This window comes from Parasteatoda tepidariorum, chromosome 1, assembly GCF_982258835.1.
Source record: "Parasteatoda tepidariorum strain Cologne lab strain chromosome 1, Ptep-v5.0, whole genome shotgun sequence".
In the NCBI taxonomy this organism is placed as follows: domain Eukaryota; kingdom Metazoa; phylum Arthropoda; class Arachnida; order Araneae; family Theridiidae; genus Parasteatoda; species Parasteatoda tepidariorum.
The window spans coordinates 73,759,162-73,815,862 of record NC_141755.1 but is presented as its reverse complement, the minus strand read 5'-3'; the positions used below and the strand labels follow the sequence as shown (position 1 = coordinate 73,815,862).

General features: G+C 28.8%; 3 protein-coding genes and 1 long non-coding RNA gene across 5 annotated transcripts in view; 3 read left to right on the top strand and 1 right to left on the bottom strand.

Moving 5' to 3' along the window:
* Positions 1-8,887, top strand: part of LOC107456831 (heterogeneous nuclear ribonucleoprotein A/B) — a 9,161-nt gene extending 274 nt beyond the window's left edge. The window contains exons 1-7 of the mRNA XM_016074794.3: positions 1-284; positions 2,635-2,675; positions 2,757-2,884; positions 3,171-3,323; positions 5,359-5,572; positions 7,332-7,556; positions 8,546-8,887. The exon at positions 1-284 is cut by the window's left edge and continues 274 nt beyond it. Of these exons, the coding sequence (XP_015930280.1) occupies positions 130-284; positions 2,635-2,675; positions 2,757-2,884; positions 3,171-3,323; positions 5,359-5,572; positions 7,332-7,556; positions 8,546-8,619 (990 nt within the window). The 5' untranslated portion in view covers positions 1-129 and the 3' untranslated portion in view covers positions 8,620-8,887. The remainder of the gene's footprint in view (positions 285-2,634; positions 2,676-2,756; positions 2,885-3,170; positions 3,324-5,358; positions 5,573-7,331; positions 7,557-8,545) is intronic.
* Positions 8,888-14,838: 5,951 nt separating this feature from the next.
* LOC107446790 (enoyl-[acyl-carrier-protein] reductase, mitochondrial) lies at positions 14,839-26,796 on the top strand. The gene is made up of 4 exons (XM_016061550.4): positions 14,839-15,512; positions 20,417-20,527; positions 23,973-24,247; positions 26,070-26,796. The coding sequence occupies exons 1-4, from the start codon at positions 15,210-15,212 to the stop codon at positions 26,464-26,466; spliced, it is 1,086 nt and encodes a 361-aa protein (XP_015917036.3). The 5' UTR covers positions 14,839-15,209; the 3' UTR covers positions 26,467-26,796.
* LOC147816521 (uncharacterized) lies at positions 15,521-19,977 on the top strand. The gene is made up of 2 exons (XR_015434942.1): positions 15,521-16,225; positions 17,585-19,977. It is a non-coding gene; the product is annotated as an uncharacterized LOC147816521 (long non-coding RNA).
* A 1,040-nt stretch (positions 26,797-27,836) lies between the features above and the next one.
* On the bottom strand, positions 27,837-39,090 carry Nup43 (nucleoporin 43). 2 transcript variants are annotated; one of them, XM_087166663.1, is made up of 7 exons: positions 38,860-39,090; positions 36,941-37,072; positions 34,998-35,069; positions 34,501-34,663; positions 32,918-33,053; positions 31,768-32,057; positions 27,837-28,091 (listed from the first exon to the last, which is right to left on the bottom strand). In XM_087166663.1, exons 1-7 carry the CDS (start codon positions 38,959-38,961, stop codon positions 27,898-27,900), a joined length of 1,089 nt encoding a protein of 362 aa, XP_087022789.1. In that variant the 5' UTR covers positions 38,962-39,090; the 3' UTR covers positions 27,837-27,897. The 2 variants fall into 2 exon arrangements, with proteins under 2 accessions (XP_087022789.1, XP_087022794.1); XM_087166668.1 differs by having other exon boundaries at positions 34,501-34,660; positions 38,860-39,086.
* Positions 39,091-56,701: the final 17,611 nt, after the last annotated feature.

Sequence of the window (56,701 nt, the reverse complement as noted above, 5' to 3'; positions counted from 1 at the left end):
GAAGACAAGATTCTAGCTGTCAAATGGCAACCGTTTAAATTTTAGCTCTTTGATCTTTGTTTAATCCAAATTTCCGACATACTCATAATTATCAGTAGTTATTATTAAGTCCTGCTTTTAGTTTACAAAATGAATTACGAAGACAATTATACGTCTGAAGAACAAAATTGTGGGGATTTTGGAACTGATTTTAATGATGAACAACAGCAATCTAATGGCGACGTGGAAGACCAAGGAGGTTCTGGTGATGCGGCTTCAGGTAGTAAATCCTCCGAAGAAGATAAGTAAGTAATTTAGTAATGTGACAACTGTTTAAATATTAATTTAAGCCGTTGTTGTATCATATTTAGTATCGAACTAAGGACAACTTTCCTCATTTTCACCTATAAATCTAGGGCGTTATAAAGTGGCGTCGGCCGGCCTCTTTAGGACAAATGGCGGCTGTGATATTTTGTACTCTTGTAAAGGATTTTCTATCTTTTATAATCTAAATTAATCATTTGGAAATGAAGCCTGCACGGATAACAAATATCAGCTTTGAGTCCCATTTCTCCTCCTACATTGTAATTTCTCGTTTCCAACAATGTCGTAATAGTAAATAACACAAGGCATGTTCCCGCCAACTGTGTACTTAATATAAATGTCATGAGATGTAAACATTAATGAAATGCACGAGTCTTTTATCTGTCGGTTTAATTTGTTGACGGACGCAGAAATTAAAAATTCTCTATTTTCTACACGATAAGCTTCAATATTCATTTTTTAAGTAAATTAAGAGTGCCCGCATCCGTGGTAAATGTTAAATTTTTTTTTTAATATTGTACTTTAAATGATAAAGTCATTAGAGTTTTTCTATTATTGAATTGGTTTTTGTTTTTATGATTTTAGGAAATTCTTCGAATGGAAAATTATCCAAAACTATAAATCTGTTTTGAAAATTTTTTATTGTCTTGATCAGATTTAAGTGTTTCATATTAAAGTGCGCATCAAGCGCTAAAACTGTAGAAGCGTTCAACGATTTTATAAATTTTATTTGTAAATATTTAAATGTTTATGCACATAAGTGCATTGATTTATGCTTTTAAAACATATGAAATTTTCTATTTCACAAATAACATGAGAAATCTGGTTTGAGAGTATATTTGTTTATTGTTGCTGAGTAAGATCTGATATGCATTTATTTTTTTAAAATATTTAGCAATTTACAGATGAGCTATAAAATATGTACTGCTTTAGCTTGCATATTAACTATTAACCTTGTTAAGTTTATTGATTCTCTCTTCCACTAAAAAATATATTTAATTTTCATTTTATTGTAATGACAATGGTTTAAGGAATGCATGCATTGCTATTTTTTAAATGTAATCGGATTATATTGCTGAAATAGACTAGTTAATAAATTTTTCATAGTCTAACCTTAGTAAGTCTAACCTTTTACTTATGACTGGTAGGATTGACATTACAGATTTCACCATGCTAGGTGCTCTTAACATATAAAAGTTTTTATTTTTTTTTAAATTTTATTTTACCTTTTTTAATTTGTCAGATTTACTTCCATATGTTACAGTTTGTTAAAACTAGTTATTTTGGTGTATTTAGAAAATTTTATTTCCTAATCTAAAAATATATATAAAATTCTTAAAATAAGAAAGTGTTACTGTAAATGTTCTTAATATTTTTTTATAACTTGAAAATCCAAATTGGAAGGACTACAGCTTAACTTTAATTATTTTATAAAATCATTGTGTTAAGTTTATTAGTCTTTTGGAAAACCTCTCTCTCATTTCTGCAACATTTTTGTAATTTCCTTTCACACACATGCTATACTAGTTATTCCTTATCCTGATAAGTTTTTCTGTAGAATAGACATAATTGACTTAAGTTTTGAATAAATTATTTCAAATATCTTTGTTTAAGATAGAAATATAAAAGTATCCTTGAATTTTGAAAGAATGCATGTTATTTGTAATTTACAAAGGTTACATTTGTAACTTTAAATTGTAAGTTAAACGTAATTTTATTTAACAACAAATATGAAATGATATTGTTCCCACATTGAAATATATAAGTACTTATTTGATTATTTTTAAGTTTCAGTAACCATAAAATACTAATTTGCAGCACGGTTGCAAAAAACCTGGGGTTTTTTGTTTTATTGGAGGTTATTTTCAATAGAGGACAGGGATAAGTACCCTATTTTAAAAAAGCTTATATTAATATAGTTTAATTATATGAATTGACTTAACATATAGATAATTAAAGTGTAATTAATACAAATAAATTGGTGCAAAAGTCTGAAAAAAGCTTCTTCTGACATCACGATACAAAACGTTGAATGTACTCACATACATTACACGTTTGAAACTTAATTTTAATACAGGATTACATTTTATTTATATTTTAAATCTTGAAAAATATTTGAAGATTTTTTTTTTACACATGGAAAGTGAATCAAAGGCACTGACTAATCAATGGCCATACAGTCAAATTATAATGTTGTGCTCCTTATTTCTTAATTTTACAAAGTTCTAATTGTGATCTTAGTGATATTTACTGATATTTTCTTCTTACTAATATTTTCTAAGGTTAACTTTATAATTCATTTGAGGCTTAAGTTTAATTATTTTGTTGCAGGAAACTTTTTATTGGTGGAATAAGTAGAGAAACTAACCAAAGTAAGTAGATAACAGTGATAACTTCAGAGAAAATCTTTCATATGTATCTACTTTTTAACTTAATATTCCTTTTTTCTTCAGAGGATTTAAAAGAATACTTCTCTAAGTTTGGTGAAGTAACAGAAGTAAATATTAAAACAGATCCAACTAGTGGACGCTCTAGAGGATTTGCATTTGTTGCCTTTGCCAGCAGAGATTCCGTCGATTCTGTAAGAACTTGTTAACATATTGTGGATATTTCCGTATTGTGATCTGTGGTGCTAATTGCCAAGGTCCAGATTTTAATCTTGCAATTTAAAAAAAAAATAAAAAATCGATGTGTGGCCGAAGGTTACTTTGCCCAAAAGTTGCAAAATACTTGGTGATTATTCTGCCACAAATCATGATACAGAAATCTCTCCAACATATTAGTTTTTATCTAAAATAAAATTAAAATAAATTGTATTAGATTATTTAAGTAACATCTTTGGTTGCTATAAAACTATTTATTTGTAGGTTCTTCACAATGGACCTCATACCATTAAAGGAAAACAAATTGAAGCCAAAAGGGCTAAAGTTAGACCTGGTATTAAGAAAATATTTGTTGGTGGAATTGAATCTGACATGACTGAAGCCGACATCCGGAATTATTTTGAACACTTCGGAAAAGTAAGTAAAATTCTTCGCTGCACTTATCATTCTAGATTTGTCATATATTTTGGTGGTTCCCAAGACATTGCATTATTTTTGTTATCTGGGTTACTAGTTATGTTATTTTTAAAGTTTTATAATGTAACATTTACTTATGTTGTCTTTTTCAAAAAAATACAAATTGCATTCACATTCTATAGTGAAGTATTAAGTTACCGGTCTTATAGCTTCAGTATTAAATTTTTGAACTTGGGAATAACAAAGTGTGGGATGGTCGTATTCTGCATGTACCTCGGAATTCCGGGTTTTTCGTATCATCTGTCCAGATCAAGAAACTAGGAGCATGCTATGTGATTTTTTTCGCTCTATCTCAAGACCATTGATTTGTGGACTTTCACCAATAAAAACTTATAAACCGACTAAATTTTCACTTCAATCTAAAATTTAAAGTAAGAATTAAGTTCCGCAATCTAAAAAAGTTACTCATTGTGAATCGTGTTCATGTGGTTTAAAAATCGTACATCGCAATTCGTATTTTTCCTATCATGAAATTGAGGGTCACTTATTTACCATTTTAAGAAGACTGTTTACTTAAGATATTAATGAAACTTTTCGGATGCTACAATGTTTGGTATAGATAAAATATGGTCTGAAGTTTCAGTGAAATTTTCCTGGTATTATTTACTATAAATCTTTGAAATAAGATTATCATAGTTAAATTTGTAATTTGAAAATCATGTTTTTGACTGTCTATTCAATAAAAAGATTGTCTGTGGTGTGTCAATAAGGTTTATTTAATATTGAGCACAAATTTTGCTCATGACATCATCCACTATATTTCTTATAAAATATTATAAATTTTTGGTACTTGATTAACTTTTGGATTTAGGTTTTTCACTTTTTGAAAAAATCACCTTTTCATTCTATTTAAAAATAATTGAAATCATCGATTCGATAATCTAGAAATTTGTCTTTGGCATATTAAGCCAAAATTAAGAGAACATGTGAAAATAAAAACCTTCAATAAGAAGAAAAATAATCACAACTTTTTTCCTATTAATTTAACTTGTCAAAATAGTGAATTCGAAAACCTTTTTGATATTTATTTTGGCAGCATATTTTTTCCCCAAAATTGTTACGACTCCTATTAAATTTAAAATATATTAAAATTACGAATTTTTAATCTTCCAACTCAGAAAATATTTTCTAATACGTCAATAAATGTTAGCTTAAATCCTACAAATTAAGTTTGTTTTATGATTTAAGTAGTCTGAAAGTATGATTTGGTAGTTCATACTAAGAATAATTCGATGACTTATATTCAATTTTATCTAATGTGTTACATGTATTCTCCAATTTTAGTTGCTTTTTCTAGTTATTTGAGTGGCATTTAAAGTTGTGAACAAATTCTCAGCTATTGCTTTCTGTTTTATTAAAGCTTAATATTTTACGTAACAATAGACTAACCAAAATTTGTATAGAACCAATTTTTTTTTTTTTTACCGTAGTTTAGATGGAAAGTTTGGGTTCTTATTTTGTTATGCTTTTTGAATTCTTGAATAAAGCTGTGATGAATGCTCAATAGTCTGATAGTTATGTAGATAAAAAGTATACTGAGCTTAATTCAAGTTTTCATCTTATTTTTAAAAAAAATTACAACAGTGCTTTGCTCGGTTTGCTGTGATGATCTCTAAATATCTTAGTTCTATGATGAAAAATTAGAGGCTGTTTCTGAGCTTTGTATGAACTCTCATCAAATAATTAGCTTTACTTTTTCTTAGTTTTGTGGCCCTTTAAATTTTGTTTTGTAAGGGCTAGCTTAATCAATCACTAATTCATACTAACCAGTTAATTCAAGTATTTGTTTTGTATACATGTGGCGAATTTTTACTGATCATTCTCAACCTTTTCTGATCAAGCACATGAAATTTCATTCTGTTATATGATCCAACTAGCTTCATACTTACTCAGAATATATAATTGCTCATTAATTTTAAGATAATATGCATTATTTTTTAAAATTATTAATAAAAGTAATATTTTGCCCTTTTAGGTAGAAACAGTTGAACTTCCATTTGATAAAGTAAAAAATCAAAGGAGGCAGTTTTGTTTTGTTACATTTGAAGATGAAATGACAGTAGATCAAGTTTGCAAACAAGCTAAACAAAAGATTGGCAACAAAGAATGTGATGTCAAAAAAGCAACCACTAAGCCAGATCCCAGGTTAGCCCGTGGTGGTGGAATGGCTGGCAGGGGTAGAGGACGAGGTTAGTTTTATTTTATTTTCTGATTAAGTAGCCGTTTAAAATTTATGCTTGCCTTAATTATGTAGTAAATTATGTAGAGAAATATGTAGCTCATTAAATTTTATTTTCAAGTTTAATAATGGTATCTATAGAAAATCATAAGATCATATTTTGAATTTATCTCTGCATAGTTTCTTTAAAAATATGCCATTTTTCCGTGGATCTGCATAATTCTGACTTTCCTCCAATTTCTATTATTAAACTTAATTCTAAAATTACAAAGCTTCTATTTGTATTTTGTTGATTTAAGGAATTATCAATAAATTGTACAAAAGTGACAGGAACATCTTATGTATTTTACCAAATATGTTTCTGAATTTTTAAGTGAAAAATTTTAAATTCTTAGAAATTTAATTTTTCGAATGAGAAATTTGATATATTTACTATTCTTAGGAAGAAAATTCTAATCTTATATAATAAAGGTGTTAAAAAGAACTTAAACTTGTCTCTTTTTACAGTTTATAATTCTAATTTAATTAACAATTCAGAACATAGAGAATTTTTTAATGGTAAATTAAGAGGTTTGCAGAGTGATTTTTAAATTATGGTAAGAGTATTCTTCTTCTTCTTGCTTGAGCTTGTCAGATATGTGGCACCTCTGCACATGTTGCATTTTGTACCATACTCCAAGCCCAATTTTTCCTAGTTCCATTGTCTCGGGTCGCCTACTTTATTAATATAGTCTGACAGTCCCTTAATGGAATTAAGGTGAAGCTCTTTAGGATATGGATTGCCTAAGGTAGTGAGGCGCGTAAGGGCTAAGAGTATTAAATTTTCAGTTTAGTTAAATCAATAAAAATTATCCCAATTAAAAATTTAATGTGATGACTTGTAGGAACAAGCAGAAATCCTAATGTGAAGTTTTATTGCTGTGGAGTTCAGCTATTAAAATTCTACAATAGTCATTATAAAAACTAAATAGCTAGTGGATAACTATTTAATAACTAATTATCGCAAATTATGCATTTGAAACTTAAAAATTTAATCCTTGAAGTGGAGATGGAAGTAAGGGATTTGTTGTCTGAAATTTTTGTTGATCTCGGGCTCTGTTTGTTTAAAAATTAGGCCCTGCTCATTAAAAAGGGGAGAAGATTTTTGTCTCCTGAAAATTGATACTATCTGCCTTTGGTGGCTGCTTGTTCACCTCTCAAAATTGTCTTGAACAAAAAAAAAAAAAAAGCTAAAATGGTAACCAAGCCAAAATGTGCTGCACAATTGTTTTTGAATATTTAAATCAATTTTATTTTAAGTAGTTTTAAATACATTAGCCAAATTTTTTCAGTATCTGTTGTCTGCAGCTTTGCTGTGTTTGAAGTACTTTGATTTCAATTTCAACTTTTTACAAGAGATGTCTGTAATATTGTCTGTTTTTTTTTATACATTGAATACAATTTAAAATCTAACCAGCAGCCATTAAATCAGACAAAGCAAAGTTTGAGTTGGGGGCATTTCAGCATAGTAGGCAGCAAAAGTATTTAAATTATTTCCATCTCTGTCGTGATAGAGAAGTTGGACTACAACTGTACTATGTTTGTACTAATTGAGCAATAGCAAACACATTATGTGTACTTGAGTACCCTATAATGTGTTTGCTAATGCTCAATTAGTTCTTATTGATGTATGGGATAGTTAAATTATTATTGACATAAATTTCTATTTTAAAAAGTAGCATAATTATTTGAATGTTGTAATATATAATTTTCTTTGGTAATTTCTTTAGGTGGCCCACCAGGTTGGGGCCCAGATTATGGCATGCCTGGCTATGGCGGATATGGAGGTAACCAAGGATATGGAGGTTATGGCGGTGGTTATGGAGACTACAGTGGTGGCTATGGTGGATATTCATCTGGCTATGGCGGTGGTCCAGGAGGTTATGGTAGTTACGGAGGCCATTATAATGGTTGGGGTGGCTATGGACAAAATGGCTACTCTGGTGGTGGCTATGGTGAGTACTCCAGTAAAAGATAGGACTCTTTGTTGAAAGGAACCTCTGTACATTTTCTGTGTGTCAGTGTTGCCATATACATTATACCTCAGGAACTTTTTATGACAGGACTTAAAATATTCCTGCTGATGAGCTTGCAACATATTTTTGACATTGTTTTGTGTTGAATAAAAATATTTTTTGAATAAGTTTTTTGTTTTGTTTTTTACCATTATGTTTATTTCATACAAATATATATTTCTCTAAGTTCGATTGGAAAAGTTCTGCAAATTTTTGGCATACAGATGACCCAATGTTTTTCCTTGATTTCAAACATTAAATTGCTTTTGCATACTCACATTGAACTTAAGAATTAACTTGTTGCAGATGAACTGGTTAATTTTATCTCAATTGTTTCTTATTTTGAAATTATGATTTAGTCTTTTAATAGAACTTGGACTAAAAATAGTTCTAAGATTTAAAAAGTTACATTTCTTTTCTGCAATGGCAGTTTTTTAAAGTAAAAACAAGGAGTTCATTATTTATTACCTCAGTTTTTTTTCTCACTTAGATTGAATTAGTATTGTTATAAAATGTTGCCCAAATAAAATTAAATTTGTATTTACACATTTTGCACCTTATTTTTAGTTTTTACTTATAGGAATATAGTCCTGTTAGTTTTCTCTTCTAAGCGCCTTTTTCCTTTACTTCAGTTGAAATTTTAACTGTATATTGAACTTTTCGTCATTTATGATACAATGAACATAAATGTTTATTTTTTAATATTCCGAGGATAATGTAGCAATTAGGGGAGAGAAGTGAGTTTTGGGAGAACTGACACAATGGAATTCTGTTAATTTTGAGCACCAGCTTAGACACAGATCTCGGGGGCCTTGTTTTAGCTTAGGGATAACATGACTTAAAACCTCTATATTAAAAGCATTTTAAAGTTATTTAAATTGTAATTTCATAAATTGAATAAATATTAAAGTATTTTTTCCAATTAATAGGTGCTCAGCAGCCACCTGCTCCAGGAAAAGCCAGACGCGGCACCACTACTGGACAAGGCTATCAGCCATATTGATAAATTTTAAGCCATCTTGATGCCCCCCACATACAACCCAATGGATGGTGTACATAGCCTGTGTTTTATCCACTTCATCTATATGCTATAATTTGTGCAGAACTTTTCTTCTCTTTATCTCTCGAGTAGCATGTTCATGCTTTGTCCTGTGTTCTAAAAAAACATGTGTCAAAGCACATTCCAAAATAAAAAAAAAAAGAAAAACATTGTTAGTAGCCGCACACTCATGTGATGCATTTTCAGAACAAATATAAATGTTTTTTATATACATAGTCTCATTTTTTATGAAATATTGAAGAATTCTACAGAAGTAATCAATTATCGTTAGTAGTTAATATCGTTGTTACTTTTATTTTGCATTATTCGTCAGAACATAGGTTGCTTGAGTTGAGACAATTCTTAACTCTTGTCCAAGAAAAGGGGGTAAATTGAATTTTTTTGCTAAGAATTGGTGGGTGGTGCCTCTTCTGTTCAATGTAAACATTTGGAGAGTCAAGAGAATCGAGCAGTACTATTATGCAACTTCTGCTAGTTCCTATAAATGGTTTAGTTAAAAATTTTAAGTTTCTGGAATTAGGTTGCCAACTCTGAGAAATACTGTTGTATAATAAGGATCAGAGAAATGCAATTCTTAAAGTTGACATAAGCACATTTGATTTAAAACCTCATAATTTGAATTTAACAATGGGGAAGTAAGGAAAAATAAACTTATAATGAAGATCAAATCATTCCAGGTTGTGAAAGTAAAACACTGCTTTTCAGCCTATAGCAATTATTTACTCAAAATAATTATCAAAAATAGTTATTTAACCATAAGTTGTTCCCTGGATCATCTCAGCTGTCAATTCTTATGGAGTATCTACAAAATACGTTGGTAATGAAAGATAAAATAGCTCTTAAAGGGTACTTTTTTTTCTGGTACAAGATAGGCCTACAGAACGTTTGTTAGTAATAGACGACTTATTAATTCATATGAACTAATTTTTGTCTGAAGGGCTGAAGCAAAATTCCGCTCTCCACATTAATTCTACCTGGACACTGGGTAAACGTGTTTTACAAAGAACTTAAAAATAAATCTATTTGGTTTTTTTTTTTTAGAAATTAGGACTTTATCGTCGTTAGCACAATTTCCTGGTGGCATCTACAAAAACTAAATATTTTATGTGGTGGCCGTTAAATATTACGCTTACGTTAGCATTATTATTGCGATTACATAAGGAGTTGGCGATTTGTTTATTATGTACAAAGCGTTGAGGTGTGAACAATGCTCGCATGAGACTCGAAAATGCGAATTATTGCTGTTGCTGCTTTTTAGCGTCCAGCAATTTTTTTGTGTAAGATGTATAGTGGTTGTTAAATATTTTTTTTATTGGCAATATTAATAATTTGTGTCGGTTACTTCATTTTGGAGAAATTAATAAAATATACATGACTTAGGATGTTAATACATCCTGAGTCATGTATATGTTAAATTAATCTGAGCATAATTAATAAGAAAGAAAAAAAAAAACCCGTTTACCTTTCAAATTATTTAAAGAGAAATTATTTCTGTTAGTAAATTTCTACGAGATATTTTTCCTCATAATATTAAATTGGAAAGGTAAAACAGTGAGTTTTCAAATATCCAGTTTTTACTCTGGTCAGTTTGACGGAAGTCCATCTCAGTCTTTATCGCTAATTGGAAAATAAGTTGAAAAGTAAGCTGAGAAATTAATTAAATATTCATGACTTAGGATTTTAATACATCCTAATGAACTATTCGTGAATGAGAAGTAAAAAATTCTTTGGGATTTAATTTCATTGACGAACAGAGTGTTTTATTGCTCTGATACACGTAGGTAGGTATACGTGTGTTTGTACGTTCTCTGCACAGTTTCCCCGTTTTGAGGGAAATAGGAATGATTTCAGTGAGATAATTAAATTTCCAGACTGGCAAATGAGACTTACTTTTCGATGTGTAATCTCTCACTGAATTGGGTATAAGGGACACTATAAGGGTGTTTTGTATAAGAAGAAAGAACTTGTTTCTATTTACCCGTTTGATGTCTTAACAAGAATGAAGTTTTTTTCCATTTACCCTAAATCGTACGGGACGAGATACGATTCAATAGTAAAAATAGTTCTAAAGTTACAAAAGTTTTTATGTATAAACAGTACTTATGACATTACTTATGTATAAGCTTTTCATTGCTGCACATTCAGGATCTATCTGAACATGCAATGTAAATTTTCCTGCGTAATTTTTTTACGTTAAATTGTAAAATTCCAATCCTGAGACGATCGGACTAATAATTTAGAACCATTTTGCTCCTGTAGAAACTCATTTGATTCATCAGAGTCAAAAATACGTAGAAAATAGCGTATCGGGATTAGTCACGTTCAATTCAGCGTGAAAAATACACCCATTTCCTTCAACAACAAAAAAAAGAGGGAAGCTTTTCAGGTATTCATAATAGAATAATGAAGTTTTTTTTTTTTTTTTAAGAAAAGATGTCGAGTGTTATTTGTTTGAATGAACACCCTTTTTATGCTTTAATTAGTGGACTAATAAAACAAAGCTACAGAAATATAAGGAAACCTTAACGTTATCAACAAATTTCTTATTGAAAAGAAACTACTTGTGAAATCAAGTAGGGAAAGGAAATAGCTGATTAAAAGTAGCCCAGAACCATTAACTTAATTAAACTTAATTTTTATTATTTTAAACTGGTGAGTTTGTAACACATTACTAGAAATAAATTTTCTAAATAAAAATGTTAACACTTTCATCGCGGCAAAGACGCACCTTTGCCCCACCCTCTGCTCTTAGAGTTCCCCTGTAGCACTAAAATTAAATTGAAACGCAAATTCCTTTATAAGCTAATTATTTTACTTCAAAAAATAATAATTGCAGTCAATAACCATATTCACAAATACAAAAATAGAGCACAGCGAGTATTTCTAAAAGAGTCGACACTTGAGTTTTAATGCATAGTATATGTATTTTAACTTTTTTTCCTAAGATATTACTGAACTAATATAATGTCATACATGTTACTCAGCTCTAAAATTATAATATAAAAAATGATCAGGCTCAATATCTTTTTCGATATAAAGACGAAATACGCCATGAGGATCAAATTTTCTAATGAAATTTGTAGATAGAGATCGGGCTCCAACTTTGTTATTACAATTTTTTTCTTTTTTGTTTGAAAAAGAATATTAATTTCAGAACATTTTCATTTGCAAAATATTTTAGTTCCTCAAAAATATGCTTGTAGCTGCGGTGTTATAACCTTACTTATTCATATCAACTTCCTTTTTCTTAATTTCTCCTTTTTTTGTGTGATTCAAAACTGTAATAAAGATAAGCTTTTTTATTAAGGAAAAACTTGTAGAAGTAAGCATTCACGCTTGACACAGGTGATATATTTTTTTTTTAGAATTTTGCGAACAGTTCTCAGCATTTGTTTATTTGAGCTCCTCTCGCCATTCAATTGCTAGGATGATCAAGAGTTTTCTTATATATTATAATTGAAATAATTTTTGCGCTAATATTGCACTTAATTTATTCCCCCTACTTTTTTTGAAAAAGCAAAAAACAACAAAATGAACATAAAAAACAATCGAAAAATTTAATTTTAAATAATAAAGAATGTCTACCTGTAACGCTTAGTTAGAAATGAATGGAAATCTCTCGATGGCTTGGCATAAAGGAAGAATTTTTAATAAAAATTAATTCCGAGAAATGCATGTATAACCAATATTACCACATTTTTATTTATTTGCAATTTAAGTTAAAATGTATAAATGAAAAATTAGGCTAAGATAAATTGAACTAGGTTTTTTTGAAGTTAATATTTTGTACATGTAGCCAAATCATGATTTTATTATTGGTGCATCAAACTTTTATAAGAATTTTAAAGAAGACAATTATGGCTCTTTTTTTTAGGAATATAATTTGAGATATAACTTGTCCCAAAAATTTAATTTCCAGAAAGGGTAATATTGATGAGTAATTGTTTTGAGAAATACTAGATAATTAAAAAAATAACTTGTTTCAGCCATAAGTTTTTAATTTAAATTAAATTAAAGATATCAAAATGGATGTTTTATGAAATGCATTTATTTTTGAACCTGTAGAGAAATAGATGGTGAAATTATTTCAGATTTACCAAGTGTTAAAGAAGAAAAAATTACTTTCTCTCTTTTTCTTTCAGACAGAGCAATGAATATGAATATTTATGTTGATCATAACCATAAATCAAATTGTAGCGAAGTTCCAGTGCCAACGTTAGACGAAGTTTAACAAATTTCTAAAGATGAAAAATAGCAAAAAATGCGATCAAATTACCGAGGAATTTATTTACATGTAGATATAAGAGTTTTAGGAATTATTGTCCCTATTTACAAAAAGGGCGACAAATTAAATTGTTAATAATTACAGAGGTATCGCTAGCAGGACTAATTCCGGGCGATGCCGATACCCAATGCGGATTTAGATCAAACTGCTCCACTGTCGACTAGCCACACATAGTTAGAAACATTGTCCAGAAGTTTCATGACTAAAATATCGATCTGTTTGTTCTTTTTGTGGATTTTAAAAAGGCATTCAATAAGGTGGATATATCAAAAATAATTGAAATTATAGCGGAGCTAAAGATACCAACCAAATTAGTCAAACTAATCTAAGCCACATTTCTGATCTGAATGATTTTTTCAGAACTTTCGATATCAATGGTGGGCGTTCGGCAGGAGCATGCATTATCGCCTCTACTTTTTAATTTAGTACTTGAATATAAGGACCATTAATCACATCATGCGCTTTTTTTTGTATGTGAATGAGAATCTGATTAGCGAGCTTTTGGCAGGTATAAATATTTATATCTGCTAAAAGCTTTTTTCGCATAACCATGATTTGCGCAATATATATTTCACAAATCATGGTTATGCGAAAAAAAATTGCAGCTTGAAATTGAACATTAAAGTTAAGCTGCTTCTTTTAAAGAGAGGATTATATTTTTTCAGATCTTGGGAGTATTTTCCGAGTTAAGCATAGCTAAGAATTTTTTTTTCGTTTTCAGAATTTGTAAAAAATGTATTTTTAAAATCTTTGTTCTTTCTCTTCCCGGAGATCTCATCTCTAGACATAAGATTATGAAAAATGTTGGTGTATGGAATACCGGGCAATGGTTCTTAACCTCTGACAGGAGAATCCGCGTAGAAAAATCCGCATTAGGGTACCGGGCAAACTGATTAATGGGCAATTATTATCACTTTAATCAGAAGACATGGTTATTATTGATAATAATCAGAGTAATTGTACATAAAGGTAGGAATGCGTGAGCAGTTGGTGATCGAAATGGGCTACTGGTGGCGCATGCTTTCACCATTAGCTTGTGGAGAGTTATAGAAGAAGGAATTATGTTAGTTTCTGTCTTGATTTACAAATAGGTGAACAACTTTTAAGTTCTAAAAGAAAGTGTCGAGGAAATTAAAAAAAAAAATGTCTTTGATAATTAATTGCGAAAAATATTAAGATAGAGGAAAATATCGTAGTACATTTCTATATAACTGAGAAGAGGAGGAGAGAGTTCAGACATGCAGCATGTCTTCTCCCAGTGATCGCGAACTGCCCAGTTGACATTTGTTAGAAATTCTCTACAGTGATGTTTTTTTTAATGTAAAGGGTTATTTCTCGGTAGTAACAACACTGATGTTATTTTTCAGGTATGGAGCCATTCGCTGATTTACACTTGCACTGATGATTTTTTAAAAAAAACTTTTATCGCAATTGGGTATACTACAGCCTACGTCACAGGTCGTGTTATTCCTACTAAATTTAACCAGTGAACAGCATTTTCTGCGAGCCTGCAACAAATAAACATGAAACGAAGTGTGTTGTTATAAGTCGCTACTCGCCAGGTTGGAATTGTATTAGTCTAAGTTCCTTTAGAAATAATTTATTTTGTTGCTTTATCTAAGTTTATGAATTTAGTAAACATATTTAAAACTCAGTTTATTAATTAAACTAAAAGATAAATGTTATTCCTAGTAAGTGGAAGTAGTTGTGTCTTTTTCATATTATACCCAATTAGTGAGAATGACCATTAAAAGGCTATTTTCACTGTAAGCTATTCACGCATTTCTAATCACCACTGAGGGAGAAACAGAACTCTTTTTCTGAAAGGTGATCGAATGTGCGTGAATAGCCTTCTGAAAGCCATAGTGTTATAAAGTCGCAGAAGAAAATCTGAATGACAAGTTATGTATTTTCATTCGCATTGCTGACTTTTTGTAAGCTGTGCGAATTAAAATATGATAAAAAATTTGATTTATGATAAAATTTAAGCGAGGTGTTAATTGTAATCTAAAACTGGGCCGTTTAAAGCGTTTTATTTTCAATGTAAATTAAAATCGAATCTCAAACCGGAAAAAATCTAAAAAACTGAGATGAATTTTACGAACCATTTGCACGTATTATTAAACTATATAAATCTTCAACTGAAATTACCATTTAATCTTGAGAATTTTGAAGAAGTATTCTATATATAAATAAACGAAATACTTCAATGTTGACTTGAATAAGTTATAAATTGTTATAATTAACCATGTTTTGTGTTAATAAAGTCCAATTAGCTTTGTATTCTTTTTCGAAAGTTAAATATTTTTCAAATAGGTTATCACATCTGAATTCTTATGCTATAGTATTTAAGGAGTATGGAGATCCTAATAAAGTGTTGGAAAAAACGCAGTGCGATGTATCTGATGATTTGGAATCAAGTCAAGTATTAATTAAAATTCTCGCTTCTTCGATCAATCCTGCAGATATAAATATCATACAAGGAAAATATGCCATAAAACCCAAATTACCCGCTATTGCAGGAGGTGAAGCAATAGGTGAAGTTTTGAAGGTATAAATCTTTGAAATATCATATAATTTTGATATTGGTGTTCATATAAATTCTTATTAAGTATTAGGAATCATTCAACCTTAAGAATTTAATTCGTAGGGGCTTCAATATGTGGGTATATCAAAATGTTATAAAGTAGCATTGATTTCTTGTGATAAGTTTTAAATTTTCATGCTTTTAAGATTTTATTGATGTGTTCTGTCTACCAATATTATCCTCATGCTGTCTGAACTTATTTATTGCGTTGCTTCATGGATAATGTTTTAGAATTTGAGAAATTTCATGGTGAATGACATTACATTTTGATAGGTTTTCTATTTTTAAACTTATTTTTCGTTGATATTTTAGTATTGCTAGCAAAAAATTAAATGAAGTATTGAAGGAGCTTGTAAAAATTTAAAAGTAACAGTTAGAGTTTAGAGGCGAGATGTTTCGTTAGTTATCCATTCAAAAAGGAGTTTGTCTAAGTGATTCCTTTCAGATTTTTGGAACTTTGTTTTGGAATTTTTTTTTGAGAATTTCATGTTTTCAGGGAAAATATTTTGAAGTCTCTTCAAATTTTAGTTCATGCTATTAATGTTATCCATGCAAGAACTTTTGTTGCTTTAGAAGAGGCTTTTGAGGCTTCAGAGTTTTTACATCTAAACAGAAACCAGGAAAAGCAAAATCTATGCTTTCTTCAATTTGTTAAGATTTTTCAAACATTTCCTTAGGTACAGGGTTGACAGGTTTTTGACATGTGACAGTTTTTGACGGTTAAAACCATGGTTTAAACCGTCACGTCAAAAACCTCACTGTCAAAAATGTCGAAAATGTCAAAAACCTATATTCATATGTGAAATTTAATTAATACATAAAATTTATATATTTTTTATAAAGGATAGCGTTTCTAAATATGTTCTAGAAAAAATAAATGTAAAATTTTGAAGAAACACTTATATTTTGAATAGTAACCAAAATCTTGTACTTTTGAAAGCTCACATCTTTTGTAATATTATGTATTCATTTTCATGTGTTATTGAAAATCTGCAGTGATATTATTAAGAAATTTATTTATAACCAAATTTAGTGTATAGTATAGATTATACTAAAAATTAGACCTTTTTGAAGATAAACATTAGCAGTTTTGTATATTAGACATCTTTTAAAGAAAAATCTTTTTAATATTCTTTTAAATCTTCCTAATAATCTTTTTAACATAAGACAATACAAATTTAAGTGCTTTCTGTTAAATACACAGAGTAGTTAGTGTCGATTTACAGTATATTCAGCCTATTCATTTACTATGCTGAAAATTTAGTTTATCCAAATACTTGTGAATTTCATTTTGCTGAATACTATATAGTTTTGTTGAATATCTAAATATTCAGCTGTTGAATAATTACTTCTTGCTTTCAAGATATGCATTATTTGTATTCTTAATACAAGTGGGGGGAAAAAATTAAGAGATAAAAATTGTTTTAAAATGATAAGTGTAATAATTATAAATAAATATAATAAACAATATGAATTATATTTATCATTATTCATAAATATAACTACTTTTAAATTCAAATTAACATACTGGATAATAAAGATATTCGATATAACATTAAAAAAAGTTTTTTATACACTTGTATCTTACATCAAGTTTGTATTTATACAACATAACTTGTAAGTTCCTTATAAATATTAGTTATATGTTCCTTATATGTCGAAAATGCATAGTAATAAACTTTTAATTTTCTTAAGTATCAAAAAGAAAAAAAAAATTTTTTTTTAATATAAATATTTAAACAATTTTTGTGCAAAATTTTTCTGCACATGCATTTGAATATAAATTTCTGAGATTTTAAATCTGTTATTTTACCTTAATTTTAATTAAAAAATATTTTAAAACCTGCTGATTACCTATAGTATAATTAAATTTCAATATAATGCATGGCAACTGTTGGTAGTTTTGAAGTTTATATATTTTCTTGGCAAACTTCAGTTTTTGACATTTTTGACGGGTTTTTGACGGTTTAAACCAGTATTATACCCTTGTCATGTCAAAAACCACTTTTTGACGTCAAAAACCCAACCCTGCTTAGGTACTAACACAAGTTCTTAATTTTAAATACTTAGGATCAGAAATAGATGGTCAAAATAATACTTTAACTGAAATAGAAAATAATGTTTTGCTACTAAAGCATTTTACAGACTAAGAAATCTTTCTAAGTCACAGTTAACTTATATAAAAACTAAATTTTTATTATTTAAAACCCTTACTGGAGCAATTTTGGTATATGATTCTGAGATATGGACAAGATATGATGAGTCCTACTTGGCTATATTGAAGCTAAAGATTTTAAGAGCTATTCTAAATAGAGTATAAGAAAAGGATTGTTGGAGTAAAGGATACAATGCAGAAATTTATGTATGCATTAAGGGCCCATATGTATATATTTTTTATATATTCATAACGGTCATTAAACAACGGGCCGACGCACTTTTGGGTTTGCGACTACTAATATTCAACTCCGTAGCCATTTGATTTTGAACCCGATCCAGAAGACAAGGGAACTCCTGGATCAAGCATTGGGAGAAATTTGCTTTCGTGGAGAACTTTTTTTGATGGAAATAACCCGAATTTGCATTACATGGAGAGGAAAATCATTAAAACTCCCACAGTTAGCCTGACGGCAAGAGTACTCTAACCCATGGTCAGTATACCATTGAGAATATTTCATGTCTGCACTGTGGTTGATGCAAGCCTGATGCGGAATTCGTATCAATCAGCCATTGCTGGGATTCAAACCTTATTGAAAGGTAAACGCTCTATCCTCCGAGCAATCACAACTCTAAAGACCCAGATGTAATAAAATTTATCAAGATTACCAATAGATTTAACTGGGCTGCTTTTGTTTTCAAAATGAGCAATTTAAATCTTGCTGAAGTCTCATTTTGGCAAAGGAGAAGTGAAAAATAGAAATAGGTGGACTCAAACTGTGATGGATAGAGGCAGATGATAGAGACTTTGGAATCCTAGAGGTTAAGAACTAGAGACCCATTATCACCTAGAAGGTTGCTTTGAAATCTCTTTAAAGCCTTGACACACTCTTAAGGTGTTGCGTTACGGGTGATGATGATACTCTTTTTAATTTCCACCCCAATTAATTAAGTATACTTGTCGCTGTTTGTAGGGGCAAATTTATAAGTGGGGAAATAGTAGAACTTCTGACATTTTATTTACTTTTTTTTGTACTTATTTTAAATATTTTAAGGTTTTTATCATTTAAATTTAAAACTTATTTAATGCTAAATAATAAAACATTTTTAAAGGAATTCTTAAATGGTTCTTTTGAGTTTGCAGTGTTATCTCTGGTATGGAAAAAGGTGACTAAAGATATGGATCTTTAGTAATTGACTTGGCTTTCTTGTTGAATGTGCCTACTCTAGTACTACAGCAACAGCAAACGATACTGCACTCCAAACTTTAAATTTTTGTCTGACTTTTAAATTTTTTTTTTACAGTGTATAAAATAATTCAAACATAAACTAATTTTACAACCAATAAATATCTCTCATTAATTAATAAGAAATCTGCAAAATTTAGAAAGAAAAAAAAAGATTTTATCAAAATGCAGTATGCTTCACTACATCCATGATATTTATAGATTTTTAAGCTCTAAGAATATATCCTCTTATATATTTGATGGTACTGCTTGCTTTTTTACATTTTGTATTCCAAGCTAAAACTTTTCAAGTACCATCATATACATTTTTTTAAGTAAAGTCGATACAATTAAAAACTCGATTTAAAACTGGAGATGTGTTACAACAGATAGAAAATGCTGGAGAAAACTTATGGTTGGAACCACCAAGGTGTGCTATGGGCTGCTATGTTTGTAAGGAAGAAGGAAGTTTGTTCTCAATATTATTATCTTAAAAGTGATGAATTTTAGAGTCTTGTTTATTTTTGAATATCAGTGATTTAAAATATATTTGTTTCACAAAAAAGGTAATTTTGTTTTGTTGCAAATTGATAAGCAAGGTTCACATGATAAAAAAAAATTGTATTTCCTTAACAAAAAGGAATGTTTAAAAATAAAATCAAAGCTCTAGCTTTTAAGTTTTGGTTTAAAGTTATGCTTAACAATATTATTTTTGAAAGTTTTAATAAAGCTTTTTCAATACTGTATTACACACAAAATTTTGTAAAGCTTTTTTAGCACACCATTAACTATGAAAAAATGTTGCTTTCATAAAGTTCAATTGTAAAAGTGCACAATATCTTAACAAAAGAAATTATATTTGTTTTCTGAATTCTTTAAATAATTTATGTAATGTTTTTTTCTCCAAATCATGATAAATTATGAAATTAATCAATTAGAACAGATTTAAACTTTTGAACATGGATTTTAAATATATATTTGTCAAAGTCCCAAACTGCTTCTTTATGATATCGTTTTTTACTTCACATATCATTCTAAATTATAACAAAGTAGGAGAAAAGATTAAGAAAAAAGTTTGAAAAAAAAATATTTCTAAAGAAAATTGGGGGCTGCAAAAAACTTATTACCTCAGATAAAACTCATATTAGGTATCTATTACTGCATTAACTAAGCATCACTGACATCAATTTCAAGCTATTTTTTTACAGCCCCTGAAACGAATAAGTTCTGGAAATTGTTATAATGACATATTCAGGGCAACAAAAGTGAAGACACTGGAAGTTATATCTATTATTTTCTTTTCTCATTGACCATTTTTATGTGGTTATCTATCTGTAATTATAAAATTCAATAGATTTTACTTCTAATTAATCGTTACGAAAATGTTTTAAATGTATCTATCATATTATTTTGGTTATCGAATCAAGTTTATTGTTATCTGCTGCTTTATTATCCATCTTCTTTTTAATTTTTTGTTGTTATTTACAGGTTGGTTTAGGTGTCAAAAATCTAAAAGTTGGGGACCGAGTTATGCCTGCAATCCCTGCTTCTGGGACATGGAAAACACACGGTGTGTATAAAGACAGTGATTTGATAGAGGTAAACTTTATTTTTAAACTTCATTCTATAGATATATACAAAAAATATAAACATGAAATATACACTAATAATTGGGTTAATAATAAAAAGAGTATTTTCGTCAAAGTAGTAATTTGATGAAAAACTGACAGCATGTCGTTTAAAAAACACGTGTTTTGCATCTAAGTTATTTTATATATATGTTGCCTATCCAAAACTAAAGTACACCACTTTCACTATGTTAATTTAATGAAAACCTTTTTTTCTGCTTTTTGATAGACAAAACTTTACCATGTCCACAAAAGGCTAATATTAGAAGATTTAGTAAATATACCATGTCCACAAAAGGCTAATATTAGAAGATTTAGTAAATAATTAAAAAAAAAACTCTTAAGAATTTATTAAAATTTTTCTTTATGTATACAAGAAGAACATCGTTAACATGTTGGTGTACATGGTTATTTTTTTAAATTCAGAGAGTGAAAGATCATAATGTTTACAAATTTAAGGATAAAACCAAACCGTTATATTTTTAGGCAGAGAAAATAATATATTTCTGTGATAAGGTATTTTTAATTTCTGATTTTTGGATTGTTGAATTTATGATTGTATTAAAATCAACTTAAAGGTGTTCTGGGTCAGATTCTATCTCTTCTCTCTATGTTAACATATGGAGAATTGTTTGAACATAATTTCCTTATTTATTAACAATTTGTTGTCCAGGAATTTAACACAGAAACTATGTCATTTCACAGGCTATTAGTTTGTAATTTGAATATGAAAGTAAAGCTAAACATTATAAATACAATCGAATAAATTTTAGTTTTATTGAATGAAATGAACTTAAAATTTTACATATTTTATATTGCCTTGGGTTTCATAAATTTAAATACTTATTGCAAGTGCAATGATGATTAAGATCATCATCGGTCATTAATGTATTTAGCAACTAATTAATAATTTGGAATATTTTTTGTTTTTTATTTTATTCATTAACTTGTTTTTTTTATGGAGCTTAGTTTTCAGATACATATTTTTAAGGTTTTTTGATTTCACATACTAAGAAAAAATAAAAATTTCGTTTTGCAGGTACTATATGCACTATTAAAAGAGAAAAAATTACAGATTATAAATCAAAGATTTTAGAATTCAGATAATTAAATCATTATCTGAATTCTAAAATTTGGAAATGTAAGACTTGTTATTATCTTAACGTTGATTTTTTAGAAATTTTTCTGATTTAAATTTACGAACTTGCTAATTTGTCTTCAAAAATATATTTATTCTAAATCTTAGGTAAGTTAACGCGAGGCATTCTAATATTAGGTATTCAGTCATGAATTTATTCATGACTGAATACCTAATATTAGAATGCCTCGCGTTATAAGTTCATAAATTTATGTCAAAAATTAGTTATGTTTAAAATATATATTTTTAATAGTAAATTTTTCAATCTACTGAAAGCTTATTTCTAAAACTCTAATTGTATAAGCTGATTTAAATCATTATTAATCTAAAAAAAATAATAATATTTTTGTTTTATGTATTAATTATTTCTATCACTAACAATAACAATTTTGTAAAAGAATAATTAATATTTATATTTTACTTATTAATTTAAAAAAAATGCTATGCACTATCTTTGTATTGTGATGTTAAAAGGTTTGTAATTACAATCTGTTATTGTTACTGAAATTGTTTGAAATTCTAGAAAAAATACTTCATTTCCTATAGTGGTTCAAGGTACTTCATTACCTATATGCAAGTTTTCCAGTTAAGTTTGTCTTTTAAAAGTAGCGAAGTAGTGACTACATTTTGAAAGTAGTTTATAGTCACTACATTTAAGAAAAAAGTAGTTGTAGTCAACTTCAAAGAAAATGTAGTTTTTCCAACCAATAATAAATAAAATGCCTATATGAGATAAATAAAATATTCAAGTTTTGTTAGTAGGGAATAAATAGCATGATGCTAAACTGACTTAAAACATTAATTTGATAGATTCTGATAGATGTATTAGAATTTATAAATAAACATTGCAACGCAGATGCTCATTCCAAACATTGGTTTTATTTGAGAAAGGGACATATAAAGCATATAGATTTTATTAAACCATTAAAAAATTCTTGCAAATGTTTTGAAACTTTTCTGGTTTATCATTCATTTTATTAGATTGATTCTTAATGCACTGGAATCTCGCTCCTTCCCTTATTAACTACATCAGTTTCTCACCCCTTCTCCATAGCATGTGAAAATGCATTTCATCTTGATTTACCTCTCTTTGCAACTGTTGTTTTTTCTATTTTTTTTTATTCTGGCTACCATTGTTTTTTTAAACTTTATAATTTTTCGTTGGCAACTTAGCATTTTCTGTTTCAAGTCACTTTTGTTTACTTATTTATGTCTGGCGAGTCTTGAGAAATGTGATTTGAACGATCAAGCTTGGCAAGTTTTTTTTTTACCAACTTCAATATTTTGTAACATGGGGTTTTTAAATCATCAAATATTTCTTTCTGCTTTAGTTCCTTGAACCTATTATTCAATTAAAAATAAATTACTTAATAACATTAAAATTTTTCTGCCATTGATTTTTTAACTATTAGGGATTAGTTTGATATTTGGTCTAACCCAATTACTGAATTTAATAAACTGTAATGAATTAAAAATTTAAATCAGGTCATTTTCAATACATACAATTACTTAAGAATAAATGCTTAGAAGTTTAACGGGAACAATTTATGATTTATTTAAAATTAAAAATATGGCTAAGTAACTGATCTGATAATCAATTTTCAATTTTGCCTGCTTATTTTATTCTTGCCGCAATAATTGTTAGTTGTCCTTTCCCCCCCCCTTTTCTTTCAGCACCAAATTTGTTTACATATTACATTGCAACACTGGTTTAAGATATTTCTTCTCCAAACTGTTAAATTCAGGACTGTTTGCATGCCAGAAAATGTATGAAACTGGTAGTAAAACCGTTTCATATCTAGATTGCTTTTGGGAGAAATAAAGAACCTTGGCTACTAAGACATATTAAAAGTTATATATAAATGCATGTAAAAGATTGTTTCCTACGACAATGGAAAATAACTGTTAATAAGGGACCTTTGTTCCTCAAAAAAACAAGCTAAAAAGAAAATGATTTATCATCAGTTTTATATATTTTCTGGCATGCAAACAGCCCAATTATAAAAAATCTGTTTTATATTTTCTATTAAAACGATGTCAAAATTGGTTTTTAAGTTATGTAAAACTTAACTCAAATAAATGAATAATTCACGACACCAAATACGAAATTCAATTTGTTGTTAATGTAACCATTCATTTAATGATTAACATGGCAATTTTAATTTCAAAGATATATAATTTATCAAATTATTTTTATATTGTTGGTTATAATTTATGAAATGTATTAAATAAAATAATTTGTTTTAGTTTGCAATTTCCTTTTTTTGTTTTGTTTCAGATTGACAAGGACATTCCTTTACAGAGTGCAGTTACTCTGTCTACCAATCCATGCACAGCTTACAGAATGTTGAAAGATTTTGTTCATTTGAAGGAAGGGGATACAGTTATACAGAATGGTGCCAACAGTGCTGTTGGACAGGCTGCCATTCAAATTGCAAAACATTTAAAAATTAATACAATTAACGTTGTGAGAGATCGTCCTAATTTAGAGTCCTTGAAATCTTACCTAGCAGATTTAGGAGCTACTCATGTTGTTGCGGAGAATGAACTTAGGTGAAAATTTAGGCATATATATTTGGAAGAAAATTATATTTAATTAGTTTAAAAATGACTATTAAAAGAATAATGAAAAAAGTAATTATTTATTTAACATATTTTTTATTTATAAAAAAACAATATTCCGTTGCAACTGTTTAACGAAGTCTAATATGTTTCATATTCGCTAAATAATTTATTATGTTCAGTTCACTATAACTGGTAGCACAAATTTTGAATATTAGTAGTATTACTCAATTTTTATGCGGTCCTGTCCTTTTTTATCTTTAATTTCACTTTGTAACCTACTTGAAACACTAGGATTTCCCTTTATTTTGGGAAATTCTTTTTTACCCGCAATTCATTTTCTACCATTGAAGACCAAGATTTCGTCCAATGCAGTCATGTGTTAGTTACTGTGCCATAAATGTTTTCGAATGTGTTGCAACTAAATGTCAAAATGATTAAATATTATGTTGTACATTATCATCTGAAGTTATTAAAAACATCCTAATATAGCAGTTCATAGCGTTTTTAAGTTGTACTGACCACCAATTTTGTAAAATAAATAAATAAAACTGTGATGGCTACAAACCAATAAATATACAAGTAAAAAATATAATGACAAATTGACACTATTTGGAAAGTAAATGAGAAGTATATAATTAAAAATCTAAAGAAACACTAAAAGCAAAATTTAATGAAAAAAATTTATGTAAAAGATGGCGGAATGATGTACAGACATTCATGACAGTTTTATCAAGGGGATTTTATCACACTGTCTCCTCAGGTGACAAATAACCGAAACTAGACCTATGTTTCTAAAGACTCACACACAAAAAAAAAGACGTTTAATTGCACTTTGCTTTTATTGTATATATATAATGTGGTACTCATGCATCAGTAATTAAATACTGTACAAGAATTAAGAAATATTTTTCTAAAAACAAATTATTCCACTGTCAAGAACTATGGCATTAGGGGTCCACTTGTGGACCTGACTGCCCTAATACAACCCAGTAACATAAAATAGGCTTTATACCTATAATGTTAATTTATCTCAATTGCTCAAATTTTACTGTCAGACATGTCACAGTTGTCTGTGGGAAACTGATGCTCAGACAGGAATTTCTTCTAGTGTTGGAACATGTGGAATTCACTTAGAGAAAGATTGGGATTAAAGAGCAGGGGATCAAACACCTCTCCTGTCTACGACAAATCTTACAAAACATCTGTATAAGTTTTGCTTGAAGTTGCCTTCTACTTTCATCTGGAGAAATCCCTATCCAGACACCAGTTTTTCAGTGCAGACAGATGTGATACTGAACTATAAAAACTTGTTCCTTAGCATAACATGTTCTCATCAGATCAGTTCAGATTGCAGGGGTTCTTATGTTGCAAAGCATTGCTGTATCTTTTGCAGTAAAAATTTTTTAAGTTAATTTGTACTGTTAAGTTTTAATGGATTGAGAGAAATTTAGTTTCACAATGACTTTTGACATCGCTTTTTTGACCCAGACATTGCTTTTTTCACACAAACATGACTTTTTGTTTCTTAAAAATATAAAATTTTCCGAACATCCATTACATCATGTCTAGCTAATATATCGTGATATAAAATTGTTTACATTGCCCAGTCTTAATACATCTTTTATTAAAATATCGAATGAAAACGCATTTTTTACTAGTTCAATCATGTATATACAATTTTTCGTAACTTGCACCTTGTCCTTTATTTTTTTTAAAAATAAAAAGCAAAGATTTTTAGCCTTTACTAAAGTCATGCCAGTTGAAACCTATATAAAAAGTTTTAGTTAAAATATTCTTATCTGTTTTACAGAAGTCCAATCATGAGTGATATTTTCAAGCAGATTCCAAAACCATCCTTGGGTTTCAACTGTGTTGGAGGGAAAAGTGCAGCTGAACTTATTAGGCATATGAGGAACAAGGGAACCTTAGTAACATATGGAGGCATGTCGAAATTGCCACTTACTATCAGTACAGCATGCTTGATATTTAACGATATCAGAGTTGTTGGTTACTGGATGAGTAGATGGGTCATGGAACACTCAAATGAAGAAAGGAGTGTGATGCTAAAGGAACTGACAGACATCGTTAAAAGGGGTGGTTTAAAGCCCCCTACTCATCGTGAAGTAGATTTTGATAATTTTAAGGATGCAGTCGCAAAATCTATGGAAGAATATGTAACTGAAAAACAAATTATAGTTATGAAATGATGATGTAATTATGATTTACTTTTAAGAAATATTCATATTTAGTGTATTACCTTTATATATGCTGTTTTTAATAAAATTGTGATAGAAGGAATTTATTCAACCAAAAATTATTTTAAGGTCAGTCGCGCTCTGGTTTGTAATTATTCGATAAAAAAATACCATAATAAATAATTCGATTTATTTATTGATGAAGATAAATGGAATTCTTCACGTTGTTTCGTATTATTTGTAATTATTAATTACTGTTTTGTAATAAAAGTTTTATTTTATAGCGCATTTATATAGTATGTACAGTTATTTTGTAATAGAAATAAAAATATTTTTAAATTATCTGTTTTTAAAGTATACTATTTTCTAACAATTACTTTAACACATCCACTCTTCTACTAGAAAAAATAAGTTTAGTTGAGGAATTTGGTAACATTCATAAAGAACAGGTGTACAGTGTGTGAAAAAAAGGGACCACCCTGAATAACTTTTGATCTAATTATCAGAGTTTTACGTTCCAGGACTCAATCTTAATGCTTCGAGGGGGTGACCTCAAATATGCTAATTAATAAGTGCAGATGATATTTTAAGTTACGAAATCAGACACAAAAATGTACTTTCTCTGAATAAACATACCTTTTTACCAACGGATTTGGATTTTTGATCCCTAAAATATAGGGCGTAGCCGCACCATGGGAAATATGGGCCTAATAGTTTGTTCAGGAGTGCGCTCCAAATTTGGACCCCTTAATGTTAATTTACCTTTTTGCATTTTCTGCTATACCTCTAAATTTTTTTAAGCTAATTGAAAACATTTCACACACAACTATAAAATTCGTTTGTCCAAAGGTAATTCCATGAAAACATTTTTTTTAGTGAATATTCATGAATTGAATTAAATGAAAAATTTGAATTACAAGGTATGCAATTTTTTGCATCATTTTAAAGAATATAGTTTTACATGGCAAAATACAAATTTGAGCAAAATTGGCCGAATAGTTCCTAAGAAATCGAATTTTAAATATCTGATTTTTTATAAAATTTAATCTCTCAGAAACTACTGCGTTTGTGCGCAAATTTTGTATTTTGTTATGTATAACTATATTCTTTAAAGTTATTTTTGGTGTACTGTACATTCTTAAATACAAGTAAATGCTAACTTGGAAGTCTTAGTTCCTTAGAATTTTCTCAGCAAATTAAAATGCATACGAAAGTAACATGTTAAATTAGCACATTTGAAACAGTTTATATAGTTTCAGTAAGATAGAAAAGAGGAAGTATTGAAATAAAAATATTTTTAAAAGTTTGCTTGTAGAAAACACATTCATTAACGTCTTTTATAATAATCAAGTTGTTTAGATTTCAATTTTTGGCAAGTAAAATAATTTCAAATAAAAACTTTATTTTTTTATTCTTATTTACACAATTAAAAATGACATGATATCATACTATGATATCATTTATTATACACAAAGCTTCATTATCTGTTCCCCACAAGAGAATCGAATCATTTATGTCCAAACTGTTGACACATGACCAAGATTGTGAAAATAATCCAGTAATTTCAAGCTTGTGTTTATTAGCTTCACAATTCAACCAAGGATTTCCTTTTGTGGAGTCTTGATTCATTTCAAGATCTGAGGAATAATAAAAGAATTAATGCAACATTTAAATTAATAGACAATTGTTGACAATGGAACAAACTAGAAGTGGTTAAGGGAAATTTTGCTTCTAACCAGTGACCAATTGTAGCATTTTTAGAAATGGTCGCTTTTTCAAATATTGAAAATTTTAAAAGATTAAAAAAACTGTTGACGTTAATAATGTAGCACATTTCTTTTAAAGCATTTTATTTTAAAATGAAGAAAAATTTCAAGAAGCAAGTGTGGAATAATTAATCTAATATTTATTAAAAAAAATAAAATATAGTGTATTTGTGATAAAAGAAAGTGGCGATTGACAGACAATTGCTTTAATTGCTAATTCAGTTGTTCCATTGCTGGTGGTGACTTAATTTTATTTTATACGAATTTTATTAAATTTTTGACATTGAAAATTTAACTAAATTCTTTTTTGTTGTTAGACAATTGAGTGGTTTTGATAAAAAAAAATTTTAAGCATTGTTTTTTCAACACTTTATGTTTTAAAAACTGAGAACTTCTTGTTCTGTTTCATGTTTGCTTGTTTTTCTACTTTAACTACAGCAAAGCATGTTAACGGAACAGTTCCAATAGACTTTATCCCTTTATTGTCACTTTTTCCGTGTACTGTAAGACAGAAAACTAGTAACATAGTAGTAACTAGTAGTCACATTTTCAACGATAAAGTTGTATTTCAGAGCTAAGAAATTTTCTTCTTCTCCCTTTTAACTTTTCTTTTTATCAGTGCTTATATTATGACAGCATTTTTAAAAAAATATTTTTAATGAACATTATTCTTTCATGCTTACTTTTTTCTCAAAATCAAAATTCCCTGCATTTTTCCTCTTATTTTAGGTAATTTTTAAATTCCCTGTATTTTCCAGGTTTTTCCTATGGAGTGGCAACCCTGATATACAGGGTGGTCCCGAATTCATGGTACAAACTTTAATGGTAGGTACAGGAGATTGTAACAATGATTTATTGTATATGAATGTATAGTCGCAAGTGACGCGGTGAGGCGTAAACAGGGGAAATAAAAGGAAAGAGAAATGGAGTGATCAGTTGGTATCATTGCCGGTAGAGGGCAGTAGTGTGCAGTTTGGTGCTCGATGGATTGGGCGTGGTGGACCAATCCCTTGGCCACCCCGATCTCCCGATTTATCGAGCCTCGATTACTTTTTATGGGGACATCTAAAGCATCTTGTTTTTGAGACTCCAGTTGACTCAGATGAGGATCTCGTCGCTCGCATATCTGTATCTGCTGCAGGTGTGCGTGAAATACCATGCATCTTTGAACGTGTACGCCAATGGCTCCACCGACGCTGTCAAGCATGTATCGCTTCTGGTGGACGCAATTTTGAACACTTACTGTAAACATGACACTTGTCAACAACGCTTTCAATAAAATCTTTGTTTTTCCTTTCGGCCGTTATTTCTTCTGTTTACGCCTCACCGCGTCACTTGCGACTATACATTGCTATACAATAAATCATTGTTACAATGTCCTGTACTTACCATTAAAGTTTGTACCATGAATTCGGGACCACCCTGTATATATATATCAGGGTGTATAAAAATCATGATTTTTTTTAAAAAATCAAAAAAATCGGATTTTTTTGATTTTAATCGGATTTTTTTGATTTTAATCATGATTTTTTTATAATTTCAATTCTATGGAATATAATCAATTTTGTGTACCATAGATTTAAAGTTGTATTGTATTACTATTGTTACTTATGGTATACATTGGAAATAAACATTACTAACCATTATCAACAAAATATTTTTTAATAATTTAAAAGCAAAAGGTGAAATAAGAAATAAACAATAACAAAGTGATTTCAAACTACAAATCAAGAAAGAAATTGTTTATCAAACAATATGTGATAATTATTAATTCTACATCTACAATATAAATTATTTAAACAATCATTTAATTAGTTTTATTTAAAGATTTAAACATAAGGACTAATTTAGCTGCCTTTTCTACACCCAATTGATTCCGTAGTTTAGTATGTAGAAGTCCAAAAGTGGAAAACATCCTCTCTATCCCTGCAGTTGTTCCTTTTGCAGTACATAACAACTGTATTGCATCAAACTCTTTTTGACCTACACAGTTCTTTAGAAGCGCAATTGATTTCCACCATTCCAAGATGTTTAAAGATTCTAGAGATTCTTTATCAAACAAAGTTCCATTAAACGGAGGAGAGCGTACAATGAATTTTAGCAAAATACTTAATAAGGAGGTTTCTCCATACTTTTTTTTAATAAAGTTTACAGCTTGATCTTTTTCATTTAGTGTTAAACATTGTACTTCAGAATTAGGATCCAAGAGGTAAGCTAGGAAATGAGCTGGTGTTAACGATTGTTCATATCGTTTAGTAAAAAAATTTTTGCAGCAATTATTATTAGAATCTTTCAGAGTTTCCTTTAAATTTTTCCAGATGTTGACAACATTTGATAAACTACAATTATCTTTTTGCATTTTATCTAATGCTACAGAAATGGGTTTTAACATTAAAAGCATATCTTCTGCATTTCTTTTAATTGCCATATTCATGACTTTTGACCTGATATTGGTGTCAATATCATCCCTATTATCCTCACAAACTTGCATGAAAGTTGACCAATTCTTGATGTAGCTTTCTAATGAATCACACATAGAATTCCAGCGCACTTCAGTTGGCCGAATTAATCCAGTACCTTTAAGCTCATTGTATTTAGCTCTAATTATTTGATGATTTCGGAAATATGTTATAACTTGTAAAACATGTTCTGTTACATTAGGCATGGAATCTTGCAAATCTTTTGCCAAAAGATTGAGCAAATGAGCTGAACAGCCATATGATATTATATCAAATTTTGCATTTAATTCGTCCCTCATTTTTGCCATATTTGAAGCATTATCAGTAACAAAGCTACGTACACGGCATTTAAATTTTTTTCTACATTTATTATTGTTTGTGTAACAGCAGCAGCTAAATTTTGGCTAGTATGTGATGTTAAGGATGTGTCGATTGTGTCTACTAAATAAGTATTACCTTCCATAGTAGTAACACATGCACAAAGTAATGGTTGATTGTGTATATTAGACCAACCATCCACTGACATACATACCGTTTGTTCAGATAATTCACCAGTAATCTTTTCTATCTCATGTTCATGAACAGCATTTAAGAGACGATTGCCTAAATCAATTTTACTCGGGGGTTTATACCCAGGTCTTAGCATTTGCATTAGCTTAAGAAAATGTGGATATGTTGAAGTAGAAATGTTGAATTATATGAGTTAGATCTGAGAAATATATAGAACAGTCTACTTACTTGTTTATGTTTGAAACTTAGAAAAATATACAAAAAATGTTCAAGACTATACACAAAATTGTTTTTTTTTGATTAAAATCAGTGATTTTTTTAAAAAAATCATTTGATTAAAATCATTTACACCCTGATATATATATATATATATATATATATATATATATATATATATATATATATATATATATATATATATATATATATATATATATATATATATATATATATATATATATATATATATTAGCAAAACAGCCATTTCAAATTTTGTTTTGCAAGTAAAAGTTAAAGCTATGTTTTAGACAACTCAGTTCACAGGAAGAAAAAAAAAGAGAGTTATCAGAAGCACTTACCGACATTAGGATTTTTTACTGTTTTCACAGCAGTCAAGTTATTCTTCATTTTGGTTGAATCCCATTGCCACAATGTACCATCTATAGATGAGGTATAGAGGAAATCTGGATTAATTGGATGGAACAGCAGTTCTGACACAGCCGCCGTGTGAGCTTCCATGAGTGACATCGGCTTCTTCTCGTGTCTCATATCCCACATGCAAAGAGATCCATCCTCATATCCAGTGGCCAAAATATGAGGCTGAGTTGGATGTGTATTCAAGCAAGTTACAGTTTTCTGTTCCCGAGATCTGGAAGAGAACCACTTATATTTTTAGGGGTGTGACAAATAACAATTTGGCAAAATATTGAAGTTAAATACAGACTGATTAAATAATTTTTTAAAAAAGAAAAACAATTTATCTTTCAGTGTTTGACAGCACCATAAACCAATATTTTTTGAAGTAGGAAATACACATGAAACAAAATTGAAAATAATTATTATTAAAAATACATTATAATTTCAAAAATTAAAATGACAAATTAATTTTTTAAAAATTGAAACTCTGAATAAAGGTAAAAAAAACATAATGTCAAAAGAAATAACATAAAAAACATTTGGAACTAAAATGAAGTATCTTTTTCAATGTCAAAACACAGAGTGCAAGAGAGAAATAAAAAGCAGAAAAAATATCCTTACAAAGATAAAGTATTATCAATGAAGAATGTGTTCCGCAGTTAAATATAAAATAGACTTTTTTCCAATCATAATAGTTTATAAATTTTTGATTCTTATCAAACAATTAAAAAAAATTAACTCAAATAATTAAATTTTGAAAGCAAAAGAATTCAAAATATTTTCTTAAACACTATAGGTAATTTAAATAAAAGTATCTTTGATTTGTCTCCAACAGAAAAAAATGTATAACGAAGCCCTGTATAACAAAATCAGTGTGTAATTCTTTTATATGATTATAAAAATCAATAGTGAAAATCATATTTTAGCGTAATTTGACAAATATTTCATAAATCACAATTTATAAACTGAAAAAAAAAAAGGATTAAAGTCTGACTAAATATTAAAAAGAAAAATTAATTATAATCTTTAGTCAGATACTTATTAACTCGAAATTAGTCATTTTTCACCTTTTATTTTTTGAAAACTACTTACACAATTAGCAAACAACTAGGTGTATTAGATGGATTTCTCAAATCCCACAGCCTTAAATAACCAAGTGAATTTCCAGCTACAATTTCTTGATGTCGTAAATGACATATACAAGTAAAGGAACACAAATCAGAACTTTCTGCAAAAGAAATGGACATTAATATTTATAAGTGCTTAATGTATAATTGCATACTTAACATTGCAACGTTTTTGACAACAGAAAATGTAATCAACTACTTTAAGTATTGTTTGATAATGCCATGAAAACAGGATGCATATTACTAGCACAAATAGCTTTTTATAACTACAACATCAAAGGAATTTAAGCTTGTATAAAAATTATAATTTGCTATTGTTTTAATAAAAATTTAGATGAACTTAAAATTTTTTTAAAACTATGTACAGTAGGCAAAATAAAATAATAAAAAAAAAAAACTCTCCAACAACTTTTGATCCAATGATTTAATTTTTATGTACTAACATGCGATTTGAATGACTTGAGTATTCAATTTTTATGCTAATTAATTTGTGCAAATGAAGTATTTTAAGTACCAAAATCAACCACAAACACACACTTTTCTGAATAAACATATTTTTTTCAATAGATAGGTCGAGGGCTAAAAATCTAAAAAAAAAAAAGTTTGGTGGGTAGTGTAGAAACTTCTAAAATAATAATTAAAAAAAAAAAAAAAAAAAAAACGATTTACAAGTTTTAATTTAAATATTTAATGAGATGAATGAAATTGCGATTTCATTTTTTAAAAGTTTTTTATATTGAGGTACGAAGTGCTTATTTTATGGAACGAGGCTAAATGCTTGGCTGTTAGTCTACTTCCGAAAGGATTTTTACTAAGGTTCATAGTTGAAAACACTTGTTCACATACATTAGATGAAGCAAACATAGCATTGATTTTCTGGGCATGAGATATTAAATTTTGGAAACTAGCTTTTGGTAATGACTTGTAAACTTCAAACTTTTACATATTTAGAAACAACTGCTTTAGATGATTGTTAAATTACAACTCAATTAATTCAAGCAGCAAATCCGACCTCAGAAATGGAGTTAGTGCACTTATTTGGTAAATTAAGGCATAAACTCATCTCTGTTATGAATTTAAAAATCATTCCATTATTTGATTTTGAAAAACTCCAAGTGATATTTTTTCCCCCAGTCATACACATGCGATACCAAATAATAAAATTTAAAAATCTAATTCTTAAAACAGATCCTTTAACAAGCTCTTTTACAGAAATGAATTATAATTTAAGTGATATTAATTTTATGAAATATTCCAACTATAATTTAAACAAAGATCACTACCACCGCTTCCATACTCTGTTTGGAGTATTAATCAATGAAAAAGCTGTGGCCAAATAAACAAAGCTTATGGTCACTAACTATATGTATTAGATAACTTTTACTGTACTTTAATTCCATTATCAATTATAAGAAAATTGAGTATCAATAGAGTATCATTAAAACAATCTATAAGCAGGTAAAGTTATCACTCATAGAACCTTAAATTTTAAACTGTATAAAGAGGTTTTATAAATTGTATCATGAATTCAAAATTATAAAACAGTACCAATTTCCTTGATATTTTGTTTGGTATTGATGTTAAAAATGCACAATCTTCCATCTTCTCCGACGCTTGCAAGGTTGTCTCCTTTAACAGATATGCCAGTAGTAGAGGCGGTCCCGCCACAAAATGAATGAGCATTTTCCCAAGTGTGCAGGGTCTCAAGCTGCTATTTAAAAATAAATATTTATGCATAAATAACCCTAGGAATGACAGTTTATATAGATGTGCTTGGTAGAAACCAAGCCATATTACGACTAAAATGTAAAATTAAATCTTTGCTGAATATTTCATGGGTAGCATTTTTACAAAACATTAAAATAATCAGATAAAATCAACAGCCAGAATTAATAATAATGAAATTTCTTTCAAGTTTTCATAAATTTTATAAGTAGTTACATAGAGAGAATTGAAAGGAGCTACAGAAATCTAAGTAGTTGGCACCCTTTCAACTCTAAAGAGAAATTTTTGATTTTTTTAAACAAGAAATAAAAACAACTTACATCATCAGATAGCTTAAATGCACAGATGGATCCTCTCGAAGATGATGCAAAGATGAAATCTTCAGAAAAAACCTTAATATTTTTGAAAAATGCACATATTTAAATGATATATAAAATAAATCAATGCATAAAGAAATTTATAAGGAATATACATTAAAAGAGAATACAAATACATTTTAGACACAAATAACATTTTAAACATGCAATTATAACGATTGTTCAAAAAAAAAAAAAAAAACTTCACTAAGATAATATTTCATTGCACACTTAAGAAAGAATTAAACCTAAGTAACAGTAATATATTTACAAAGATAATTTATATATTAGAATTGTTAACTATACAATTATTATAAAATTGAATGGCTTATGGCTCATCCTTTATGATTTTCTTAGTATTAACTCACATTCTCAATATTAACTCATATCAAAATGCCTACTTGAATTTTTCAAAACACTAAAGTATAACTGTAGAAATTTTTTTGGCACTTATTGGTCATAGAGACTATGTATTGGCGGCTACTCATCCAAGTTATCACTAACTTCAACACTAGTTTCTATAACAGATAAGTACAAATTTTAATACATAAATATCTTGGTAAAAAATATCAATATATTGTGATATGTTTCCAATTTAATTATTTTATATTAGTTTTACACAAGTCAATGTTTTTGTTACCCAAATTGCATTTACCAATACTCATGATATTTTCCTTTTCATGTATCATGTTATCAATAATAATCATAATATTATCATATTTGATAAGTATTTGGTATTAATAGACTTGTCACAGTAGTTTTTTCTTCTTTTTTTTTTAATGAACTTTGAGCAATTGATGAACTTTAATGAACTTTGAATATTTCCAAAATATAAATAAAGCAATATTATCTGCAAATTAAACTATAAAATTAATTTAAATAATTATTATATTAAATAAAATATAAACTAAGTTAAAAAATATATTTATAAATGTATTTCTTTTGAAGTTATACATATCTTCAGTAGTAAGTTGTTTTAAAATGTCAACCAGGGTTGGATTTTTGATGTCAAAAACTGGTTTTTGACATGACACATCGAAAACCTGTCAAAAGGTGTCCTAAACTGTCCATATCTGACAAAAACCCGAGACAAGTTTTTTCATATTATTGGGGATATTTTAATAGAAGCAAAACCATGCACAATACTTGCATTTATTTATATTATACATTATGAAGAAAAAAATAAAGCCAAAATTGTTAAAATTATTAACTGTTTTTTTTCTATAAGCATGGTACTATTAATACTGATAATTGCTACATTATAATCATTCAGTTTCTACTCATAGTTATTGCAGGTTATAACTATGAGTTATAATTTATCAATCTAATTATTGATTTTAATTCTTTTATTTTTCTTTTGATTTTAAATTTTTTCTTTTACTAAAATCAGATATTTTAGATTAAATAAAACTAATGCGGCCACCAATAATTGACTAATCTGAACTTAAGTAATTTTTTCTTTATTCTCAATATTTGTTATCGTACATGACATGATTTATTGGTAAAATACATATACATGAATATTACCAATAAATCATGGTTATGAATTGATAGATTCCCTGATAAGTAAACTAATCCCAATTTACAAAAAATTTAAATGTTCGTTTCAGTAAATATTTTTTTAAATATATTATCAAAACCAGTTGAAAAAAGCAAAATTCAGCATAAAAGTGGCATGTTTAGAGCTGTATTAAAGCTTGCAACATTGTGATATTAGTTACACACATCAGCATCTAATAACCTATGTAAACCAGAATCAGGCGCTTTTCCCTCGTGCGTGCAAACTTTATTTCAAACTTATTTATTTTTTATTACTTTATTTCTTCTAATAAGTACAATTTTTTAAAATAGAATAAAAAAATTCACATGCCCTTAAAATTTAAATTAATGAAATGGACAGTACTAACCTTTAAATCAGTGACATCTCCAGAAAAAGGTTTAGTACACACAGTCACAGGTTCAAAATCCTCAAAGCAATTATCAATGTCCCCATTTTCAGTTTGAGAGGATGGGAACTTCCACACACTAAGATTATTGTCCTAAAAATACAAAATGAAGTCATGTGAATGTTTACTTTAATTAAGAAACACAAACATTGTACCAAATATACAATAAAATATACCCATAGTTGAAAAACACCGATTGAAAATAAATGTAGTTAAATTTTTAGTAATCCATAGTTCTGATTATGCACAGAAATATTTTTTTTAAAAATCATTTTTGTTTATTAGTTTTATTGTATGAGGTTATAATAAATGTAGATGATACTGCGTATGTGTAAAAACTTTACAAAAGCTTATATTTTGTAGGTAAAAAAAGTTTATAGGAAAAATGTTTAGTGGATGGAAGACCATCAGTAAGTTTTGATTAATATTTGGGTTTTCAAATACTAAGACTCAAATTTAATGGTTTAAGGGATTAACTTTAATCAGTGGTAGTCGAGGCCAAGATAGCCTGGTTAGTAGGGCACAGGGCCCATGTCCAAGAAGTCGTGGGTTCGATCCCTGCTGACCGAAGACTCCCCATGTAGTAAATGGTGACTGATTCACGTTAAATCTGTTGAGTCTCAAAGTACTCCATGTTCCCATAACAAATCATACCACTGGGGGTACTGATCCAGGAGAGGCATAATTGTTAAAATCTATTAGCAATAAATAAATTAAGATTTATTGGAGTAATTAACTTTAAATATTAACATTACTTCTGGCTTGATAGAACTCTTCCCCTGATAGAACTTATTGTCAATTTTAGCAATGTTGGCACTTTAGCTCAAATGACTATTTTATTATTGCATTAAGAATTTGTATTTCTTAATGTAATATGTTTTAAAAAGCAAACAATAATCATTATTTTATAGCATAATATAAATGTAGCTTTTATTATCTGTTTTGATTATACATATTAGATAAGCAATAAATTAATTATTAAAAAAATATTGTTAATTTTTTTTGTTTGATGAGCTTGGCAACTAAATTCTGACAGCTGGGGCACAGTTTTAACTGCAATTAATGTATTACAGTTGTCATTGTAAGTAAGTCACAACAATGAATAATTATAGGGAAGTTCTCCAAATCATGATCTGTGGTAGAATAATTGCCAGTCTTGGTAACTTTGGGATAGTATCCGAGAAACTAAAATAAAAAAAAAACATTACAGAAGGGGACCAACTCATAACTCCTAACCACCCCTGGAAAAATCTCACGCCTTTTTTAAAAAAAACTTGCAAATTTAAAATTCATTTGGAGCCTTGGTGAATATAGTTGGGGGGATATCGCGATCTGTCCCGCCAAGGTGCCAAATAGATTTTAAACTTGCAATTTAAAAAAAAACAAAACATGTAGATGTTTGCTTGGGGGTGGCAACGAGTAATACCTTTCGAGTTGGTCCCTTTCTGTGATGTTCTTTTTAGTTTCTCACGGGCCGGAAGTTTCCAAGACATGGCGATTATTCTGCCACAGATCACGATACGGAAATATCCCCCTGTTATAGTTGGCGCGATGGATCACGATACAGAAATTCCTCCTAGCAATATCCCTTTATCTTAAGCATGGTAATACCCTTATGCAGTAATTAATTATTATTTTTCTATGTGGTTGTTTTGGTAACCCTAACAAGTTTCTTTCGTTTTATGTAGCAATTTATTCTATTTGGTACCCCTTTCTTACAACATACAGCATAAAATCCTACTTTCATAATTACTTTCTCCACATCAACCACTAGAAATAAATGAGATATTAAAATGTATCAATCGAATATCGTTTAATAAATTTAAACAATTTCTTTAAGCTAAGATTGATGTGTTTAAATAATAAAAAACTTAACATACATCATCATTGTAAGATCCAGTAATGAATTTAGTAGTACTTTTGGGAACCCAGCGAACCTTATTGATTTTCCTGGATACAAATTTTACTTTGATAGACGACATTTTATAATATAAGGATACTTTTAAAAATTAGGTGCACCTTTCCATGAATAGTTTTAAAATTTCCCGGGAAATTATATGAGGGAATGAAAAGTAAACAAAGTTGAAACTAAATTTAAAGGAATACGGTTATGAGCAATCATTCGTTTTTTTTCTGTATTCGAGCTATAAGCTAAAATTTTGTGACTATTGATACAGATTTATAAAAATGACTGAAAGATGGCGCTTAGCATCAACCGAATTCTTCAGTAGAGGACTGGAAGAATAGAAATCTCTGTCGCAACACGAAAAAACTTTTTTTTTGAGGATGCTATTTTAGTAACTGCTGTGAGTTTACAACAGTTATTCAAGACTGTTACAATTGTGAAACTTGCGCAAAATTTCACGGAATAGAAAAAACCACGATTTTGTAAAATAATGAAATGTGCTTGTGATCTAATTTTAGAATATTTCAAAAGTTAATTCAATGCAGCATTATCTAAGCTCATAGAAATGAGTAAAAAATAAGAATTTTTCATTGATCTTGATAGTTTTCTATTAGTTGGAAGAATTTCACTATACAGGCGATTTTTCAATTTGAAAAACATCTCGTATCGGTTGACTGAGCGAAGAATTTTTGGTATTCATTTTGCACGCGCAGGTGATAAAATCGCCAATAAATAATTAAAAACAGTAACTGTTTTTTTTAAACAAATTAAAAAATAGAATAAATAAATAAAAAATGAATAAATGAATGAATGAATAAATAAATTAATAAATAAGTAAGTAAATAAATAAAATAGAGAAAGCCCGTTGTTGTATCTTCCAATTCGCGATCGCAACGAACTAAAGGGGGCGTTGTTGTATGAGACGAATATCTGCGATTTCCATATGAGCAGTCATTCAGTTGCTCTGGAGACGTCTTTAATGTAGCGTATAGTATTTTAGCGTTCCTTCTTTATTGTGGCTTATTAAATTTAAAAAAGAAAAATTTTTTAAATTCTTTTTTATGCAAGCGAAGACAAAATGATATCTCTTTTTTTTTTTAGAGAAGGAATACCCAAAACACATTGGAAAAATATTTGTATATAAACAGAAAAGAGATAAGTATCTTCTTATTAAAGTTAAAACCTAATGCCTGCGAAATAGTTTTACTGAATTTAATGATATAACATGAAAGGCCTTGTCATGCCTCCATGTTGTGATGGCGCTGTCATCAAGGTAGATGTTGTAAAAAGACAGAGGAGGGAACGCTCTGATGGAGAGCGGAAGTGAATTGTTTGGATGTCTTGGTCATATCAATTTTCTAATCTTTTATCATTATTAATAAATGTTTCTTTTGTGTTGTTAATTGGTTACCATTTATTTGGCCAATTGTGATTTTGGGAAGTATCTGAATGAAGAAGGGAAAAGGAGGAAAAATTATACGTTATATCACAGGCCTATTTAAACTTTACATTCTATAGTTTTATGTTACATATTACTTCAAACATTAAAATATGCAAAAAGTATACATAAGCCCATAATTTTATATCATTTAATTTTGCAGAAAAAGTTTCTTGACAGCAATTTTTATCAAAAAATTTTAAGTTCAATAAAAATCATTATTTATAAACTAAAAAACGCAAAATAAAGAATGCTTACGAAAAAAAAAAGATTCTAAAAATTCCTCAAATTAAAATTATAAACTTTCATGTTTTTTTTAAAATTCTTAATCGGACGTCAAAAACCATTCTATACAGAATTATCATCAAATTAGAAAAAAAATTCTTACAAGTAAATTTTTTATTACAAAAATCATAACACTTACCTGATTTATAAATCAGAAGAATTCCAAAATGATATGTTCTTCGTTTGAAAACTTTATTCTCAAATAATATATACATATATGAAGGAATAATATTCTCAAATAAATACCAAAAAAATATAAAAACTCACAATAAAATTTTATAATTGCAAGATCTCGATATGAATTTCAATATGTAACTTAAAAACAGAATAGCTGAATTCTAGTTAAATTTTTGTTCCATATTTTTCTGAATCATATTAATTCAAACAGAATATGCAAGAAGTATACATAAGCACATAATGTTATATCACTTAATTTTTCAAAAAAGTATTTTGACAACAATTTTTATCAAAAAATTATGAGCTAAAAGACGTGAAAGAAAGAATTCATAGGATTAAAAATTGATTCTAAGAATTCCTCATATTGAAATAAAAAACTTTCATATTGTTTCTTTTTTTTTATTCTTATAGTTCTTAATCGAACGTAAAAAATCATTCTGTAGAGAACTATCATCAAAATAGGAAAAAAAATATTTACAAGTGAATTTTTTATTATAAAAATCATAACACTTACTTGCTTTATAAATCCGGAGAATTCCAAATGAAACGTTCTTAATCAAATGTTTAAAATCATAGATATATTTTTCGGTATTTGGAATTTATTGAAAACAGTTATTAGAAATGATTTTATGGACGTGTGAAAGAGATGAAAAATAAAATGAAAATTAGTGATAAAAAAGAAAGTTGCTTCATCTTAAAAATCTTTTAAAAGAAAAAAAAATAGCTTCACTTCTGATTTTATTTAAACTTTACCACAACTTTCTGATTTTATTTAAACTACGTTGATAAGGTTAACCAGCTTTAAATAGCACTGCTACTACTCTTAATTATTGCAATTTGAAAAGAGCAGACAATTCCATCAAAGAACTTAATGCTAAGTGCTGAAAAACTTCGCCCTATTTGTCGAATAGTTCTGTAATAATCTTCTCTCTGAGTAAATGTATTTTATAAGCTAAATTAATTTGATTACAGCTACTGAAATAAAAAAAAATATTGAAGAATTTATTTTTCAAAAGCATTATAAATTACAACGTAAATAAACGAAGAAGGAAAGAAGCAATAATGTCATCAAAATTTCATCTATTACTTTTTAGCGATAAAATTAAAAAAAAAAAGATGTATTAAAGATGAATAATTCTATTTAATCATTACTCATTACTTTATGGTTAATTTGTGTTTTTATTCGCTTACATTCACATGTAAGATAATTTTAAAAGTATAAATTTAGATTGATTTTGGAATGAATAAAATGGAATAATCGGGATGCGTATGACGTCTTAAGGAAAAGAAGAACATGCTAAAAGTACACACACATATATATAGTAAATAAAACAACTCCATTTCTAAAAAGTGATAATTTAACTTATCTAATTTAACTATTCATTGCTATTATTGCTTTTAACTATTAATTGCTACAATTTAACTTAATTTCTAAAAGTGATAATTTAACTTAAAGTTTTTTGTACGATCAAATACACAGGAAGTTTCTATATTTTAGGATTTTTGACTTTAAAATTCCTACATCGATTTTCTTCTCCTGAAATAACAAAGAGAAACGGATGGTAGAAATTTCTCTCCTGATTCGCACATCAGTGATGTGATTTCAATATAAGAACAAAAATTGTAGTAATGTGTTTGCTCTATTTACATTTTACCTTTACGGAATTTTCTTATGTATGTGAAATTGGTAAGTATAAATTAGGAAAAATCACTAAATAAATAAACGTGACTGTGTTAAGTCAACATTAAGAATAGTAAAATATACGGGGTGGGCAACAAAAACGAACCTGATTTCAAAATTGAATAATTCTGCAACAATTGGAGATAAAAATAAATAAAAAAAAGGTTTGCTAATCGGGAAGGCTGAAAAAGATTTATGTATAATTTTCGTAATTAGTTACAAAATTTTAGCAATAGAAGAACTTTGTATGGTGAAAGAGGTGCAAACTACTGCCTTTTGGCAAATTTTGTTTCAATGTATAGTTTTGTACTATGCACTGTATGATAAATTTGCAATTTCTGCAAATATATAACAATCCTTTTTATTTATAATCCCGCTTGACGGCAACTTTCATAACTAATCACGAATGCTATGTGTGAAAAGTTTAAAGTTCCAATATTAGTACTACAACTCTCTTCATTCTTTTACCAACCATTGCTTCATATATATTTTATTTTAAAATCAGATACTATTTCACTGGTTAAATAAAAGTTAAAAAAAATGGTAATGGTATTATTATTTATTTCAATAAAAAATGGTATGTTCAGTGATAGCTCAAAAGGCTCATAATAATTAGTAACATTGCATATGTTAATTGATTAGTAAAATGATAATAATTGAAATTATGAAATCAGACTCAAAAACGTATTTCCTCTCATTAACAACACTTTTTATGACAGATTTGAACTTTAGACTCGTGGAAAAAGGGGAGTGGAGTACCTGAAATATTTTTAAAAAATATAACTGCTAAAGTTTTTTCAGTAAGCAAGCCAGAAATGTGACCGTCTTAATTTTCTTTTTGCTTTTTACGTTTTCTGTTATATCCCTTTACCTAATCGCTCAATCAAAACCTTCTGCATTCATTTATCAAATTGGATTATTCAAAAGTAAATTAAAGCAAAAAATTACTTTCATTAAGTATATTGACTATTTTATATTATTTATTTTATAAAGCACGAAAAAAACTTTGAATCTTTAAGGTTCAAAAATTTATTTATTTCTTCTAAAGTTTATAATTTACGGTGTAAGAAACTAAAACTTCAGTTAAATCGGCAATACTTGAGAAAAAAAAATTTGTTTTACTTGAATTCCGTCATTGACCATTTTTAGGGTAAAAATCTAAAACTTTAAGAGGATGCAAAGAATTTTAAGCCTCAGAATGCAAAATTTTCTATAACTTTTTTTAAGTAAAATAATATCAAAATAAATCAATTAATAAAGTAGCGCAAACAATAAGTTCTGTATCATAATAGTTGAGTATTCTTTATTTCATAGTACTTGTTGCTTGAGAGAAGAGGGATATGGAATCCGTTTTCAACTGCAATATGTAACTGGGATCAAATTCAGATTGAGTTCAACAGCTGGTATCGTAATACAAATGGTTATGTGCTTATGAAAAACGTTGAGAACGAGAAAAATATTATTAATTTTAAGCTTCTTTTAGAGGCATTAACATAAGAATCTCACTGTAATTCTTATTGCTATGTTTTCATTTTTTTCTACAATCATAATTATGACATACTAGGAAAAACGAAGCAAAAATAAAGAAGGGTGTATGAGGTATCATTAGAGAAGGAAGCCAGCAAACAGAGTTGATGAAAGAGAGACATCCTTGTGTTGGTTAATATTTCTTTCAAAGGAGACCATCTTTCATCAGGAAACAAGACAGTTGTGACAAAGATGAAAGTTACAGACACACCCAGACACTTTAAGCTCTCCTATTATATTCCGTCGAATAGAATCTCATTCCCTTACTTTTACTTTTTATTCGTGTAGTCGGTCCTTGAGTAATAGTAGAATACATGGTAATAAAAGACTTCGAATGGCTATTGAGAAAAGTATAAAAAAGAAATATTCTAACAAGGAAGATATACCAAGTGTCGCCCGTTATCCGAATTGAATTTTTATGTATTTAGAGAAGGATAGAGAGAGTGAGGTCGATAATTAAGAGATGTAAATTTTGTCAATTTATTTTTGGATTTAAAAATTTAAATTTTTACCACTGTGAAGATTTATTAAAGATTCTAAAAAAGAAAACGTATGAAACAAAGATAATGAATCGAAACTTGAAGTTGGTGAGGTGCCTGATGAAGCACCCAATCTTATTTGTTTTCTGAACTGAATTTTTATACGTGTTTAGATAAAGAGTGTTCAAGAGTAACAGTAAATATATTCAAGAGTGACAGTAAACAGTGCGCACACGTCATCGTTGCATGCGTTGCCATGGCCACCGCTGTTGTTCGATAGTTTTAAGATTCTTTATTTCACTTTAATTTTATTATGCATTGAGTTGGTGAGTTTATTTTGAGACATGGGACCAGAGAGATCCCATAAAATACTTCTCGAGATGTGAATAAAAGAGAATTTCATCATTAGAACGATGTTTTTGTTTTTATTGTTTTAATTAAGAATCAGAAATTCTAACCAACAGTTCAAAGACTGAGGTCAGAAATTAGGAGGAGAGTTTTGTCCAATTTTTTTTGGTTTCGGAAATATAAATTTGCAGCAATATAGAAATTTGTCATTAATTATAAGAAAAAAGTACGTAGGAAAGCCAGAGAAATGATATCGGAATTTGAAGTTGATGAGGTACTTGATTAGACAATATTTAGAAACTCTGCACTAAAGTTTCTAGAAATTTTAAGTTTAAAGTTTTGGAACATAAGGATACGAAGGGTAATTTTATTGTTTAAATGGAATAAACAAATTAAGTTGGAAGAAGTTAATCGTTTTAGAAGAAGTTGATCGCTTTGTTAAATGATCTTAGATCTCCTTTGAAATTGAAAAAAAAAATTGTTTTATAACCTGGGGCTAAGTTGAAAGAAGGGATATTTACGCTATTGAAATGGATTAATTTTTGTGAAAAGAAATTGCAAATCGTTTTTAGTTCTGTTGGAAAAGTTTTTCACAGAAAACAATAAAAGGCTGGCAACCCTGTGCAACCTGATATTGGTATTCTCTCATCCTCGTTTCTTGTAGTTATTTGATACTTTTCTTCATCCGTTTCCATAGTAACAATACCTTCTTCTTTTTCTTCAAGAGCTTTCCTTCTTTGCTAATCCTAGTTAAGTTTTGTTTATGGCATGCAGCCATTGGTTGAAAAGAATTTAAAGAATTTTTTTTTTTGCTTTTGTGATAATACTTGATCGTGCAAAAAAGAAATAAAAAATACCACCGTTAAAGAAGGATATTAAAAATTAGTATTTAAAAACGAATGCGTCATGTACTTACAATAGCATATGTGTGATTACGATTTACACATGTATATTTGCAGTTATGATAACATCTGTACCAACAAACTTTTAAAATAAAAGTACTTATTTTTTAGCATAAGAACGGTTTTGATTATGTAAACTGCTCGTCACCTTTCTAGTTCAGTTTATAGAATTTAAATAATATTTTTAGTACTCGTTTTTAAGTACATGGATGCTGCCACAGTTTGAAATATTAATTTTTTATCAAAATTCTATTGCATTAAAGAACTTAATAAAGATTGGTTTATTTGATTTGAGAAAAAATAATTATTAACCATTAATACCATTCAGATGCAATTCAATAATTTAAAATGTCATAAATGTAATTATTTTTAATACATTATTACAGAATTTAAAGAATTGAAAATAATTGTTTTTTTTGGGGGAGGTTTTCTTCTTATTCTTTTTTCACCGAAGTTTTAAACGTTGTATAAATTCTTTAAATATTACGTTTAATTTCATTGCAAAACTACTATAGAGCTTTGTTGTATTTGGAAGAATAGTGCAAAACGTTATAGAACTTTTTCCGAAAAGAAAATTTATGGAAAAAATTTTTTATGGGAAAAAAAAAGAAACTAAAATTTCTTCGCAGACTTAATATGTAGCGATTAACAATGTATTGATTTCAAGTGGAACCTCAAAATTATCAGTATGTATTACTCTTTCTTCTTTTAACAATTAATATTAATTATTCAAACATTTATTATACAAAAATTATTTTTGTTAAATAACGATACATTTTGTTTTAAAAAACCAGGTTAACTTTTAGGTTTTAAAAAAATTATGATAACTATGTTAGTAATTTTATCAAGTAATTTATGCTTAGTAAATACGTCGTTATTTTTATAGGTATATGCTAGCATACATTTTTATAGTTTTTTTTAAAAAAAGTCTGTTTTCCTGCTACGAAGTTATACATTATTAATTTTTCAAAGGAGTGAAAAGAAATGTGGGTTATGAAAATAATATGGCAACCGACAATATAGTGTGTCTAGGGTTGTTTGCTGCTATAAAAATAAGAAAAAGCACAATTTAGAAAGAGGAGCTTTTCAAACTTCTCTCTCCGACACCCGTCATAAACAAAATTTGTCCTAAATGTTCACCCCACGCACCTACTGCAATAGTTCGATCTCGTAACATTAGTCACTGACAGTTTTCTAGACAATTGGAGAGAGAAAATCTTTATCTCTTCCGCTACCCCAATGTGGACAGTTTTGAAGTTGTCACAGTTCTCCAACTGCAGAAGCTCTTAGAGCGAGGAAAAGCAACAAAATTATAAAATCTAACGCTTCAATGACCAAGTTTTCTGAAATAAACATTTGAAATTTTATTTTATTTTATAACCGTCGTTGAACAGCCGACTCAATTTTTGGGTTTACGACTACTAATGTATTCTACTCCGCAGCCTTGTAATTTTGAACCCAATCCAAAAGACAAGGGAACTCCTGGATCCAGTATTGGGAGAAATTTCCCTTCGTGGAGGACTTTTTGATGGAGCTAACCTGCATTTGCGTTACATGGAGAGGAAGACCACAAGAATCTCCCACGGTTACCCTGACTGAAAGGAGACTCTAACCCATGATCCGTTTACCACTGAGGATATTTCACGTCAGCACTGTGGTAGGTGCAAGCCGGATGCGGAATTCGTATCGACCAACCATCTCCGGGATCGAACCCCGGTTCACCTCATTGGAAGGCGAATGCTCTATCGCCTGAGCCATCACGGATCTAACATTTGAAATTTGCTACTTTTTCGTTATGTTTAAGACCCAGAATATTATTTGAAGGAATAGAAAATCCACCTTTTTAAATATTTGTTATTTCATACGCTTAACATTCATGATGTTCATAATTTTTATTTTAATATTTAGAGAAGTGCCTAAGATGATGGTAGCAAAAGTGATAAGCAAACTCATGTATGATTGAAGAATGGAATCGGGATTAAAATGAGTAATAATGGAGACGATATATTTTCAATTAAAAACCTTTGTGAAAGAAGTCAGACAAAGCGAACGAAAGTATAAGCTTCTATTATGAATGTGGTTTATTTTATGTTAATCTTCAGTGATGCTATTAAGATGATATGGACAGAAATAAAAATCAGCATTTGTAAATGTAAAATAGTTTGAGCTTAATTTTTAATGCAATTAATAAGATTATACGAATGTAATTAATCTGAATTACTTTAGTTTTAATATTCAGTGATGACGCTAAAAAGAGTAAACTGCAGCATTAATTAATATAAAGTATTTTTTAATTCATTCTTCAATGATATTAATATGACGAAAACAAAAAATGGCTTTCAAAAATGGGAAATTCCTTAATCCTCAAAATTAATTTGTGAAATCCTCGAAACTCAAGAAGAATTTGTGAAATTCTTCTACCTTAAAAATTTAATTTTGCTAATTTTCTTAATCCTCAAGATTAATTTGTGATATTCAACAATCCTCGAGATTAAAGTGTGAAATTTTTCATTCCTCAAAATTAATTTATGAAGTTCCTCAATTCTCAAGATTAATTTGTGGAATCCCACAATTTTTGAAATTAGTAGGTGAAATTCCTCAATCCTCAAGTTTAATTTGAGAAATTCTTCAATTCTCAAGATTAAAGGGTGAAATTCCTCATCCCTCAAAATTAATTTATGAAGTTCCTCAATTCTCAAAATTAATTTTTAAAAATCCTCAATACTCAAGAATAATTTCTGAAATTTCTCAATTCTCAATATTAATTTTTAAAAATCCTCAATACTCAAGAATAATTTCTGAAATTTCTCAATTCTCAATATTAATTTACGAAATTCCTTAATTTTCAGAACTAAGAAGATGTGAATAAAAGTAAAAACTAAATTTCCTGTGTGTGTGTGAAATATGTTGAGCTTGATTTTAGAGAAATAAACATTACGATGCGAACGAAACTAAAAATTCCTCAAAATTAATTTATGAAGCTCATCAATTCTCACAATCAACTTGTGAAATTCCTCAATTTTTGAAATTAATAGGTGAAATTCCTCAATCCTCACGCTTAATTTGAGAAATTCCTCAATTCTCAAAATTAAAGTGTGAAATTCCTCATTCCTCAAAATTAATTTATAAAGTTCTTCAATTTTCAAAATTAATTTCTGACTTTTCTCAATCCTCAAGATTAATTTGTGATATTTCTCACTCCTCAAGATTAAAGAAATAAATATTCCTCCTTTTCAAAATTAATTTATGAAGTTCCACAATTCTCAAAATTAATTTACGAAATTCCTCAATTTTCAAAACTAAGAAGATGTGAATAAAAGTAAAAACTGAATTTCCTGTGTGTGTGAAATATGTTGAACTTAATTTAAGCGAAATAAACATTAGGATGCGAACAATACGATGTGAATAAAAGTAAGAAACTAAATTTCCTGTGTGTGTGAAATATGTTGAGCTTAATTTAAGCGAAATAAACATTACGATGTGAACAAAACTAAAAATTCCTCAAAATTAATTTATAAAGTTCTTCAATTTTCAAAATCAATTTGTGACATTTCTCAATCCTTAAGATAAATTTGCGATATTCCCCAATCCTCAAGATTAAAGAAATAAATAATTCCTCCTTTTTCAAAATTAATTTATGAAGTTCACACAATTCTCAAAATTAATTTACGAAATTCCTCAATCTTCAAAACAAAGAAGATGTAAGTAAAAGTAAAAACTAAGTTTCCTGTATATGTGGAATATGTTGAGCTTGATCATAACCATCTACAAGAGATGGCTATGGCTTGATTTTAGCGAAATAAACATTACGAATGGGAACAAAACTAATATTTCAGTTTGTCTTATTCATTCAGTAATGAGGTTACATGACAAAAGAATAGATAAATGTAGTTTTTCTAGTAGCATAGTCTGGACATCATCGAATGCAGTAGTCAGAAGAAAATGTGAGCTTTATGATGGAGGATTGTGTCAGAGGGCGTTCGCTAAGTTCGTTTTTCATTCACTCTCATCGATTCTCAGAACCCTAAAATTATCTTCCCACTCCTCCAATTTGTTAACTGAACTCCCCTTTTTGGGTAAGATGAGTTTTTCTCTCTTCATCAAATTCTATTTCTATAGCGAATGGCTGAACAGAAACGGGAGATGGCGATAAGCGATGTGGAAAAACAATAACTCCAAGAATTCTGGTTTCGTATTGGATTCGTTGAAGCTGTTTTCAAGTATTGCGAAACTTAGAGTACCGTCAGATTTGACTTTGTGCAACGAGGGGTGACTTTGTGCAAACTGTTAATTATTAAATAACTAGCATTATAATAATTAAAAACAAAAAATTATGCATGATTTGTTATCTTAATTGATAAGACTTTTAAAGTATAACCTACCTTCCTGTCCAGGATAACTAGAACTTCTTCAATCGAGCAGACTTTCTAGCCTCCGATTTCGCAGCGTTAAAAAATTTGAAACTGTTTGCAACTTGAGCTCACAATTTTTCAAGAACGATGATGTTTACCAGTTCGTTATGTTGACAACTCAAATCAGTTGATACCGAGCTTAAAAAAATACCCCTAGATGGCACGACGCGAAAATTGAAGAAATGTTGTTGTTGTTGTTAATTTACGTCGCACTAGAGCTGCACAATGGGCTATTGGCGACGGTCTGGGAAACATCCCGGAGGATGATCCGAAGACATGCCATCACAATTTTGATCCTCTGCGTAGGGGATGGCACCCCCGCTTCGGTAGCCCGACGACCTGCGGGCGAAGTCGTGCACTTTACGGTAGCACAGTTTAACGAGGACCATTACCGCAAACCCCCGGTCCCTACGCAGACTGATTCAAGTGGTCACCCACCCGCACACTGACCGTAGCCAGTGATGCTTGACTTCGGTGATCTGCTGGGAACCGAGTCTTAACGATCAGTCCACTGCGGGACTTGAAGAAATGACAGTTTGCACAAAGTCACCCCATCTGACGGTACATTTAAATGAGAAAGGATTTTAACAGAGTTTGATAATTAATTGAGATTAAAATTAAGGGTTAATATAATAGTTGAGAGTCAGTAAGAGTTATAAATTAATAATTGACGCGTAAATTATGACGTCATTCACTTATTGTATTGAAGAAGAGTGTCTGCCTGCTTTTGGTAACGTTAACATATCGCTTTCTTTCCATTTTGTGTCTTCCCTGCCTTATTACCCACGAAATGCTCTGTAGCTTGGAGGTAGTGGGCGCGAATCCCACTATAACCCACTATATCCCACTATAACCCTGTGTCATCGTGCTGTCCGTATTTGAATTGTCCTATCTGTCTATCTATTTGACAAAGACTTATAAGCCGATATTATCTAATTGAGCACACAAGCCTGCATGTATGCGTACCAATAAATAAATAAATTTTCTTTCCATTTTGAAGCATAAAAATTATTAATATTCGAATATTCTTTATATTTCATTGTCTGACAGGAATACTAAAACTTTAAATTACAATGAATTCTTGAAAAATTTAATTTAAAAATTTCCGAAATATTTTCAGTAACGGTATTTTTCTTTGTTTCTTTTTTTGGAGATATAAAAATGGAATAGATCCAAAAAAGCAAAATAAGGAGGAGTTAGTACATCTCAGCTTTTGCATGAATAAAAATGTGTATAAAATAATATCCCTATAACTAATTTATATCTCTGTTTGGTACGAAATATTATTGCTTTAATTGTAAAAGCATATAGTATCAAATAATGTTTCTCAACTATTTTAAAAACGTACTAAGCACTATAAGTACAATAATTAGTTATAGTTACTTACTATAACTATTTCGCATGAGTGTAATTTGTTTTTAACTGTAAAATACGCAAAGCGTGTAGATTAATGACTCTACTAAACTGTTTTATACATGAGTTGCTCAATACGATCACTGTAAGGTCGTATTGTAGGGGAACTAATGACTATTTTAACGCAGAATATGTACAAATTTCTCCTCTTAATTTTAAAAGAATTCATAAGTTTATGCCCTAAAGAAGTTGCTATAAAATATGCATTTAACAAAAAACCTCTTTTTCTAACTGAAGTTAAAATAATAAAGGAATGAACAATCTAAAAGAGTATAATATAAAATTGGAATAAACCTTTCAATTTTGAACCCAATCCAGAAGACAAGAGAACTATATGATTAAGCAATGAAGCAAGCTAGCCTTTGTGGTGAACATTTTGACGGAACGAAACCACATTACGTACTACAAAAATCTCTATACATCAAGTGGCTTTTAACCCATGATACGTCTTCCACTGAGAATATTTTGCACTGTGGTCGATGCAAACTGGGAGCAGAACTCAGATCAATCAGCCATCGCTGGGATTCGAACCTGATTGGGAGGAAAGTGTTCGATTCCCTGTGCCACTGATCATATACGTTATTATAATCGCGATGTTTTGAATCATTCCAGAAATCTGATCAAAATTTTCAAGTTTAGAAGAAGAATTAAAAATAGTCAATCAAGTTGTCATTGGGACACGTTTTATTTGAGGGTTGCTTGTCATAAGGAGCATTTAGATTTTATAATTCCGATTCTAGGCACTTAAACCCCTTCCTTTTTTAACTTAATCTTAAATGCTTAACAGAATATACGTTCTTAAAGTTCAATGAAAAGGACTGTACTTGGCTAAAAAAATATTCATACGCAATTGTCGAATGATCAATGTACGAAAGTGATAAAGAAGCCAAATGTAGCAAACCCTTTGGAAATGTAATGATCCCCTATAAAGTGAAGGAAGATAGGATGCGGGGGTGGAGGGTATCATGGAAATATGATTCTGGATTCGGTTATTGCCGCAAAGAAGTTCCTGGCAATTATAGATCGAAGCCCCCCGGATCAAGAGCGAAAGTTTTTGATGAGAAATGCTCGTTTCCATGGCAACGGCAGAGAGAAAATTGCATTACAGGGTTTAGGATTCTCATTGCTCTATACTTGGATAGTATCACTATTTTTTTTATTTTTATTTTTATTTTTATGTTGTTATTTTTTCTCCCTCCTCGCTACGGGCTCAAAATATTGAACGAGATTAAATGAAAAGCAAGGAGATATCTCCAATAGGATCTGAATGTTCTTTTTGCTGATCGTTGTTGTTGCGACCATAGAAAAAGAAAGAGAGCTTTGAAAAAAAAATGGCATTTCTTTATATCGCCAAAATGAAGCGCAACTTTTTTAGATAATTATTTTAACTTAAGTAGATTAAGTTTTCATAATTATTTTTAACTCATTGTAGGTTTACTTTCATTGTTTACTTTTTCAAAGCAAAATAACAAGTAAAAATTTTTTTTCCATCAAAAACTGTTTCCTTCTAATGTTAAAATACAAGATGTTTCGTAATCACCACCCTTAATAAATGTTTTTTTTAAATATTTTCAAAAGTGAAATAAAAACATACGCACATTCTTGGTTTTTTTCCATTAAAATAAAAAAAATACTCTTCCGAAACATAACGATTTGATGACGAAAAAGGCGGTTGAAAGCATTAAAAAAAAACAGTTTGTTTGCTTGACGGAATTATGGAGTGCTTATAATAATCGGTTATCTATTTCTCTGTTTCCTCCGGCTATCAAACAGGCTTTTTAGTTCTTCTGAAACAGCCCGTTGTTGGACACATGGTCATGTAGATTAAGATTCCTCAATTTTATGACATCATGATAGCGACAATGTGGTCAGGAATACGCATTCGCCACCTTCACTTCACAGATACGCTGTTATCCATCGATTTGAAGTTGGTTGAGATGCAAGCCGCCACCAAGAATAGAACCCCATTCTTTCACAATAACTGCTAAGTACCTTAACCACTGTGGTATTGCGACTTTACATTAAAGTGCACTGATTACATATTATCCAATAAAATTATACGAATTAATCACAAATCAGGAAAAATCAAATATGTCAGGATATTGCCAGTAAGAAAGATTTGAAAAATTTATTTAAGTCTAAAAAATGTAAATTTAACTTTCAAATTTTGTCACATTGGCAGGCTATTGCTATTGAATAATATGTTACCTATATTAATATGGGTAAAAAATAATTATTACACTTACTTTGTTGGAATATTACATGTATCATTTTATTTAAAAAAGCGAACAAACAATTATTTACATAAATTAAATACGTTACAAAATAGAATACGCTTCTTAAAATCCCAAATTTAAAAAATCGCATCGTATCGATTTTTTAAATATGAAAATCGTATTTTTAAAAAATCGTTTGCACCCAAAACGTGTTCTTTTAAAATGTCTTCGAATAGAGTCAGACGATATTTTGACTTTAAAGGCAATTTTTTTAAAATAATTAATTATATCAGCAATACTACTCTAATTAAATAACTTCAAAGGAAAAAAAATATTAATTAATTATACCAGTAATATTTCTCTGATTAAATAAACTTCAAATTGATATTTTTGATGAAGAAAGTAGTCTGCGTATTTTACTGTATTATTTTCATTAAACATCCTCCAAAATATGTTTCCTAAGCTGAAGAATATTGTTCAATTCCTGAGCTGTGAGAGAATTCTAGAATTAAAATTTATTGATATAAAACAATGGATAGGGTGATGTTGAAAAAGGTTGACACCAGTGCTCTCCTCCCATTTCCTGATTGGCTGTGAAAAATTTCACTTTCATCATTGGATGCGCAAGAGAGGCCGCCTCGAGGTTCTCTAAATTCTATCTGCAATGCTTTAACAAATAAAAAAATGATCTCAAATCCAATGCCCGCATCCAATAAAATTCCATGCTGCTCTCATTTAAGGGACCGTTATTATATTGCAATCGTTTGTTTGCTGGTCATTATCCTCTTCATAATCCAATCCTCATGTATTCTAAGAGATTTTCATGTACATTTCCCCCTCATATGAATTATTTTTTTTCCGTTTTATGCACTTTCACGAAATATATTCTGCAAACATGCAACAGAGATTTTTTTCTGAATTTTATAAAAAAATAATAATTTGTGAAGTAAATCTTTAATTTAAGAGAATTTAGAATAATTTTACTGCTCATAAAGTGGCTGACTAATCCTTTTGGTTAGATCTACAAAATGCATTGAAAAAAATGATAAAAAATTAGTATTCAAAATGATTGTTAAAATAACAATTAATTATTTTTCTTTTAAAATTAAGGAATAAAAAAAAGTTATAATTTATACACAAAAAACATTTGCCAAGACGAAAAGAAAAACATTTCCCTCTTAACAGCCAAAAATAGTTCTCTTAGCTGTTAGAATCTAACAGTTAAAATATTTTCAATTTAAGTAACTACCCGTGTTTTGCAGTTGGCAGAGTTAATGAGTTCACAGAGATTCTAATTGTTCCACAATTGAAAATAATTCTTAAAGTTTAAGTGTAGGCAAATATTACACCACTGTTTTTCTTTAGAAATAATTCAAAATTAGAACATTCTAAATACTGTAAATGGAGTGATATATAGATTGGATTGGAATTATTGGAAGATATTTTATTCAAAAACAAAGGTTTATAATAAGAAATTAAAGAGCGGAGTTGTAATGAACTGTTGAATATTATTATGTATAATGAAAAGTTAAAAAAAAAGAACTAATAAATAAATAAATCGAATCGGTGTGACACTCGTGAAATCATTTGCTCAAATAAGATCATTTATTCATTTTTTCTTTGTTTAAAATAATACTTTTAATAAATTATTTTTTAAAGTTATGAATTGTTTTACAGCAATAGTTTATTGATAGTGGCAAATCGTAAAAGCTGCAATCAAACTATTTTCAACACAATTTTTATTGGTCAGAAAGTAAAGTTCACCTGGAAACTAGATAAAATTATAGTTACAAAAATTCTTCCCTACACAATAATACATTTTTACAAAAAATCGTATTAAATAAAGTTTTATCACTGGTGCGTAATTTATTCTATTTACAAACTACGGTTACATAGTTTTGTTCCGAATTGAACATTCATGCATTTCCTATCGTAATTAAAAAAAAATCATATTCTTTCAACACTAGCGCATTTTAAATTACCAATTAATGCTTTGCATTAAAAAAAAACATCAAAATAAGTAATTATATATTGTTTAAGTAACATTTTTTAGGTAATTATTAATAATGAAGAAAATCATACTTATTAAATAAGTTAATATTAGCAATTAGCAGTTAACGTTTAAAAAGGAAATTACAAAGTAGTGAATGTTTAAAAGGTTTTATTTTATGTTTAAAAAGGAAAAACAAAATAATATTTTTTGCTGTTTTTCCCAGTTTTTCTTATAAAAGATAAATTTTTAGAATACATATTATATAGTTTTCTTATGTATACATTTTAAATATATGTATGTTATCAATTTATGAATTCCATATTAAGTAAAAACATATTTATATAGTTTTAAGACATTCTTCATTCATCTATTCATTCAATAATAGACTAAATTATGTGGAAGCTAATTTCATTTAGTAAATAAGTTAAAACTTCTCTTTGGAAAAATAATTTGAAAACATGATAATTTAGAAGATTTATAAATTACATATTAAAAGAATATTATAATTTATATTTGCATTGTTCCTTACTTAATACTAAATTTAAAACTATTAATGAAATTAATTTCATTAAACTTAAGTTGCATATGGTTGATGATGTAAAGCTTTTAATTGTAAACGAAGACTCTTGAAAGGAAGCTTAGTTTCCGTCTCCTTTAATTTTTATCCTTTCTTTTTTTAAAAAAAAAAATTCAATAAATTTAGCAGAATATGAAAAAACGATGGAGTTTCTTTTGTACATAAGTTATTTTTTTATGTAACATTAAATAGAGGTATATAATTTCATTAAATTTAAAATGCATTTGGATGATTATGTAGAACTATTAACTGTAAACGACATACTCATGAAAAGAAGTTTAGTTTCAGTCTCATATAATTTTTATCCTTTCGTTTTTAAAAATTTTTATTCAATCAATTTAGCAGCATATGAAAAATCGACGGAGTTT

What these genes read in the sequence shown, in the direction of transcription:
- LOC107446790 (XM_016061550.4), top strand. Translation starts at nt 15,210, where the DNA reads ATGTTTTGTGTTAATAAAGTCCAATTAGCTTTGTATTCTTTTTCGAAA. An exon ending in CAATAGGTGAAGTTTTGAAG is followed by an intron (nt 15,513 to 20,416) that starts GTATAAATCTTT and finishes TGTTATTTACAG; the next exon opens with GTTGGTTTAGGTGTCAAAAA. An exon ending in GTTGCGGAGAATGAACTTAG is followed by an intron (nt 24,248 to 26,069) that starts GTGAAAATTTAG and finishes TCTGTTTTACAG; the next exon opens with AAGTCCAATCATGAGTGATA.
- Nup43 (XM_087166663.1), bottom strand. Translation starts at nt 38,961, where the DNA reads ATGTCGTCTATCAAAGTAAAATTTGTATCCAGGAAAATCAATAAGGTT. An exon ending in ACAAAATATCAAGGAAATTG is followed by an intron (nt 33,054 to 34,500) that starts GTACTGTTTTAT and finishes TTTCTTTTGCAG; the next exon opens with AAAGTTCTGATTTGTGTTCC. An exon ending in AGTAAAAAATCCTAATGTCG is followed by an intron (nt 28,092 to 31,767) that starts GTAAGTGCTTCT and finishes ATTATTCCTCAG; the next exon opens with ATCTTGAAATGAATCAAGAC.